The sequence below is a fragment of the Python bivittatus genome, unplaced genomic scaffold (assembly GCF_059951505.1).
Source record: "Python bivittatus isolate LINGU-HERP-01145 unplaced genomic scaffold, Pbiv_v1 ctg000840_np1212, whole genome shotgun sequence".
NCBI classification, from domain to species: domain Eukaryota; kingdom Metazoa; phylum Chordata; class Lepidosauria; order Squamata; family Pythonidae; genus Python; species Python bivittatus.
In genome coordinates, this window is record NW_028277113.1 from 47,200,292 (window position 1) to 47,272,380 (window position 72,089).

The 72,089-nt window shown below is 39.4% G+C and overlaps 1 long non-coding RNA gene across 1 annotated transcript; it reads left to right on the top strand.

Annotated features, from left to right (window-relative positions):
* Window positions 1–14,262: 14,262 nt before the first annotated feature.
* LOC148213746 (uncharacterized) lies at window positions 14,263–48,856 on the top strand. The gene is made up of 3 exons (XR_015794008.1): window positions 14,263–14,313; window positions 15,390–15,555; window positions 48,617–48,856. It is a non-coding gene; the product is annotated as an uncharacterized LOC148213746 (long non-coding RNA).
* Window positions 48,857–72,089: the final 23,233 nt, after the last annotated feature.

Sequence of the window (72,089 nt, forward strand, 5' to 3'; positions counted from 1 at the left end):
TCCATAGTTCTTCAGGCACTCTGTCTACCAAATCTAATCCTCTAAATCTATTCATCACCTTCACTGTGTACTCACAAGGAATATGATCTAAGTCATACCTGAGTGGTCTAGTGGTTTTCCCTACATTCTTCAATTTAAGCCTAAATTTTGCAGTAAGAAGCTCATGATCTGAGCCACAGTCAGCTCCTGCTCTTGTTTTTGCTGTCTGTATAGAGCTTCTCCATCTTTGGCTGCAAAGTATATAATCAATCTGGTTTCGGTATTGACCATCTGGTGATGTCCATGTGTAGAGTCGTCTCTTGTGTTGTTGGAAAAGAGTGTTTGCTATGACTAGCTTGTTCTCTTGACAGAACTCTATTAGCCTTTGCCCTGCTTCATTTTGTACTCCAAGGCCAAACTTGCCTGTTATTCCGATTACTCCTTGACTTCCTACTTTAGCATTCCAATCCCCTATGATGAAAAGGACATCTTTTTTTGGTGCTAGTTCTAGAAGGTGTTGTAGGTCTTCATAGAAGCGGTCAACTTCAGCTTCTTCAGCATCAGTGGTTGGGGCATAGACTTGGATGACTGTGATATTGAATGGTTTGCCTTGGATATGCACTGAGATCATTCTGTCGTTTTTGAGGTTGTACCCCATTACTGCCTTTCCCACTCTCTTATTGACTATGAGTGCAACTCCATTTCTTCTAAGGGTTTCTTGCCCACAGTAGTAGATATAATGGTCACCCGAATTAAATTCACCCATTCCCGTCCATTTCAGTTCGCTGATTCCCAAGATGTCGATGTTCAGTCTTGTCATCTCATGTTTGACCACATCCAGCTTGCCTTGGTTCATAGATCTTACATTCCAGGTACCTATATAATATTGTTCTTTACAGCATCGGACCTTCTTTTCGCTTCCAGATACATCCACAGCTGAACGTCCTTTCGGCTTTGGCCCAGCCGCTTCACTCTTTCTGGAGCTACTTGGACTTGCCCTCCGCTCTTCCCCAGTAGCATATTGGACACCTTCCGACCTGAGGGGCTCATCTTCCGGCGTCATATCTTTTAGCCTTTTAACATTGTCCATGGGGTTTTCTTGGCAAGGATACTGGAGTGGGTTGCCATTTCCTTCTCCAGTGGACCACATTTTGTCAGAACTCTCTGTCATGACCTGTCCGTCTTGGGTGGCCCTGCACGGTATAGCTCATGGCTTCACTGAGTTACGCAAGCCCCTTCGCCACGACAAGGCAGTGATCCATGAAGGGGCCTAGGGTATACTGTCTAAATAAGTGCACCATGGTCACAAAGGTCTGGGAAGGCAGTAATATGCAGCATGACACTAAAGTGATCTGATCACAGCAAAGGACTGAGGGTAATATCTTCCATGTTTAGATCACATGCCATTTGCTTCAAGGAGAACACTAGGTCCAACATGCAACACCAACATGAGAGGGGGGTGAGATAACCTGGAACAGGCCCATGGTTGCCATGAAGGCCATGAATTCCTGCATTGGATCGCAGCCCTAGAGCATGGAGGTTGAAATTACCCAGCATGATCAGCCCAGGAAATGCTATCATCAGCTACCAATGAAGTCCAGAAACTCAGAAAAGTTTGGTGCTGGGCAATAGGGTGGCCAGTATGCCAACAGCAGTTCTTTCCTGCATCTACAGCACAGACTTATATAGAGGCAATCCTTGAGAAGTGCGACTGGACGGGACACACAATCATCATTGCCATCCATCCTCTGTGACCTTGGCATCTTAACTGCTGATGGACTCAAAACTCAGGAGGGCAGATTTCTGGCAAGTGCTCATGCTTGTCACTACCTAGCCAGGTTTTGGTGATGCCATGTCTGCTCATTCATCTACTACCATATCACATATGGATAAGGTCTTATTCTGAACAGAACTGACATTCACCAACAATTGTCTGAGACATTTTAATAATCAGCCTTATGATTGCTGATGCTTCCCTCAATTAGAGCCTTTTCCTCTTAGTTTTAAAAAGCATGTATTAGTTATGGGGGCACCAAACTGACACATATAGATACTAACTTTATTATTTTTCCCTTTTTTAATGCAATAAAATGGTACCTGTTCTCAGATAACACATGCAACTGTTCTAGGAAAGACTCCATTAAGATGTTTAAGACCAGGATTTAAAATTATCTTTCATTATGTGCTATACATAATGAAAGATCCAGTGTTGACTGGAGCACAGCCATGTTCAAACCACCTACCAGTCATGGAGCTCATGGAGTACTCTTGGAAAAATAATTGCCTCTCAGTTTAAACCAGGGATCCCAACCTTTGGGGGGTAATGGTCATACAGTATATGAAATTTTCAGAACATGTTTTCCATAGGATGGATGCTATGGAAAGCATGGCCCATCATGAAACATCCATTGCTAGAAGGCAAAGAAAGTATGGGGCTGTGGCCACCCAACACATTATTTTCCAAAAATGCTTTGGGGTCTGTATGAGGCCCCAAGGCATTACTGGAAATATGGGTTGTGCTTGAGACTAGTAGTTACCTCTGCAGCATGCCACCACATCACTGCATTAAAAAAAAAATTTAAAGAAAGCTGAACATGAGTTCTATTTCTGCCTTATCCATGAAAGTCAAGCGGCTAAGTTTGGGGGGTTTGTTTTGTTTTTTTCTTTCTCAGCCCTAGGAAGAAGGCAAGGGCAAACCATTTCTGAAAAGGTTGTCTAGAAAACTGTATGGTCTTGTCCATGTAGCTGCCAGGAATCAACCCTGTTTTGCAGGCAAAAAGAAAATTATTTGCATTAGATTTAATTCTGGCATTGATTTTCACCAGCAGATTTAGGAAAGAATGCACACTTTTTTTCTACCACGTTTCCAAATTCAGTCATGATTAAGTTTATGAGTAAAGCTTGGCAGTTATTTTGCCCAGTAATAAACTCACCCCTTCACAATTTCACATCTTAATTAATTAATCTTCACAAAAGATTAATTCATTTCAAACTTTTCAAAAGTTCACCTTTGGGCTAAAATCCAGAAAAGGAAATGTCAATCTAAAGGAGGATCTTATTTTTATTTCAAATAAGAGACTAGCAAATTATTCGTGTAATAATTTATTAATCTTAACTGGAGAGGTACATATAATGAAAAACCACCATAAAAAGTGCTATTTCCCGGAAAAAGGACATTGTTGTTTACTAATACCTACCGACAGATCAATCAATACCACTAATGCATCCTAAAGGTTGTTGCTTTTCCTGCAGTCGGTGCAGGAGAATTAATGGACTACAATGGAGATATCTTTTGCTGGGAATGCAACGGTGATAGATGAGAGACTCTATTTTATGTTAAATGTGATTTAGACATAACTGTATCAGCTAGCAAAATTAGGAATATGGCTTTCTGAAAGTGCCAACCCCAGCCAAATGCTCTTTAGATGTGTCCTTCCTGAATCCACAGTTAGCATAAAAGGATTTGCAGCCTGACACCTGTGCAGGATCCAAATGGAGGAACCTGCCTTAATATCTGCATAGCACTCTACTAGATCTGCTTCTTAAGAATCCTGTTCTTACTGCTCTCTATTGCATGATGCATCAGCAATAGAGCTTATGGAAACACACACTGATTTATTCAGCATAGTATTTCTCCTCTTATTTGTTGTTCTTCTCTTTCCTTACCCTCTGTTATCTTAGCCATGAGTCAAGCAGACTTTTGGCACTGCAGCTAAGTTGTTTGTCTCTCCTGCTTGCTCCTGGATGTTTCCTAAATGAATTTAAATTCTAGCAGACTGCAGTGGGTTGGCCGTAGGGCTGGGTTGGTGCTCAGTCCAGGCTCTGACCCCCCCAGGTCCTGACTGGTTGTTCTCATGCTTCTTGCCTTTCCATCCATGCAGGGAAGGCACACTTCACTGGCTGGCTTCTGTGTGGATTGGTCTTCCAGTGTGCATTTTCCTTGTAGTGATTGTTCCCTTCTCACCAGCCCTTGAGCCTTTGTTTTCTCAAATGTTTGTACACAAGGATGCCTTCGCACATTCTCTCCTTTGACAGTAACTTTCTCCCCCCCCCCCTCCGATTTGTACTGTCATTGCTCTGGTGCTACAGTAGTCAAAGCAACAGTTTGTTGCTTTATTTTTAGGTTCCTCTCTAGGTCTGGAGAAACTCTGCAGCAAGGAAAAACTGAGAGCTCAGCATTATAGAAACCAAGTAGCAACATCCTTGTGTTGCAATTTAAAAATGGTTAAGAAATAAAGGAAAAGGAAAGGAAGCTTTGCAGGACTGTGGGCAGAGAATGGGAAAGCAAGGAGACCATGCTTCATTCTGCCTGGAAAGAAAGGGGAAGGACACCCACTGGGAGATGAAACAGTTGGATGAAGCATGAGCTTCTACATTTGAGATTAGTTGATTGGCTTAATGGGCCATTGTTGAACCAGTGGCAAGATTATGAAAAAGCAGAACTGCCAACCAGTAGAGAACATAGTGACCCAGCAGCCCAGGATGAAATGACAGAGCAGGGCAGCAACCAGTCACTGGAGGGAGGAGACGGGCCAAGGCCCTGCAGCCAGTCAGAGCTGGGGCTGCTGCTAGAGTGGAATGTGATGCTGGAGACCATCCGCTCTAAGGGCTTAAGACAGCTTGAGTTGGAAAACAGCAGTTTTCAAAACAAAGCTGGAAAACCTGGATACAGGGTACATTTGAAAAGGACTGAGAATGGGAAGAGGAGAGTGTTATCCATTCCTGAACCCAGGAAGTGCTGGGTGTTCCATATTGGCAATGGGCAAGCAAAATGTTTCTGCCCTTTATGTTAATTGGAATTTCTCTTTTGAAATTATGAAATTCCCAAACTTGGGGAAAAAATAGCAGAACGTTATTGTGCACATGTAGAGAAGCACACGGATGCGCATGAGCTTACCCATGAATGTTAATGTATAACACCAAGGTGAATGTGTATACAGAATTAAAGCAGCAACAACAACTCTATAACTTAGATTGAAGAGCTAGAACTGAAGTGACACTCAAATATTATAGTTAAGTGAACTATCCTTTGGTTTAAAAATAAAACCTTTAAATTGCATGCATACAAGGAAGGTTGTGCCCTGTTTTATGGAAGAGCCTTTCATAAAACAGTCATCAAAATACTTGCTCACTTCCCAAAAATTGGTGAAAATGGAGCTCTTCTAGAGAGTGCTTGGAGGAAGATGCCCTCTTCCAGAGGACACTTGGGCTATGATGCCTCTTAATGTTTGTCAGTGGATTTTTAAGGTATTTTGTTGTATTATTAAGCATCTTGTGGTTTATTTTTGTTGTAAGCCACTGAAAATCAGTTTATGTTGTGGCAGGATATAAAATAGATGGTAATGACACAGACAGACAGACAGACAGACAGACAGACTGATCGACTGATTGATGGACAGACAGACAGACCTCAAATGAATCTGGGAAAATGCAAAATCACCACTTTGCATGGTCACGCCCACTTAAGTCACTGCTCTACTCTCTGTCTTTGTCGCCCATGAAAACTCCCAGGCACTTTTCCCAGATACCAAAAACCCATCCAATCCTGCTCTACAGGATGACAGGTGCTTCTCTGTGATATTTCCTCTTTTTCCCCCCCGTTTGGTAAACTCAATAATGTTCTTTGCCATATATACTTCTTCTTCAGAGTCAGCATTCTGAACAGTCTTAGAGATATTCAGGATGCCTAGATTAATTAGTTAGGACATGTCTGTACATGTGACCATCTTCTAGGACATGCTTGGCACATGCAAAGAGAAATAGCTTAAGATAAGCTTCATGCATGTATAGAACCCTGCCCTGGTATGGACATATGTCCAAAAATTTTCTTGAAGGATGTGCTTGGTGCATGTCTTCAGTCATTGTGAAGATATGTCTTTGTTCAGCCGCAGACCTAAGGTTAAACGTTTGCACATATGAGTTTGAAGGGTTTTTTTGTTTTGTTTTGTTTTGTTTTGTTTTGTTCTGGCTTTTATTTTCCTTCAGAAAGGCTCAAACAGACATGCTGCTATCTTCATTTTGTCTTCACTTGGTGGTGGTTAGGTGTCTTTGTATATGTGCATGTTTCTAGTTAACCTTTGCAAAAAGATACGTATAACTTTCAGAAAAGGCAAAAAAAGCCAGCTGTGACTGAATTTTTTTTTCCCTGCATTTAAGGTGCTGATTTAAAAAACTGAACAAAAATAAAACGTGATTAGAGTATTCTTTATTGCAAAATTGATCAAAATAGGGTTTTCTTCACCATACTGGTTTTCAGTATAGTTAAGTCTTAGGGTTACCAGAAGTCATTGCAATCAAGTGGAAAGCTATTTTAACCATTAACTTTAGGCAAGCTAAAGTTAATGGCAAGTAGCCTTTCTTGATAACACATCGTATCCTGTAGGGTCTGCGACCTGATGATATCTGTACCACATGGGTTGGTTGGTTTACTCTGATAACATTGCCAGTTAAGATTACTGATAAGTTCCCAATAGAAGTTAGTATACAATTTCACTATTGCCATTTGTCACAGTTAATCATATATTCCATCCATTTATCTAGAATATATATATACATATATATATATATATATCTGTAATTTTTTTCATCTCCTCAGATCATCTTTGAAAAACTGATGTTATTTATATTTGGCTTTTTTTCAGTCCTTAAATTGAAAAACTAATCTTAGGAAAAAGTTACATATTTTTGCTAAAAGATAACCAATTTCACATTAAACCCACATTTATCTCATCAAAGAGGCAGACACCTTGTTTCTTATCATTAATATTTATTCAGCTCTCCAAACACCCTTTATAGAATGTATGTATGTATGCATGTATTTTTTTTATCTGCACTCAGTCATTACCGACTCTGCAGTGACTGCCTGGATGAGTCCTTGCAGTTTTCAAGGCAAGGTGTTTCGGAAGTGGTTTGCCAGAGCCTCCTTCCTAGAGCAGAGCCCAGCTGGCGAGCGCAGGAGGCGGGGTTTCCGCTGTAAGCCGCTGCGCCACCGCGTCCCTTACTATGTCTGTCTGTCTGTCTGTCTGTCTGTATTTCATTAAATTTGTTATGGCCACCCACTCCAGTAGACCCTAAGCAGCCATAGCAAACTTAATGAAATAAATAAAGATCAATTAAGGTTCTATAGGTACATACCCTATCTCTTTCACAGTCAAGGCAGATGCAACAAATCATTCTGATTCAATGCAATATTTTTTCTCTCTCCCTTTCACCGTATCACCCAACACCACCTTCTTAGCTGGTTTCTGCAAGTGGAAAAGACTGCTATTGTTGAATCAAAACAATTTATTGCATATATTATTTATAAATAAATAAAGCTCTATTTATTTCAAATGCAAGTGGCTATACTTAGTGATAGGATCCTGCCACATTTTGCTGAATTGTATCTTGTATGGTCCAAAGAGATTTTTCCTAAGCATGTATGCATAGACTCTCAGTCATAGGATCACTGCTGAAATGCTTTAATCCTATGACTCAGTACCCAGGATATCCTGTGTAATGCTCTATTCATCATTCAGCATAGTACATTACTTATTAACCACGGAGAAGGGAAAGAGGAGAGAAGGAATTTGATTTGGTTCTATTGCATTTTAGTTTATGGTCCATGTCTTAAAAATGCATGAAGTTGTAATATTGGTGTATGTGTAATAGAGTGAAGGGTGATAGTGGTAAAAAGTATTTCTATGGTAGAACACTAACTCAGGTGCTCTTGAGCATTGATTTTACTACATGGTTACCCAAGCTGTCTATTGCTGATCAGGGATTATATCCAAAATTTTCTTCCATTGATTTTTAATGACCTGTGGTTTAAATATGACTCACTGCTATAAATGCTAACAGTATTTATAAGTTGCCTACCTTACTAGTGATGTTAAACAGAAGCTTTTCCCCTGACTATTTGTTAGTAAACATTATCAAGTACTGGAGGATTAAATAATATCAAAGCATTTTCTATTTGATTTTCATTTCAAGATTCTTGTCTAGATCTGTGATTAAAACTTCTAAGGAGAAACACAGAAACAGATTGTTTTTGAAGTTTTTCTCCCTGACTCCTCCTATCAATATTCTATACAGCCAGGGTCAGCATCTTTTTCAAGTGGTGTGCAGATTTTAAAACAATTTTTAAAAGTTTCGTTCATGTAAGATCACTGAAATCTCAAGAAATTTGGTGACCTTGCAAGACTGAAGTTTGTTTGTTTTTTAAGGATTCTTCTTAAAAATATCTTTCATGTTAGATTCAGTGAATACCAGTAGGGGCATTGTGGGTACCACAGTTCTGGCAAGCACTAGATTGCAGAGTTCAGCTATATAGACATCATATCTATAATCAGCCCACCTCATGCTCTTGTAATGCCAAAAATGTCCACCAGCTCCCAAAGAATCTTCCCCGGTGCTGTTCTCATATGTGGCAGCAGCTTCTCAGGACCCCAGGCAAAGGTTTTTCCCCATCACTTGCTACTTCCTCTTTCTTAACAAACTGGAGATGCAGAGATTGGATTTGAATACCTGTGTACCTCAAACAGGTGTGCTCCCTGTAAGCAACAATCCTTTCCTGAGTCCCTACGAGGCCCTGCAGCTTCATATTCTTTCCCTCCTAAGCAATGCATATGGAGAATAGATTTTACAGGACTGGTTTAATTCAGTGATCAGACTTTCTTCCTATCATTTTGGTACTCTGTTCAGGAGCTTTTCCCCAAGATTTTGCCAGAGATAGATGTCACCTTCTCCAATAACTGCAGTAAAAATCACTGTTTAATACATCAACAAAACCTAACAAATAACCTTTTAAAAGGGGGATTATGTATCTATTCTCTTTGTAAATATGGGTTCTGCATATGTTTGTAGAAAGGATTTTATGGGAAGAATGTCATGATAATGGATATGAGTACAAGAAAAATAAAACTTAAACTTCATTTAAACGTTTTCCAACTGTTCTTGTCCAAAATACTTAGAGCAATCCCTAATAATCAGCATAGAATTCAAGAGGACTTATTATTCACCAAAAGTTACCAGGCTTGGTCCCAGCCTATGTATTTCAAACTGTGATTTGGATTTAGCTTTAGTGAAGACTGTATTTCATGTAAAAACATAGCTGGGTTATTGACTGCCATATAAGGACAGTTTTCAGTGAAGAACTGTCCTGAATGGGGGGAAAAACCCACAACCTATTTCAACCTTTAGTAATAAAAGATGTTCTGAAAATTGAGTTTTAGAAGATTATCTCTGACTGCAGAAGCAGCCTGGGAATTGAGACCATTTCTCAATGTTTTTAAACTCTAGATTCCATTCAGTGGGTGAGCAGGATAAAGAGGGGTGAAATGAAATGTTTCTGATTTTAGCTTTTCAAAAAAATTCCTAAGACTAAAACAGCTGGATTTCACACTGAACAGGTACCACTTCCTGGTTTAACCATGAATAATTACTTGATCCATTTTACTATATATTATGTAAGAAACAGTACTGGTCATTCTGCCCTTGTACTTCTTGCAGATCCTGGAGTCAGATATTCAAGTTCGTAAGTTAATCCTTTTCAATACATTTCTCTCATTAAAAAACAAAACAAATCAGCATACACAGTCATATCACTCCCCTGACTTTGAACTAAACAAATGACTCTGCAGTAGCATTTTTCATTAACTTGCAGAATAAACATAATGTCATTGAAACCAATGGGAATACACTGAATGATAAGAAGACCCTAATCTCATGGTAGCTACTATCTGCTTTGCCTTAACATCCTCTTGGCAGCCTTCTTTATCTTTACTGGCATGCTTTCCCTTGGCATCAGTATCAAAATCTGCCTTCTCTTTCTGCAAAACACTAGGAAAACATTTATTTCTCAGTAGATTACTTATCAAGGCACAATTCAAGTCCTTAAGAGAAAGAATGCAGCTCATCTTTGTAGTGTGCAGAAAAATTACTGGGTTGGATCTAAATAGGCTATTCTATAAATGGGAGGCTGCTCCTATGCACAGAAAGCACATGGATCCAGTCATTCTGCAGAAGAAAGGGCATGGATGTGATTTCTATCAATTCCTGCTTCCCATTGCTACCTCCCATTTCATTTCTCACACCTCTCAGGATCTTTCCTTCTTGGCAAACAGAATGTCACAATCAAACTGTGCACTATTATGAAGTAATTCCAGTGCCAGGATTTGAATACTGGGCATTTTGCTTTCTAAGATAATTTTTTCCCCCCTATAAAAATCCGTAATCCAGAAAGATAGGCCAGGTAGGTCTGCTTTGGTTCATGGGACATCCCAACGATGTATCCATAAAACAAAGGAGAACCCTGCTTTTTCATCAGCAGGAAAACTACACCATCTCAGTTCATTCAGCCACAGCAGTTTTCGTGTATGAGAAGTAAATACAACTCTGCCAGGGTGCAATCCTTGGTTGGAATGGACAACTGTCCTGAAATGCTGGAAATCATAGCAATGAAATAAAATGAATGTTAACTGAACTCCCAAATTTTATTTAAGAACAGGTCTTGCCATGACAACAGCTGATGGTTTCAAATGTTTGCATGAGTGTCTGGAATACAAGTAGTTCAGTTAGCTTTCAAAACTGCTTGAAGACCAGTAACACCTTGATAATTATTTGATTGTGAAAACATAAAATGAAAAATGCTCCAGTCTGCAATGAATGCATATATTTATTCCTTTACTTTTGCAAAAATATGTTTCTTTGAAATAGATTGCGTTTTATTTGTTTGGATTTTAAGTTTTTCTAATTTTTTGCATATGTTTTAAATACTGGTATGCATATGTATGTTTAAACAAATTAATTATTTTTCAAACGTATAACTTTTTTTATTTTGTGAAAAAGGGCATCAAACAGCCTGTGAATTATCCCAGTGTAAGAACTGGCATTTGCTCTCATTGGAGACAAAAGAAATGTGTTGACAGAGCAATAGAATTGGGGTGAAGCTATATTACCTGCCTTCCACCCTGCTAAAGCAGCCAAAAAGGGCTTTGATACAGCAGTTGCTCTTAACATTTGCTATATTACTGAACTCCCACTCATTTAAAGCAACAGAACATAAATTGTTAGAAAAATACATTTCAAGTTCTTAAAATGTTGCTACTACTGTATCCTATCTATTTCTCTATCTCTGGACTATATCACTCCCTCCCTCAACAAAACAGCAGTATGTTGTGATGCACTGAGTCATAGCATCTAATAAATAAAAATAAGTAAGTTCCAGGACACCCCAATTTTACTGCTGAATGCTTACTCAGCTCTTTTTTTGCCAGACTGTCAAATACCAACTGATGCCTTTTGAAGAATTGGAATCAGGTGTAATGGTAGTAATGAACTATCAATCCAAAAACTTCAATGAACAGGAGGCAAGTAAGCTTTTTAATGGCCAGGAAAAAATGTTGTATAACTTATCAGTTATGGTGGGTTGCATTCTTCTTGAGCTAGAATTTCAGCTCTGGGCAAGCCAAATGAGTAAAAGAAAAAATAAGGAGGCAAGCAATTAGTAAAATACTATTAACATTCATTAGGTTACCATAGAGAAAGAAACATGATTCAATGTTAGTACCCCCCTGTTCTCTCTGAACAATTCAGAGCAATATACTTGAGCATTTCTCCTGCTTAGAGCCAAATCAGACATTATTTTAATTGAATTGAGTAACCACACCCACATTTATGAAAATGACCTGGTCCAGACAGATATTGCTAATCACATTATTTAATGTAGTATCTGATCCTAGTCCCAGCCCACTATCTCTGATTTTAATAAGAATCAGGTGGCAGTTGATTGTACAGACTTTTTCCAGAGATCCTAGCAAGCTACTTATTGGAATAAACACAGCTGAACTAGAAGGATAAACAGTGTAGATTCACCCTTTTCACTAAGCCATATGAATCCCATCATGATGGCTTGGTTCATACATAAAAGCTCAGACAAAAATAAAGGTTCTGAAATTACAGCGTCTGTGTTCACACATTGCCCTAAACCATAATGTGGTTCAGTGGTGTCTGCAAGATCTTGTTCCTTTCAACATTCTGACAAAAGTAGCATTCATGGCATTGTACCACAAATTTCACCCCATTTGATTGTGCATCAGCTTTGTGACACATGTAAAAAAAGGGGCACAGCTTCCATTCAGTGCTGAAATCCTGTTTTCATTAGTTTGGCCTTTCTTTGTCATCACCTAGGTGTGCCATTGATGTGGTTAGTGCAGTTTTTGCTTGGAGCAATATGCCAATCCAGCAGATATGCCCCAAATGACAGCAGGAACATCATGATATCATTGGACATATGAGGCAAATTATATTGTTTGCATCATTTGCATGATGACATGCTAACATGCAGAACATCACTTGTTACCCCTTGCCCCTTGCAGGTACTCATGAATCTTAACCTGAACTTGCTTGGATTCATATTCCAAAGATATGTCTCCATTGCATGTATGTTCATGCACAAAAGCTACATCAATCTCCATGGTAGATAGCAGAAGAGACATGCTGTTTGTATTAATCTGACCTTTGGCCATAATCTAATAACTCAGATTCTTTGACCACCTAGCTGTTTTGAAGTCAGTAGAATTGTGCCCACAGTACATATTTTAAATTGTAAAAGTAACTGGAGATTTGTTTCAATTTTCCTTGTTGGTGATCAGATCAACAGAGTAATATGTTTCAAATGGTGATAGAAGAGGCATTTGCACTGGAAACACAGTTCCTGAGGGCAAGTGCCATACCTACTGAACAATGGAGGAAGCTCACATTATGTAACTGTGTCAAAGACTGCCTCATGTATCAGTACAAAACTCCAAGTGGAGAAAAAGCATGTGAAAGTAAAGGATCATGACCATTCTTGGCTATGCATGTGTATCTGTATGTGGGGGTGTGGGGTGTGTCATGCTAACTGTATTTCTAACTGTATCTCCAGTTTCAAAGCTCTACTTTGCCTTGTTTTGCATTTTTGCTTCTTTTTTCCTCTTGAATAAAGATATGCACAAAGAAGAGCTCTAGAATTTATTTCTTGCTTCAGATAGTTTTGTGTATTGAATACTACAATACTGGATGGGCAAAGGTGCTTTCAAAGCCTGAATAAACTCATTTAACACATGAGACTTTCTTTGTCAGGCAAGTAGGGCAGTGGAGAATTGAGAGAGGCAGCAGAGAAGAAGAGCTGCCACAGCCAGTGGCACTTTACCCACTATGGGAGAAGGCATTCATCACATGATCAACATGATGATTAGTCACATCACCATTGTCCTTGTCAATGGGCTCTGCAGGATTTTGCTGTCTCTGCTTCACTGCTATGCCTCGGAGGATGTCAGTTTCTGCAATTTATCTCCAGCCTGATATTTGATATTGATATTCACATGAATCTTGGAACAGGAGTGGGGTATTTCATCAGGAGCAGAAGTAATAACAATATCCTGCCTTTCCAGCAATATGTTCCCAGTCAAATATCAATCTTGCACACCTCTTCCTCCCACACCCATGTTGCATGGTGATGGAACATAACAGAACTGAGTAGGAAAGACAAAATAAATAAAATTATAAGAGCCATAACATTTGTTGCTGAATATCTGAATACCCATCCTCCAAGAATTTATCCAACCCTCTTTTAAAGCCATCCAAGTTAATGGCCATCACTATGTCTTGTGGTAATGAATGCCTTGCTAATCTTAGCCATAAAAGGAAGAGTTGTGTCACCCACCACCAATATCTGCAGGCCAAATCCAGTAGCAAACAGAATATATCCCACCCTGCACTCACCATCGCAAAAAAACATTTAGCTTTTCATGGGTGGGGGGAGGAGTTCCTTTTTCTGAGGAGAGTTTCTCTTGTAGCAGATGAAGTCACTGACAAAAAGATGGCTGAACACCATGCAACAACTGAGTAAAAATGGCACATTTCCTGCATACCAGGCCTGTCTTCAGGAAAGGCCCTAATCCCCAAGGGGGAAGAGACTTTAGCTGAACAATCAGAAAACTGGCGTGCTTTGTGGTGTTTATGCTGCTGCTTGTTAATGGATCCCCCTAAAGAAAGCAAAAGGGCTCTTACACAATTGAGGAGGCTATCATGGGAGTCTTCTGAGTGTGCCTTTTTTATTTGCTGCAGTCAGGTTAATGAGCTCACCAGCCCACTTGATGTTGAGGACTTTGGAACAAAGCAATCTCTCATTAAATGCTGCTTGGCACCACTCTCTTGAAGCAGAGGGACATTTGGATTATTGAATGCCTTTGTATTCTTCCTTCCTACCAGGCTATGGAGTCCAGCAGTGGCATCAGGCCCACACACTTCCTGGCAGGCATCCAGTCCTCCGCCTTCAAGCTGTATGGGCATTTGCCAATCTCAGCTGCACTGGTAGGCAAACAAGCATGGCACACGACTGCTTTGGCTGATGGCCAAGTTTGTGCAGGAGAACAATTGCCCTTGTTTTTCCTGTACAGGGAGACACATTCCTTGCCTATTCTGCTCCATTCAGCTGATTTACATGTCAAAGTTTTGTTATGATACAAAGGAATGTGCATTTATCTACATTTTCTTTCTCCTTTTACACCTTTTATTAGTCTCAGCTGTGCAGGTCATGAATTCATCAGTGGATTTATTTAAATATCCATTGCCTGTCAGTTTCTTCAGTGAAATGACCCTAGAGTGTTATCAGTTAGCTAGCAGGTGGGTCTGCTTATTCAGAATCTCACTGGCAACAGCACATCCTGGGTGAGGTGCAATCTATGCATGATCCAGCCCTCCCTGATATTACTCAGGAGATTTCCAATGGTTCAACTGTGAAGGCAGATCTCGCTATACATATATTCTGTTCAGCGTTGTTCTGCAGAAAGAAGAAGAGAAACTCTTGAATTTTAGAACAAAAATCAGTTTTAACCTTGGAACTAACAAAATTAAATAAAGCAGGTGCATATTCACAGTATAGTATATACTTATATGATTTTTTTTTTAATTATTGCCTCATCAGTCACAGGAAAGAATGTTACAGAAATAAGCCTCACGTTTGCAGTCTAGATGTGGACTATGTTCTTGGCTAATAAGTCTACTCTCACTAAGAATATTGGGAACAGGATTGTTTGTTATCTGGATTTTCTTTATTCCTCAGTAGTGCATGTTATTCTTTAGAACTGATTCAGAACTTCAACCAAAGTTGAAGAGTTGAGAAAACTCTATAATTTTTCAAGACCCTGCTTTGAATGCATACAGTAGCAAGGGTGTAGTTTTTAGTATTTCTAATTGAAAAATTATTAGGTACCAGGGACAGGATATCTCTTGATCTTCTGATGCCAGAGTAAGCGGCACTAAAGGAGATGAACCAGATAGTCTAGCTTGGCATAAAGCAATATAGTTCCATATCCATGGAAGCTGGGGTTTGAACCATGTTCTAAAATGTCAATGTCTGATCTTCTGATCCTGCTGTTGTATTCTAGAACTGAGAAGCCAGCCGACAATCAGATGAAAATTCCTTCCTGTCCTTGGACTGTTTCACTGATAAATGAAAACAAAGACATTGATGCTAAACATGATCAATGGAACTAAAGTTGGTATTTCGGCAGTATTGAATATTGCAAAGTCTTGTGGTGTCCTTGAATGAAGGTACAACTTTTTTCTTCCTATCTCTATTGTACCTAGTATCTTGTTTATTTACTAATTTTAATTTTTAGCCAGTAAGAGGTTGCTTGATGAAGTGGCCCTTGATCTGAGCAAGCAGGATCCTTTTAGATAAGACCGATCACTTAAATGAAACTCAGATAACAATTCTAAAAGGTTTTCACCTAAGTAAAGCCTTACTGAAAGTGCTCCATAAATTCCCTATACTTTTACTATCCTAAATTGGTGCACAGAATATTAAATAACAACAGCAACAAAAGCCTTGATCTACTATATGACATAAGCAGAGGGGCTAGGATTTAGTAAGTTTTCTTCAACATGAGGCCCTCCAAATGTATTGGAATGCAATTCTTATCAGACCTAGTCAGCATAGCTAGAAGCTTATATAAGACAAGATAAGCTCCTAAGAACGCAAACTAATTTAGATGCCACAGCACGGGTGTAGTGTATTTGCATTAAAATAGGCACAACTTGATCAAACTTTAAAAGAATAACTGAATAGAATAGCTCCACATAAAGTATATTATAATGATTAAGCTTCAAAATTAGGAAGGCACAGATGATGGATATGTGACCTAATTGGGAAAAAAGCCCAAATACCCGACAGCACTGACTTTGCATTTTCACAAATTGATGAAAATATCCAGTCCTTATCACTACTGAAACCAGGAGTGTCTGACTAAAGATGCACCAGTTTGTTAATTAAATATGTATATGTGTTCCATTGTAGCTACCATATTATGCAAATGATGTGAATCACAAGATTTTACCCTGATTCCAAATGCAAAATGCATATTAGGAACATGCAGCAAACCTTTTCAGATATGATATTTCTTAAACAGTTCCTAGGTTTTCCACTAGTGAATACCTGAGTCATTTTCATGGCAGCTAACCTCATAACATGTTAGAAGTCTACCTTCAATCAACTCCAAGTCCTCAGCAAAACTACTCCTTTCACATATATCCTGAAATACAGGCATTCTGAAGGTGCCTTTGCAATGATGATCATCATTGTCATCATCTAGTAGTTCATTCGAAGTCTACCCAAACCTGGTTTTCATTCCAAACTGATGCTTGCCCTTAGAAAGATATATTTCGTACCTCAGTTTTATAGACTCTTTCAATACAAACTACCATCGCTGCTTAGAAATAAGTATTATTTGGTTTCATGGGTTTGCTCCTAGATAAGTACATGAGGCAGACACAAATTTTTATAAAGTATGCAAAATGAAATTAAGTCATATCATATCTGAAAGTTTATGGGCGTTTGGGGGAGAAAGGGACAGAACAGAACACTGTGGGCAGCAAGAAAGTAAAATGTTTCCAGGGCACATGAAAGATAGGTACCAGTGTAGCTGCCATCTTGACTGTTTTGACCATACCCTGCAGACACCCCTGGCTGAGAGAGTGTTTCTAAGGGGATAGATTAGGAATAATTTGCTTAGGTGGGCTGATTGCAACAGTGTTAGAAAAGAAGCACGAATGAATTTTCAGACTACTTGGAGCCGTTCTAATCTATTAATGCATTATTTCAGTTTGTAAGTAACTAAAACTGTTGAAGACATCTCTCTGGGCCTTACTTTTTCCTCAGGTATTGCTTAGTTTTCCAAAAGAATGTGTCATGCTGTTAGTCCTTCGTTAAAAGCTGCATTTAAAATATATGCTCATTTGTATTCTGTATTATTTTTATGCTTCTTTGATATCTTCCATTCATTAATTCATCATGTACACTTCTTTAAATTATTAGAACTACATCCTGTTTTGTAACTTTATGCAAAGATAGACCATTGATTGGTCTGTAACAATTTAAGAAATTCTTTGTGGTACTTCATTTGTTCCCTAAAATCTTTGGTGATTATTCTACCACAATATAATAGGGTTGGCTTAGTCCCACCATTTCCATGGGATGCTTCATTTGCACACCAAATTCTTCTATAATTACTAGAGTGAAACAGATTTGCTTAAGCCAGTGTTTCTCAACCTTGGCAACTTTAAGATGTGTGGGCTTCAACTCCCAGAGTTGCCAAGGTTGAGAAACACTGGCTTAGGCCCTCCACTTTCGTAAAGCTGGTGTTTATTCTTTGGAATCATGATTGCAGAGGTTGATTTACAAGGATGGATTCTTTGGAGAGTTCCCTTTTTCTCCCATGCTGTTCAACCAATTGTGCTTTATATTCTCTTCCCCAAAGTTAAATGCTATTATCTCTTATTCTCAGGGGAATAGAATCCCTGTTCAGAATCTGCATTTGAGTTTTCAGTGAAATGTGTGTGCTTTCTTACTGTTGTTTGATGTTGTTTTAGAGGGAAAACTGAGCTAGAATTTAAGATCTTTTCTCACATCCACAAATATTTCCCCTGTCCCCCTTCTTCAGCCCCCTTTCAGGCCATTTAGGAACAGGAACAGAATAAGATGAACACCTTCGATATCCAAAAGAGATCATATTGCCACCTATTATACACTGGAGAAAATACAACTGTTAGGAACTAGGTGAGATGTACGTTCACAAGCTTTGCATATCCTCATGTAACTTAAAGCCTAAATCATTATTTGTTTGAAAGTTAACCAATCACATCATTATTTCCCCTTTGTCCTTACATAATAAAGAATTTGTTTTTTTAAAAAAATAGTAAAAGATAGTACAGCAGCATAATTAGAAGTGAAGCAAATAACTCCTTGAAATATGTGACTCCTGAAAATGCCCCAAATAAAACCCTAAAAGATTGAAATGTGCTCTGAGAACGAAAGCTCCAAAGATGGCTGACTCCTCCCTGTCGTCCGCATTATCCACATCTGCCTTCTGCACAGATCGTGACAAAAGTATAGACGTGCTCATGTATATGTGTCACAAAAGGCAGGCTCAATATTTTCAATTTATTGCGTTAACTCAATATTTCTATTAAGGACAGCCTTGTTTCCTTTTTATGCCCTTGATTAGGTAACTGTCATCTGCAAAAAGACATATCAAAAGCCTTTTTCAAAATTCCATGGTATTTTTCTAGTCATTCACCAAACAAAATTTCATTTTCATAATTATTCAGCAGCTTAGAGTGCTATGGAATATGTTTGTTTTGCTCTGTGTTTTTTGCATGTTTTCTTGCTGAAGGGAGAGAATTTACATGAAAATAATGCTTGGCCCAGTTTTGGTCATCCTGAGAATTTTAAAATCTAACTCAGGTAAGCACATTAAAATTATGTGCGTATGGACATATATATCTGTGTGTACAGTGTGGGGTGGGTATGTGTGCATATGTTGTGAAACCAATAATTTATATTAAATCTTCCTTGTTTCTCTGCTATTCTTTTATGCCTTGTCACTGAAATCTTAATACATTTCCCTTTTACATGAGTGGAAGGCAATAATAAACTTCATGATGTGCCATGCAGCCACAGCATCTAGGTTTGAGCAATAAGGTGGAAGCACTGACACACAGACCCGCACAGAGCGGTATCTACGATCAGAAGATAGATTTTATTAGGCTATTTTTAGCAAACAGCTGACTGACTAAAGGGATGTCGCCTTCCCTGGTAGAGTGGCAGGAATACACGCTACGGCTAGCAACACAGCCTTGAGCAAAGAGAAGGTGTGAGCGCGGGCATTTTTTTTCCATGCTACTAATCAATATTGCATTAATGACTCTCGCATGACCTTTAACCCGACAAGAATGCCAATAGTACAGCACAGCAACGGGCCGTCTGCAAGGACTGCCTAATGTAAGCTACCAATTTTATAATCGATCAGGAGTCATCTTTGTGAAGAAAGCTTGCAATCCCCAAAAAGAGCAGGCAATTTTGGAAAGGTCGGGACGAAGGTACTATTTGCTTGACCTCCGCTTTCAAATGGACACGGCGCTTATTACCATTAAAAGATGGCATTTTTTTTTACAAAAAGGTTCTCTTCCCCCCTCCCCAACATATTTTTAGTAAGCCTTTGGGCATTTTCACTGTCCCTAAAAGAATATGGTTGCATGGCAACCTCTATGGTTGCTATGGTGACTCCATGTGTAAGCAGCTGCTGCAATCAGAATTAACTCCGGGCTGCAGGTTTGTCATTCCAATACACGGGAAGGGGAAGACAAATAGACAGCACACGGCCGTAAAGGGAAACTCACCTAGATAATGTCGCTCAGAAACATATGTTCAACAATTATTCTTTCCTGTGTTTTATTGCCACAATTACAGCTAAACTAAGATTGCAAAATTATATGGTTTTAATTTGCTACCACTGACTATGTTTCAAGTCCATTCAGATTAACCCCATAGTTCATTTTTGAGCCAAAACAAAGCAAAAAAATCATCTGCTTGGGCCCCACAGAGGGTGAAAATAAGGAGACTAGCTGGAAGCATAATATGACAGAACACAATGTCCAAAGTAAAAGTATGGCTTACTGTGCAAAACTAGCTCTGAAATCTCAGCTTTGTTTGAATATATTTCTCCTGCACTGAATTTCCTGAAAGTATCTCCTAATGCTGACTAGAAAGCTGAAAAAGCAAGTCACATTTGTCCAAATGTGCTGAAATTTCATCTCTGGCTCTTTCCATCCTGGGCTAAGATTGAGAATATTAGGACTACAATATCTGGCCTGCAGAAATCTGGATGACCAGTTGAAGGCATCCAAGAGATGCATACAGTTCATTGCTACCATCTTTTTTGTGGCTCAGTTATGGTCATCCAAGGGTACGTTGCGATATCTACATGATCACTCAGAAACGATCACTCAAAAACAATCAGACATAGAGGGAACTGATCTCAAAAATGAATTAACTGTGTAGCCTAGGCTTCAGAAATACTTGCTTTTCTTAGTATGCTTCTGACTATTAACATTCATAGGTATATATTAACACAAGATATATAACTTTTTTGTGCCACTACAGTTATATCATAAGTCAAAAGACCATAGCACATACTTTGAGTACTTTTCATTTAGTACTTGGATAAGTTTAATTTATGTATAATTTCTCTAAATAGTGAGACAATTTATTGCTTTGTTTTCCTTTGGAATTTCATTAAGGATCTAATATGAAAAGGTGGTTTATTCTCTCTAAAAACCTTGATAGATAGCAATTAATATTCTAATATGATGAATTTGGTATTTCTTATTTGTTTTCCACCCCTCTACCTTATTTTTATATAATACCTAACGACACATTTCAATAACATTGTCTGTGTAAATATGTTGGCTGTTTCCCCCCACCTCCCAAAAAGTAAAACTAAATGTGTTCAGTGATATAGAAGAAACCTATGGGTCATATAAACATAAGCAGGGGGGACGGACTTCATTCTGCTTGCTAGATTCTATTATATTTGTGATTATACAAGTTGGAAATTGCACTTTTGTGAAGTAGTTCCATCATCTAAACATTTTGGTTAAGATTACATGCACAGGACAGAGGAAGGCAGTTAACAGCTAGCATTTGACTTTAACAAGTCCTTTCTGTCTTTTAGACCTGTGGAGCCAGTGCTAATACCAGGATTGTTTGAAAAGACAAATGATAAACATTACTGAATAAAACAATCTGCAAATCAGTGGTCATGATTAAGTTATAAACAACCAAGTGACACATATTAAACAGAAATCCCATGCATGTTTATTGAAAGATACTTCTCAGTGGCACCTACACCTAGATAAGTCTGCCACATTTGTACCATCCTGAACGTACCTTAACTAACACAAGTAAACCCTATTGCATACAACTGAACTCTTTCTAAGTAGACATGCATGGATGGTGCTGCATATATAACTCATTAGGTGGGATCTCACACACTTATAACTGGGACACATAACAGCAGTCTGTGCCATGATTAAAATACATCAGCTAGAGTATGTGCACATATGGCTTGCTATTTTGGAAAGGAGAAAAACAAAAACAAAACAAATACAGTTTGAGTAAATAGAAATTCATTTGGTTGGTATGATGCATTGCTTGTGCTCATATTTATGTACCTCATAAAGCAGTCCATTATTTTTAAATACATAGAGCTCACTGACTCATATGCAGCTTCTAACATGAAGGTTGTATATTAATGTAGATTAGCATAATTAGAATGCATACACACAATAATCAGTTTTAATAAATTCTGTCTATCCAGGTTCTTACTAAAACTTATATTAAAATCAGTATGTATGTATGTGTATGTATGTGTGTGTGTATGTAAGCGTGAATGTATATATATGCATGCAGCATATCGCTTTTTAAACACAACAGAAACTATTATCCATATACAAGATAGCTGGGCATGGTGTTTATATATTTCTTCCTCCCTTGCTAAAATAGCTGAATATTTCTACTTCAGGACTGCAGGGTGGGAATTGTAGTATATAATCTCCTTCCCCCTACAAATCCTGCAAAATCATTCAGTAGAAAAATGAACTGTGTGCAACGTACTACTTGAGACAATATTTGATTTCTCTGGACACATTATAGTCTATAAACCTCTAAAGACAGAGGTTAATAATAGGAGTAAAGATAGACCTTTATCTATAGTAATGCTAGCAGGTGCTGCTATAATAAACAAATGCACACAGCATACAGTGACCTATTTTCTAATCAGGGCAAAGAAAATAACACCATCAAATTCTTCACCATCACCCCCAACCTTTAAGAATATCTCATAATGCAATCTTCAGACCAGCAAAAATGACCATATGAAAGCAAATGTTTATTGCCTCTCACCTCAGCAAACAAACACCAATGGTTCCTTACGTGTTAAATCAATTAAACCTGCAAGCCTTCTTTCTGAACCGGCTGAAGGGGATCCATGGCACACATCGGAGGGGGGTCCCTTTTCCAAGGGATAATGCAACTCAACGCCCCTCCCCCCCCCGCAAATACTCTGCCTGCTACATTGTTCTGTCTTCAGCCTTGGAGCCAGGCCTTTCTACAACCAACATTGCAACATTAAGCTGCCCTCTAATAAACTCTGTATAGAGAAAGCAAACTGCAAAAGGGTAGATGATAAAAGTATTCCAATTGGTGCTTTATTTGACTATATCCTTAAAGTGATGTTCACCTGTCTGAGTCTCCAGTAGGTTTGTGCTGGTGTCAGTGCTGGCTTAAGACATTCTGATTTCAATGGGATTCAATTATTCACATTTACAAAACATCTTGGGAAGCAGGATGGATGAAAAGGACCCTGAAACTACAATCTGCCCAAGTCAAAGTGCTTCTAAAACAACTGAAATGTTATTGGATAGGAAACAGACCGTTATTCCAAACTGGACTTGTCTAGGCTAGAATTCATTTTGGTATTAGCGTAGATTAGTGAGAGAGATGTAAATCCTTTCCACAAAGGCTAAAAGTGATAAAAGGGAAGAAGCAAGAGCAATTCTAGCATCTCCATAAGTGTCATGCTAAAGGTGAATGTTTAAAATGGTGAATGCAGTGTTAGATATGTGGGGGAAATGTGGTCAATCCTTTTTTTAAAACGTTTTTATTTCATATTGCTTTATATTCAAGGAACACAATTTTTCTATTTTACTCATATGAAAATTGTGATGAAACAACATGTAGCAACATTTTCAGACTCTTTCTAAAAAGAAAGAATTATGAAAGCAAACTTATAATTTTGGGGCTAAGCAATTTATGACAGTTTAGATGTACTTAAGAAATCCTTTTCCAATATATGTGAACACAGTTTATAGTAAGACAATGATGACACCAAGATATACCCCTATATATATGGTTTGAAAATAATTTGTATTTTTTTTTAAATAATGTCAGACATACCTGATCCTTCATAAACTAGGTTAAAATTTTAATTCAGCTGTTTCAGTATGTTATCAGGCTGCCAGAAAATATAAAAACAGAACAAATTGTACTGAAAACAATTAAATTCATTTCAGAATTTTCTATACAAGTTTAGATAATTTGTTTCTCAGCAGTTAATTGTTCCTAATCCCATCTTAATTTTGGATATATTTTTCTATTGCTTTTTATGGGGACCCCAAAAATTATTGGGGATAATTTTTTCATTCTTTTTAAAATCTAGCAACAACCCAATAGAGGTAATGTAACACTTTTATTTTCAATTTTTAAATGTTTATAAGTGTTATGACTACTTTTTATTGTTTTTATTTCTTGGGTACATTTTATCTTGGCGGTACACTTTATAGAAAGGCAGGATATAAATTTTGATACATGAATAAATAAATAGTATGAGAGAGGCAATTAAAAGTGTGAAATCAACTTTTCAACTCAATGATATTTCTAAATTGTTATTTCAGACTTAGCCTTAGTCAGTTTCTCTGATTGATTCTGAATAGTTTTGAGCTATTCTTTCTACATACAGATGCTTTCCATAAGAAAATATTCATTTTGATTCATTCACCAAAATATATGAAGTCATGTATAAAGACCGGTGCATGCATGCACACACACATTGGTGTTTCAAACATATTCTTTGATACATATAGTTTCCTTCCTTCTTTCAGCCTTATCAGCATAAAATATGCACCTAGGCAAATAAGTTGGCCATGTGAGTTCCCGGATAACAATTCCTCTGAATGTTCAGTGAAGCACAAGCCGGATATTTACTGTGGCTGTCCGGATGTCCCTTTGAGCTTCTTTACTTTCCTGGACATAAAAGAGCAAGCTTCTCGCCAATATAAAGCAATAGTACAGAATGTGGATCCATTGCATCCCACTGTCAGTCTATCACATTTTGGCATAGTCCCAGAGATGATGCTTTTTCTTTTTCTGCAAGTCAATGCTGGTACAGTTTCAGTTAAGTGCTTGGCCAAGGATACTAAGGTAGCTAAAAGAGACACCTATGTGAGTTGGTATGCCTTCCAGTTGATGCACAGGAAGTTTTGACAATCCCACCAAAGCACAGTGATGGGATTGCAGCCTGTTTACTGATTTGTAAAAGAATGAAAACTATGATGTTGAATGATTACGTGAAAGATGTATTTTTTAAAAACTTTATAACCAAGATGAAGCAAATTGGCTTCCTGAAACTATGCACCAATGTCTATCTCATGGATGACTAAGCTTGCTTGCGTGTGCATATGTACGCATGTGCACACACTCACAAAAACACATTTCAGTATGAAATACCAAGATTTATTTTGCCTTTATGTCAAGCAATGAGTATTATTTATCTGATATAAATAGGGGCTAAGTGGTTAAAAACAGTTGACAAACAGAAATATTTCTGAAAGAAGTCCACATTCAAAGACTAGTGTCAGGTCTTATGTTCATGACTATTAATGACTCCGTTATTTCTGACTATCAAGTCAAGCAAACATTCAAACATTTGCTTGTCCAGTGTAATTGAAAATTCAAATGAAAGTAAACAGAACAAAAAAGATGAAAGTAAATTGTTTGAATATAGTGGATTATATATTTTTTATGATTCTGAACTTCTTATGCACATATGCACACATACAGAGAAAAAGAAAAAGAGAGAGAGATTTAAAAGCACACAACAGAACAAAATCAAAATAACACACCAGCCAAAACAGCATCCTCTATGCAGTCTGAAATCTTGTCAGTATTCAATGGAAGTTTTGTTTTCACAAGACTAAGTGTAATTTGGAACAATATAAATATATGCCTCTTTGAGACTTACACATGTCCCAGAAACCTCATTGTGTGAACTGTGAGATTCTTCATATCCAAGTTAAACTATAGCCACTGCAAACATTTGTTTTTGTTTTTTTGCCAGAATAATAGCCTTGCCCTTGCAGCAAATTAAGTAATAGAATTAAAAGATTTCTTAGCCACAAGTCTCATTTAAAGACATATATATCCAATTAGCCAGATGCTTATTTTCATGTACAATTAGCAAATCATTTCATAGTTACAAAACCAGGAGGGAGAATTATTACTAAACTCATAGTACCTGACTTACTAATCTAATACTGGTCACTTCAGAAAATGTTGTGATGATATTGTACAAGCCAGCTGCAGCAACATTTTATGTACTGAACTGATGTTTTAGGTTTGAAAAGAATTGGAAAGATATGGCAAGTCCTTAATGAAGGTCTAGATATAAAGTATTTTAATGCTGTTAAATGAAATAAATTAGATTTCATAATAATATTTCCCTTTACTTTAATATAAAAGCCACTTCTCATACTTGTAGACGTTAAAAAAAAATCCTAACTCAGAAAAAAATAAAATAAAATAACCTATAGAAATCACAAGGGTTATTTCTCAAGAAATTGTTTTAAGAATTTCATTATTTGTGTTTTTGTTTTGTACAGGAAAGGAAAGGAAGAAAAAACATTAACACAGCTATTAATATTCTTTTTGAATAGCATAAGGTGATTTGCAAAGACAAAATTATAAAAGCATACAAATCAGACACAACTGAACAAATTATATTTAATATAATTTCTAGAGGATAGATATCACTTAATATTAGAAGGAATATTTCAGTACCAGAAGATTAACAAAATTGCTCTTTTTTTAATCAGAGCATATAATTCAGAAGAAAATGTACTTTTTTTTCCAAACATGCAGAATATTTAATTGTGAAATTTGGGCTAGCCCTATAATCAAGAGTATTCTGTAGTCATAATTAGTACCCTGTTAAAGTTGCAATCCATTATTATTTATATGAAGGTAAATATACATGAAATACTTACTGAACATAGTAAGATTAATCTTGGTGTGTGTGCCTATAGAGGATTGTGTTTATGAAAGTACTTATTTGAAAGGGCTGGAACAATGTTACTACTATAGATCATTTTCTTCCTCTCTCCTTTTTATCTAGTTTAATTTATAATCATAGAATTTCTTGATAGTTGTTTGTTTTTGCCCTTTTCTTGCAAATATGTTTTCTGTGTCCAAAAAAAGGAGGGGAGAGGAATTAACATACAGAAATGTCTCACATTACAGATTACTCTTTCTCCATATGTAAAAGCTACTGTATGCATAGGTGTGTGGATACATACAAACCATGTCCATTTCTCACTTTAAGAGGAAGGACTGTAGCTCAGTGCCTAAGGACGTGGCTAAGCATGCAGAGGGTCCAAGATTTATTCCCCAGCACTTCCAAGCAGGACTTGGGTAAAATCCCTCTCTGAAGCTCAGAACAGGTGCTTGACAATCAGTGTGGGTGTACTAGTTATATGTTTCTGTATAAGGCATCCTCTTATGTTTTATCATGCATACATGAGGGCACATGTCAGTTGGGGCAAAGAATTTTTAAAAAAGGCCCTGCCTAGCATCTGTCCCTGCCCCCATCACCCCCATCAATGAAAAGATATACGGGTTCTTTCAGTTATCTTGTGATTGGAACTTACTCCAAGCTGAACACTATTCATCCAAACTCATGCTGATTCCTTAGAAGAATTTGCTCATGAGAACACACACATTTTAACATAATAACCTAAGAACAACATCGGCTTCAAGTGCAAACAAAAATATTTAATATATTGCAAGTAGAAGCAATTGTCTCATTACTTTATGTGCAGATTGTAGACCCCATTTCACTGAATGAGATGTAAGATATTCAAGGTTTTGTTTAACAACAGTGAGCTTCCAGGCTTTTTGTCCAAATTACAGGTTTGTTCTGACATTATTAGGTGATAAAATTATGTGAAATACATGAAGTCTAACATTTTTCTATTCAAGGAACAGAACTACAGGGAGACAGAAAGAGAGAGGAAAATATGAAGCAAAAATATATTTAAAGAGTAATTTGATAAAGCTTTCATTTAACTAATTGATGTGGATAGCTTAAAATACCTATGTAATGTTTCATTCTTACTGAATGATATCAACCATTCTTACTGAAAATGATATGAAACCATTCTTACTGAAAATGATCACAGTAAGAGATCTTTCCTGAACGCGTGATCATTCTGACCAACCAGAAGTTTGACAGTAGGCCCAATCAGGATTATAATTCTTTCCTGTTTCATGTCTTCAAATTATTAGTGGACCAATGGTAATGATGATAAAGTTTATTTTCAGAATGTAGGAGAGAAGACAATGCATACGGGCAAGCCATGGCTAGAGAATGGTATGGTAATAACCACCAAGATTTATATGCTGTTCCTATAGTTTCTATCCAATTGTGATTATGATCACAGTTAAGTATTGAAAGCAAGTCTTTATTTGAAGGACTGGTTGACAGAATGGTATCCACTGGTGGGATAGATTCCCCATCCCCTTCTAACCTTACCCCACTCGACTCCTCTCATATATGTTCCATACATTTTGGGTGAGGAAATACAAATCAGACTTCTTTGCTTCATATGCTTTTAACATACTGATTTATCTATCGTGTTTATGTATTATTGCACATTGTCCTCTGAACAGTTTACAGTAGGAGATGGATAAATCATAGAAGCTTGTGATGCATTTTTACAATTTTCCATGTAAAATTGGTTGGTAGACCAACCAATGGAAAAGATCAAGAACAGCTGTATTAAAGAATATTTGACCCATGATTGAGTGACTCAGTCACCCAGTAACAATGGAATCAAATAGTGGTATTTTTTGCAGGACTATTTCAGGCTACCCATAGGGGAATTGCATTGTCAGGCTTATCTTGACAATGTTAGGCTGGGAGCAGGCACAAGAGGTATTCACATATACAAAGATTCTGATGGGAAGACTTATTATAGAAAAGCTAATGAAACCCATCAGTGTGATGTAATGGGCTTGAAGCCACTCACTTTTTGACAGAACAGAAGATCTCCTCCTGTCATACTGTTTGTTTCTGACCATGTGAGAATTTGCCCTTCATAGGCATGTTTGATCTGCAGTAGTTCATGTGCATGTGTATGGTGACTGCACATTGCTCATGAGTATGTAAGGAGAAAGGTTCACCCCAGACTTAAAAAGTGCAAGAAAGGAGATTTTCAGGGAAGACTTAGGTGTGTGCAAAATGTTCAAATTCTAAACGTTCCACACACAAAGCAGTCTGACAATTTCAAATGTGGTTTAAGCTCAAACCATTTCCAAGCTCAACAGACCTGTTCTGAGAATTGTTTTGATCTTCAAAGCACTTCTGGAGGGGTTTCAAACTTGAAACAACTGTTTCAAATTTGAAGCAAAGCATTTTGAGTTCAATATTTTCAGATTTGAAGTTTTGCACAATGCTTGTGAAAGCAGTCAACATGGGCAGTTACAAACTGAACACCTATTTTTACAACTTCTGCTAATTTTATTAACTGGCCTTCATCTCCAGTTTTCGATTTGTTCTTTTGAAGGGACCTATTTCAAGGATTGCAGTAAAGGCCAAATATTTCTGAGCTCTTTGAAGATTAAACATTGTCAAAGTGAGACCAGTGCAGATGTTTCACAGTAACAAAGCAATGATCAGTCACAAAAAATCTACTTCTCCCAAGGCTGGAAAAGGAAGATGCATATGGGAGGAGACACAGATTTCTTTCTAGATTTTACAATTGGAGGGGAAGACGGAAACTGGAAAGTAAAGGTGTGTAAATTCTTTGAGTATCTTCTCTATTTATGGGGACCACGTGTCCTTTTTCTTAATTCTGCTCCAGCAGTTTTGGGTAGAGAGAACATTTTTCTACAACATCACCATTGTTCTAATTTAGGGAATGTTAAGAATAATCATTTTTTCTCACTAGACCCAATGGGAACAATATAGAGTGTTAATCAAATCCCATTTAATCTGTTACCCAGTTAGAGCCCACCAATTTATAACTGGGGACAAGGAGAAAGAAAGGATGAAGAATCTATAGATAACATAATGTCATACATTATAAATATATGCACTTAAATTACAATAGTAAATGTGACTAATGATGTGCCTTTTGTGAGAAAGAAAGAAAGAAAGAAAGAAAGAAAGAAAGAAAGAAAGAAAGAAAGAAAGAAAGAAAGAAAGAAAGAAAGAAAAAAGGAGTGAGTTTTGTTCTACAGTATATTGTAATTGATTGATCTTGACTACTAAGGTGGGTCAGTCCTGGGTAGTGCTTGAATGGGAGACCATCAGGAAAACTCAAGGCAATAAACTAGACTGTGAAATGTTAAAGAAATATCCCAAAAGAAGGGAATGGCAAAACACTTCTATATTGTTGCCAGAAAAACGACATGGGCACATTAGGAACTGAGCTTGATTCAAACAAGTTTTTAACTTTCTTTTAATATACTCCAGGAAATTGTTTCAGAAAGGCTTGTGCAGACAGCACTGATTATTCATAATTTTATTTAATAAATAGCAAGTACCTAAAATATGATTGCATGGTGCAAGCAAAAATTATTGTAGAGAATGATATTGAAAATGTCTGAACAATAGAAGTATCTAATAATAAAATGGATTCACATAAATATTGAAATTACCTTTTTTGAAACTGTGTAAGTATGATTAGAAAGTTTCTTTTAAGAGAAATGTAGATATAACAAGAGGTAACTAAAATACCAGTTTTGCTTTTATTTATTGCTTAGTTCTAATGGATGCACCACATGCAACAAAAACACTTGTAAAATTTCAAAAACCTTTGATTTTGAATTAGCCATTGGTTAACTAAAGCAGAAATAACTGAAGAAGCTTATTTTTAAGCTTAGAAAAATAAACTTCAAATAGATGTATGTTTACTCCATTAAGAGGAGTAGGAATTCACTGTAGAGTGGAAAGCAAGAATAGCTGAGATCCCAAGACTGTAGTCCTGTGTACACTTAACTAGGAATTGAATATAATGTAACTTAACTTCCAAGCAAACCTGCCTAGGATTGGACTGTACATGCTACTCTAGAAGAAATAACGTCTTCATTTTTATACTTTCTTGCCTGCTTTAGTTAATTTTTAGAAGATCATATTACTGTGTGATGGTGCTCAATCATACCAAATTATAATTGTTATTAATGTCCCCCTTGTTTTATCCTCCTAAAGTACCTTATCACTAGAATACAGTGGTATTATGGAAATCAGAGAAAGCTCTGTTATTAATTACAATGTCATGTATCAGTCACATATATGTTAATTTTGTCTCTAAATATTCCAGTTTGGTTTCCCATGCCAGAAATCTCAAAATCATACAGAAAGGCAATATCAGATTAAAGTATTTCTGTTGGAAATACTTTCTGTTCAAAAGAAAGAAGTAAACAGAGATAGGTTTTTGATGTTACCTGATGGCACACGTTTTTGTGTATCTAAGTATGCGGACTACAATCCTCAAAAGCTTATGCCATCATAAATGGGTTTGCCTTTCATGTTCTATAAAACTCTTTGGCATTTAGATTAAATACAGAGCAATACCTCTGCATCCTTTCATTTTTTAAAAAATCTGAGCTTCAAATCACAAATCCTCTTAGTTGAAAGTTTGAAGTTTTTTTTTAAAAAAAGTGTTATTTTTCTAAGGGGAAATGGAATGAAAAATAAAAATGGAACTTGAACGTTTTAAAAAAAAAAACCCTTGCATATATGCAAGCATGCTAGTCACCACATGAGATAGGTTTCTCCCCTGGTGGAGCCAGAAAAGCCACACCCATATCCTTCTCCCAGTAGATCCCTATATCTGAAAACAAGGGGCTGTGTAAATGGGGTAGCTCTTTACAGACTTCAAATTACAGTGTGTTATTAAGGAGAACCCTATTCTGTTTTGAGTAATTATCAGATCAGATCAGTTAATGTAAGGATCTAGGTCAATAAATACTGTAGGTCATTCTTTCTAATCCCTTTCGATTTTATTGGCTGGAGTCTGGTCTGATATAGGATAGATTGTTCAAAAATGTTGGTCTTTATATTAACAAGTCCTATATGAAAACATAAAATCATTGTTTCCCTTATCGGATTTCCTATATATCTGCCAAACATTTTAAAGATGGGCTGTTTGGCAAAATGTTCTTTTTTTACATAAATGTCATGGAAGTCAATTTCAGAAAAGCCTCCTCAACATTATCTTCAGTGGCAGCAGAAGCAATTGGCACAGTGAAATTCAATGCCACAGAGTAGGTAGGCCACGGAGCACAAGGCTGGCAGAGAAAAAGTAGCATGCATCGCCTTGCATCCCCTATTTTTAAAAACAGTAAATGTTTAGGACAGGAACTGTAAATATTACCCTGGCACTCATTCACTGATTACTAAGTATTAAAGCTGCTCCAGTTATGCAAAATTCACCCCAAAGTACACATTGGTTTGATTCAACAGTGCTGTAGTAATCTGCAGAGCCCATAGAGTAGAAAGCTAGAGGTCTCAGCCTTTTTCTCTCAGAAGTCCTCCAGATCTCCACACCTCCTTCTTTGGGGTAGTGTCTCGGTAGTTCCTACTGCTACCACCTATCTCCAGGAGGCATCTACTTCTTAACCCTGGTCTGTGAGATAGATCTCTCACACCCTGTGCTCCTTTTCTGGCAATTAAAAAAAACAAAAAGTAGTAAGTGTAATTCTTTATATAATGCAGACTTCAGGTTAAATAGCATAGACCATGTTGACTAGAGGTTTCAGCCTTTTCTATCCTCCTTGAGAGATAGACCAATTGCACAAGAAGAAAACAAAATCAAAGTTTTTTTTAAGGAAAGGATAAAATATAAAGATTTTTTCAAACTAAAATTTAAAATACCAACCTTTAGTGTTGAAGGAGATAAATACAGAAGTGTTTAGCTCATAGGAAAACAGCTGGTAACTTACATACAAAAAAGAAAACTGCAAAATCAAAAACAGTGCTCTGGGCACATCACCACATTATGTTAGTCTATACAAATAGACACTGATTGCCCCAAGTTCTCCATGAAAAAGAGATGGAATAGAAAGTTCCAAATTAGTATTACAGATTAAACAAATTTTCTACAGAGAAAATATATTTTCTGGAAGGCATCCTGAAGTAGAAATAAAAGCATTTTCTAGCTTTTATACAGAAATATAGAAAATGAGACTTTAATACAACACAGCAATCAGGACAAATTTCTTCCTAAAAGTTCCATCTAAGTTTCCACACAATTAGCCATTTTCCAAAGTTCTTCTACTTCCTTTACCTGGGCTTTCTCTAACTTTTTGGAAATTCCCAATGTTAATCAGAAGCTATGAGGAGCTATGTAACTCCTGTGCTTGTCCCAGTTTCAGTACACAGACTTCAGTGGAGTTTTCCCACAATTTGCCCTTTATTTTAAAATGACCCAAATGTCCTTTTTTTGTCTCCAGTAGACAAAGGGTCTGGGATATTTGATTCTATAAGTGACCCAAAACATATATCCATCCCTTGTGGACATCTCTACTAACATTCTGGGATGCAGGGCTGGTAGACAGGCTACATTCACAATAAATGTATACCAGACTTGAATCCACGTTCAGAATGCAGATAGTGGAACTGAACTCCAAGTTGTGTAATAATATTCCATTACCCCAAGAGACAGCAAAGTTAAGGCTTATGGCTGGTCACATCAAAAAAGTTGGGAGCTGAGGAAATGAATGAAGCCTAAAGCACTGTTAGCTTTGCCATTCTAAAAGATCATAGATAAGCAGATAATTTAATGAAGTGATAAAACTCATCCAACTATTCAAGTCAATGTCACAGACTACTACACACAACATCTCATCAATGTTCTACCTATATGAAAGTGAAGTTACAATATTGTTTACTGAAATGGCAGAAAAGCCATTTATTCTGCAAAGTATTTTAAAACCTATGAAATGCTTTGAAGCCACCTGACTGGTAGTGAGTCCACATCATGATTTGTGAATCTCTACTGATTAGAGGTTCAGTTGAAGCTTCACTATTTTGAAGCACCCCTTATACAGCCCCTACAGATAAAATGTTGTACTTACTTAGAATGTTCACAAACAGGCAGAGTATGAAGAATTGGATGACCAGAACTACATGGTGAGATTTCCATGATCTTACTGGAATTAATATCTATTGACTCATACAGGAACTTGCTAAATCCTTTGCAATAAAGATTGCAGCCAAGCTAAAAAAAAAAAAGGAACAGGACTTCTGTATCTTAATAGCTGTAGAGAAGAGAACCTTTTCAGGGTTCACCTGGCCTCTTAGTGGCAGTAACTCTTCTGAGCTTAGCCCCTGGGCTTTCTCTTCACTTCCTATTTCATCTTTCTCATAGCAGATGCCAGGAACTGCGTATGGGAACTTCTGGATGTGAACTACAAGCTTTGTCACTGAGCTACAGTCTTTTCTTGAGCATATTTATAAGAGCAATATTACAAGGGATATGGCAGTAATGAACAAAAGTGATCAATAAAAATCAAAGATACACTCCTCTCTTAGAAAAGAAGACGTTGTATATTAGGCTACTGGCACAGGTAGAATTCATTTATCTGGATCATTTCCATCAGTGCTAAAAGTTAAGACCAAAGTTGAATACACTTTTTTTTTCATCTGGGGCACATTCTAAGCTGCACAATATAACCATCCATTACACTAAGGCAAGCCATATAGTATCTTCCATATGCTTTGAATTATAATTCACAATCCACAGCCATTGGCCATACTGGCTGAAGTTTATCGGAATGGAGTTCCAACCTTCCTGAAGGGTAGTAGGTAACTTAAATCTGATGTAAAACATGTTTATATTATAAAGCTGGGCGGGGGGGGGAGGGGTCTTCTATCCCTAGTGTATAAACTTCGCTTTTCAGAAACATCCACTACCCACCTTTCAGGCATTTCCTTCAAGACCAAGAAAAGAAATATGCAAGCTTCTGGCTAATTTCATGCAGCCCTCAACCTAATTTTCAATTTTTTGTTGAAGAGATCATCCTTTTTAAGGGCTGCCTGTCTCTTCTCTGTAGTCTGCTGCTTGGGAGAAAGAAAAGAGCATGTCAGAAAAAGTGGGTGCAGAGATATCAGAGAGAGAAAAGTGTTCCCATTCTAGGAGGAGGAGGAGAAAGAGGTATACTTCAAAGAAATCATCCACTTGTTATTCTGTTCACAATTATAGTGGAGGATTTTGAGAGGACATTAGGTCAAGCTTTATTCAAGAATATTAGTTAAGGTTACCCATCTCGATGCATTTTCAATTCTGAATGAAACTTCTTTGGCAACAGGCCTGCAGACTACATGCCATGTGACTCTTGCATTTTGCCTCTTATCATGTTTCACTACATCTTCATTATGATTTATGGAGGGGGGGCAGGGACTGCAGTTTGCTTGAGGAAATTACTTTTTTCCTTAAGGATTAAAGAATGAAGAAAACAATTAGAAAAGCAGAAGCCATCTTTCAGAAAGTAAAACTGCACCAAAACTGTTAGCACTTGAATGATGTGAATTCTGGTAAATGCCAGCCTACAATATGGTAAAAATGAATCAATCCGTTCAGCTTAGTTCAGCGTCTGCAATGGCCATCTGGCGGAAAAGCAACCAAATGGATCCCTACATATTCATCTTCATTTTCACAAATACTCAGGAGAATGTCAGTCTTGGGCAAAATAAAATTAAATCACCATAATTTTTAAGACCTCTTTTCCTTTCATCTTCTCTGGAGACATGCATATCTATGCGAAAAAGGAAGAAAAAAAAAACACCTACTTAGGTAATGTGGGTGGGTAATTCCTCTATTGGGGTGTGTTTCATCATTTCAAAACAAAGAGCTGGTTTTATACATGGAATAATGTTACTCCTTCTCCCCAAAAATCCTTGAAAAATAAGCATATTTCATGCACTGGAGGAATCTTGTGTTAATAAGCTGAGCAACTTTGAAAGACCCAGTCCTCACACCTGCATCAACTTTCTCAAATTTGGAATTGTAGCCTTCTATGGACTAAAACTGATAATGATAGAAAGAGTGACCTGAAAATACTGACCATAACTGAATATGCTGTTGATTTCTTGGAACTTTCAGCTTTTTATGTACTATAGCAAAGTTCACATGTGTTTTATTCATTCATTCATTTGTTCAAATCATTGATTTGATTCAGATATCAAAATATTCTGATTTGAATTATCAATTCAGTTCAAATGTCTGGATTGTCAGATTGAGCCAATACATGCTGGAAAGTCAATCCTATTAATGAGAAAAGGTCTTTATGAACATCAATCCCTGGAAAGATGTTACAGCAGGTAATAAAGCAGGCTATTTGTAAGCGCCTGTAAGACAATACTGCTAAGAATCAATATGGTTTTGTCAAAAATAGATCATGTGAAGTAAATCTTCTCCCCTTCCTTGACAGGGTAACTACTCTAGTGAACAAGGGGAATGTTTTGAAGATAATTTACTCGATTTCAGTAAAGCTTTTGCCAAGGTTTCATACTGTGGTCTCATTACCAAGCTGTTAAAGTATGGTTTGGATAGCACTACAGTGAGGTGGATCCATAACTGGCTTGCTTACTACACTGAAAAAATCAGTATTAACAGCTCTACATCAAGTCAGAGAGTAGTAATCATTGGATCTCAACAGGGATCTGTTTTGGACCCAGCATTATTCAATATCTGAAGGGTAGATGGACTGCTTATCAAATCTGTAGATGACACAAAACTGGGAATTCTGGCCAACACCCTGGATGACAGAACAAGATTGCAGTCTAATCTCAACAGGATGGAAAATTGTGGTGAGAGGAACAAGAGGTCCTTTAACAGGGAGAATTGTAAGGTACTACATGTAGGGAGAAAAAACTGTATAGGCACATTCAGGATGAGGAATTCATTGCATGGATACACTACATCTGAAAAGAATTTGAGTGTGGTCATTGACAACAAACTGAATTGAATCAACATTGTATGATAGTTGCTATAAGGGCCCTGGGCTACATATCAAAGCAATGTGAAATAATTATTTGTCTCTACCCACCACTGGTAAGACCACATCTGGAGTAGTGTGAACACTTCCAAGCACAATATTTCCAGAATATTGACAGGTTACTGCAGGTTTTGAAAAGGGTAATGAAGATGATACAGGGACTTAAGGACGTAACCTATGAAGATAACTAAAAGAACTTGAGATGTTCAGTCTGGAGAAAAGATTGAGAGGGAGTCATGATGCCTGTGCTCAGGTATATAAAGGGAAGCTGTATGGAAGATACTTAAGAACTATTTTCCACGGCTACAGAAACTAAGAACTACAAGTAGAAATTTCAACTACCTAAATTTCACTTACATATAAGGAAACACTTCTTGATGATAAAATCTGTTAAGCAGTTGTATCAGTCTACTTATGAAAGTAGGGGCTTCTCCATCTCTGGAGATTTTAAGCTGAACAGTCACTTCTCATGGATGGTCTAATTGGTTTCAAATCTTTATTACAGTCAAAGACCAGCATAAATGGTCTAACTGGTTTTCCTGCAGATTGCACGAGGTTAAAATATGTGATCCTTGTAGTTCCTTTGAACTCTACAGTTCTCTGATTCTACCCACAGAAAAGACCATTGAATAATCAGACTGATTTTGAGGCAATCAATTTGATTAAGTAATTTGATCCAAACTGACAATCCAAATTAGAAATATGATTCCATTTGGAGATTTGAAGAATAATCAGTTAATGTATCTTCTACTCAGATTTCTGAACTGAATCTTTATCCTAATAATCAAAAGAGATCAAGATTTGCCTCAAGCCATCCTGTGGATTTGACCCTGATTCTCCCCATTCTTATCTGATAACCTAATCACCAAATCTCTAGTTGTCATTTCCCTATTATCCCCATTTGGCATCCTAGCTAAGGGTGATGGTATTTGTGATTCAACACATCTGAAGGTTGCCAAGTTTAGTACAGCCGTACTATAGAAAGTAACAAAATGCTAATTCATTCTAGAAGACCAAGAAAAGGATAAATTAATAACCAGGTCCAGGTAGGTGGTGTACCTATAAAACAAGAAAGTAAATTTGAAATGCAGGTAGAATCTGAAACAGTTGGTTTACTAGAAGGCAGAGAGCTGGTGAAATTAAGGTGCAATGAGACAGGGAGAGGATTTAAGGACGATAGTAAATTAAGCCTGGAATTAATTAGAAGACAGATAAGGGAGTGAATGGAATGAACTAGGATGTGAGATAGAACCATATTTTATTACTCTGGATTGTAAGAGTAATATATTTTATTACTCTTGATTATAAGAGTAATAGCCAGCTCATTCTGGTGATAAATGCTATAAACAGATAGATGCTTAATAATTTAACTAATATGCTGGTCCAAGACTGCAATAGAATTATTCAGTTTGAAAGTGTTCAATTGAATCATACCACTAAAGCAGATCCAGTAAGTAGTTCAGAGCTTTTGTCTACCAGATTGAAGCACTGCTTCTCTTCAGCTGCATCCTTAGATCTTCTGTGGTCTTCTGTGCATGCATAACACATGCTTAGCAAAGTAGCCTGTCAGTGCTGATAGGCCCCAACTTGATTCTTCACAAGAGGTACTCTTCATCATCTCTGATGCTTCACTTGGAACACTGAGGCAGATTGAGTCATTGCCAAAGCATATGCCTAGTTTGAAAAGGACCACTAACTACTAACATTGGCATATCTCATCTTACATGCTGATTTTTAAACAGGTAAAGAGAGAGTTGTCTTACAGAGTCCTATTCTTCTGTGTAAATGAATAGTTTGGTGCAACAGTTACTGTATTTCACATAATATCATTGAAGACTGGACTCAGTGAACCAGCAGACAGACTTACTCAATGACTTCATGGATCCAAACCAAATAGGAGACTCCTTGCTACATCACAACTAGTGCATTTAGGTCCACTTATCACATATGCATAATGTAACAAAAAAGGAGCACACATTTAATAATGGAATGCATACCCACACTTTGCATTTGTGCAGAAGTCTCTCTAAGGATTGGAATGGTCTCCCTCCAATTGTATAGGACTTCTGAGACAAATATTAAAATTACTCATGGTAAACTACCAAAAGTCTTCTTTGATGGACAATTTAGGGTTGGTTGATACGAGGAGACAGAAGAATGGCAGTTCAAGAGAATACATCTATTTTTCAGAAAGACACAGACACTTTTCAAGAATAGATATGATTTGGACTTCCAGAGACTTGGCAACTAAAGTTTCTAAAGTAGAGATTTTACCGAAGACTTTTTGTTTGGTTTATAAAAGAAAATCTTGAGTTGAGTTGGGTTGAGTTTGGTTTATAAAAGAAAATCTAGTTTTTTCAAATGGAGACTAAATGAAGTGTTGTTACAGAAAGAATAAGTTGTTGAGGGTTGCAAAAAGAAATTAAAATAATTTTTTGAAAATAATTTAAATAAAGGTACTGATTTGAGAATGGTCTGGGATGCAAGCAAAGCTTTCATTTGAGGTTGCCTGATACAACATAATTCTGAACTTAAGAGAAAGAGGCAAGAGAAAATATGAAGTATTTTGGATGAGATAAAAAGAAAAGAAGAAGAATTAAAGAATTCCCCAGAGAATATAAATATTTCTCAACAAATTAAGATCTTGCAGCAACAGCTATCCATGTTAACAATAAGAGAAATGGAAATAAAATTGAATTATAAAGAAATTTTGAATTTGCGAATAAACCAGAGAAATGCTTGATTTATAAGCTTCAAAAAGAAAGAGCAAAGAAAGTGATACTGAAATTACTAGAGGGAGATACTGTTTTGACAGATAATGTGGCTATACAAAAAACATTTTTATCAATATTATTCTAATTTGTATAGAAGACATGATATTTCAGTGGAGAAATAAAGGAATATCTTAGAAAACAAAATCTACTAAGGATTACAGAAGAATGAAGACAAATTATGAATGGACCAATACAATAAGAAAAGTTTCAGAAGCTATTAAGAAGAATAAATTAGGTGCTTGGACCAAATGGATTATTGAGTTTGTATTGTAAGTGTTCTGAGAATGAACTCTTATAACCTCTACAGAACATGATGAATTCTATTCTACAAGAAGGAAAGATGCCAGAGACTTGGAAAAACACTAATATAACATTAATACCTAAAGAGGGGCAAGATTTGACTTTAGCAAGAAACTATATCATTATTGAATAATGATTATAAGTTGTTTACAATGATTTTAGCTGAAAGACTGAAAATAATTTTGCAATAATTTGTTCATGAGGATCAATGTGGGTTTTTACCTAAAAGACATTTAAAGGATAATGTTAGAGCTGTGCTGGATATTATGGAATATTTGGAGCAACACAATGAAAAGCAAGCTGCACTGATATTTCTAAATGCAGAGAAGGCTTTTGACAATCTGAACTGGACTTTCTTGTTTAAAGTCTTAGAAGATATGAATTTTGGAGGAAACTTTATAAAATGGGTGAAATCGATTTATACTTCACAGAAGACACAAATAATAGTTAATGGAGATTTAACCAAACTATGTGAGATACAAAAAGGAACAAGACAAGTCTGCCCACTGTCACCTCTTCTGTTTATATTAGTTTTTGAAGTATTAAATAGAGATATAAGACAAGATGAGAGGATTGTAGGCATAAAGATTTAAAAAGAGTCATACAAGTTGAGAGCTTTTGCAGATGATTTGGTCTTGATTTTGGCAGACCTTTAAAGGGAATTGAACTTTTATTGAGTAAATTAAAAGGATTTGGGGCATTAGCAGGTTTTAAGATTAATAAACAGAAGACAAAGCTATGAAGATACAAGATCAAACAGAACTGATAAAGGAAATGGGCTTTAAGATTGAGAAGAAGGTAAAATACTTGGGTATTACTATGACAAATATGAATTGTATGTTATTTCAAAATAACTATGTTAAGACATGGAATGAAGTTTAAAAGGATATGTCAAGATAGGACAAAGTACAGTTGTCACTGTTGCGGAGAATTTCTGTGATTAAGATGAATGTTTTACCTAGAATGTTATTTTTGTTTCAGACAATACCTGTTTTGAACTGATCTACCATTTAAACAATGGCAGAAGGATATATATTTAAATCTGTATGGCAGGGGAAAGAAACCCAAGTTAAATATAAGGTATTACACGATGCAAAGGAAACAGAAGGATTGAGTTTACCAGACTTGAAATTATATTTTGCTGCCTGTTGTTTAGCTTGGATGAAAGAGTGGGTGTTGTTAAGAAATAGAAGGCTATTGAAGCTAGGACATGATCAAAGATTTGGGTGGCATGGATATCTATGGTATGACGAAGCTAAGGTTAATGCAGATTTTGAAAATCATTATGTCAGGTGGGCTCTTCTTAGAGTATGGAATAAATATAAACCTAGGTTCTACCCAAAAACACTTTTGTGGCTTTCAGCACAGGAAGCTTTTTATAGACAAGAAATGATAAGTAAACATGCATGCTTAAATTATCATGACATACTAGAATTTTCTCAAGGGGAATGTAAAATAAAATCAAGAGAAGATTTGATGATAGAAAGATATACTTGTCAGTGGTTTTCTTATGTCCAATTATCAGAAAGGTTTAAAGTGGATAAAAGTTTTTATGATTTTGAACAATGCAAGTCTGAGCTTCAAACAGAATTATGTACAAATGGTGAACATATTATTGCTAAAATGTATAAACTTTTGTTGAAATATGAGAAAAAGAAGAACAAGTAAAAGAAAGTATGATAAAATGGGCTAAAAATTCTGGCTATAAAATACAAATGGACCAATGGGAAAATATGTGGTTGAAAAGACTGGAATTTACATTATGTTTTAGCCTTAAAGAGAATTTTTATAAAATGATGTATCATTGGTATTTGTCACCAGAGAAATTGTCTAGAATGTATAAAGGTACTTCGAATCTTTGCTGGAAATGAGAACAACATAAAGGGACATTTTATCATGTTTGGTGGATGTATTTTTATACATGACAACTGCAGCAAGATTATTATACGCTCAAAAGTGGAAAAGTTCAACAATGGAGGAATGGCTGGTGAAGATGGTGGAATTAGCAGAGATGGCTAAATTGACTTTCTTAATTAAAGAAAAACAATATCTACATTTTTGGTTGCCTGGAAACCCCTTATGGACTTTTTGCATGAAACAGAAAAAGTGCACCTATGACTTGTGGTTTTGATGATTTAAAAAAAATGGATAATAGAAAAAAGTGAGCTTTTTGCAATCATAGAATAATGTAAATGAGATAACTTTGTAATTTACTTATATTTGCTGCACAGGAAATTGGAAGCTTCTTTTTTCTATTCCTTTTTATTGTTTCTTTCTGCGCATTCATCTTTGTTCTTTCCTTCCTTCTTTTTTTCTTTATTTTCTTTATTTTGTATTAATTTGTGTTAGATTTTATGTTGTCTTTACAACTTTTAATAAAAGGGAATGTTGTCAGAAGTCTCTCTAAGTAAAAGCCAAAGTATTTATATGGGGGGGAAAAGCACTAAGTAGCATATGGCATACTATTTTTTATCATAAAGGACATAAATCAATGAGAGGATATATTTGAACTACTTCTAACCCTTTACCTTTGGAATTTAAATCAGTCACCTCTGTCATCTCTCTTTCTCTCTCTCTCTCTCCTTTTTCACAGAGGGGTATAGGCTGCCAAAATAGTGGGAAAGGGAAATGTTTTAGGAAATCCCTCCCAAAGACCACCAAATGTGCAATTAACCATGTCACCCATGCATATTCAATTCAGAAACAAGCCACCTTCAGATCAACAGGGCCTGTTTCTGTTAAGTCTCCCAGCCTTTTTGTTGCTAGTTTTAATACCTTCATGTGTCTGTTAGCATGTTGGAATGATCACAGAATGAATCCATAAGAGTATTGAAGGAGTCATTTTAGCCACATCTACAATACCATAAGCTTAATAACCAAATATACCCTTTTCCTTTCTTAGTTTCTCACATGGATTCCCCAACCTTTTGGAGCCAGGAGGACATTTGACAAGAATGGCACAGTACTAAACAAAAATGGCAATTGTGTGTGCAGGGCTAGAAAGGGTATTTGCTTATAGGTAGTCCTCGGGTTACGACCACTCATTCAGTCTCCATTCAAAGTTACAACAGCACTGAATGAGGGGGACTTATAACCAGTCCTTGGAGTTCTGGCCATTGCAGATCATGTGATCCTGATCCAGGCACTCACTTTCTCGCCTGCCCACGCTCCATAGCACATGCTTGTGTCACACTACCTCCCCCATAGCACCTGCACACCCTCCCACACTCCATAGTGCCAGCCTGTGGCACCTCCCACACTCCTCTGGACCCACACACCTGCCTACACTCCCCGCAGCACCCCCATACCCCAAATGGTACCCCCACACCTGCCAGCCTACTTGCCTGGGACTCCTTCCTGTTCCTGCTTTATGATCCACATGGTCCTGGGGTTATGATGGCAACCGGGACTGCTGGGATTGCCTTCACTAAGCAATGTGGTTATGTGACGTTGTGCTTTTTTACTGCATCGCTTAGCAACAGAAATTCCAGTTCCAATTGCTGTTGTAACCTGAGGACTACCTATATTCACAGTGGGTTTTGCCAATCACAAATAGCAATTCATTAGATGGCATGTTTACAAAGACAGCACTGGGCTGCAGCCTATCCCATTTTTATTTCCTACGAATGCCTGTGGCATCTATGTAGAATCTAAGAGTGCATTTTGGAAAGAAACATGATTCTGAAGACTTGGGTGCTGCTTTGCAGTATGTCTCCTTGCTTTATCATTTTGTCTGACATTATAAAGGAGGTATCTGTAGGCACATTAATTATCACCATACCATGCAGGGGGGCCTGAAGTAGCCCATTGCAATCTGATTGAATTGAATCTCCTCTGCCAGCATCTATTTTGGGTCAATGCACAGGCAGAAATCCAACAACCCACCCAAAGGTCACTGATTTGTTCTCAGTAGTGGCTAATCTACAGAGAAAGTCAATTTTCGTGTAAATGTCTGGTGCTCCTTTTGGGCGGTTTGCAGCCCCAGAGGAAAAACTAGCCTGGTAAGCTGCTGTTCCCATTTCTAATGCAGTCACCATGCAGAAGAAATTTAAAATTCTGATGTGTTTTGCTCCATCAAAGAAATCTTATGACAAAGTCTCTTTTTAATGTTGTTAAAAGGTGAGCAAATTAAGTGAAGGGAACACTTTGACTGAATCATCTCTGTGCAGGAGTGTCTACAGGGTATGGTAAAAAGAAAGTCAAGAAGGGAGCCACCATCTTGACTATTTTTACCATACCCTGCAGATCCTTCTGGCCTGTAGTTTATACATTGGTGCACTCATGTCCTAGAACTGTCCCACCTCATTCAGTAAGGAATATCTAAATGCTGTATCTCATTTAGATAAACATAGCACACAAATGTTAGCAAGACCTTAAAAAGATATCAAACCATAATACCACTTCACCTGCTATTCATCCTGTACAAAGACCCAAATTTCATTTCAAGCAGCCCACTTTTGACCCTGGTGAGGTTCTCTGAATCTCCTAGGAGTGTACCAAGTAACACTGTTCACTTGTTTATCTATTCACTTGTTTAAAATTTAAACAAGCCTCCTTGGTACAGTTTTTGGAAAGTTACTGATGTATTTTTCAAGTGTGCAGGGCTACATGCTTACTTTTCAAGAATAGCGTTTTCAGATTTAGTTGGCAACATCCTCATATTATTTACTGTATAGTGTTAAATATTTATTTGGCTACCTTTTTAGTGTGCTTGCCTGTGGGGAGAATCAATGGGTAGTTTTAGTTTCACAACAATCCTGTTAAGCAGGTTAGACTGAGAGACAAACTAAAGCAATCACAGGCATTTTGCCACTGTATATGGATTTGTCTTTGGTTTTTCTAGCTTTAAGGCCAGCTTGGTATTCATATACCCCACTAGCTCTCTGCGTCAGCATATCTCTCTTGTATCATTTTTAAATGGATCTTTTTATTCCAAATTCTGCTGCCAGTTTATTGTCTTAAACCTCAGACAATGAAATGGAAGAACATTTGATTATTTGGAAAATCTTTTCTTTGCAGAAGACAACCAGGTCAAGGGACTTAAGTGTTCTGTCTTGTGCAGCTGGCAATACTTTCCACCAGCAGAAAGTGTAATGCTTTTGAAAACTAATGATAAAACATTAGCCAACTTGGTCAGCAATAAGTTAACATAAACTGAATGTTAAAATCCTGTATTTCAATGGGACTTTGTTCTCAACCAAAAAGAAAAAAAAAAGATGAAAAGAAGGAGGTTGGTACTACTGTTTTAATGGAATTCCATACTGGCTTCATTAATATTTAACTGCACCTGGGAGGGCATATAGCACATTACTGGGAGATATGAGATGTGCAGGCATGAATTGTACTGACATATTTATTTGTAGTTTGTTAGTTACCCAATAGCCTATTTTCCAAGAAAGTCATATCTCTAAATTCTTAGAATGCTTAAAACAAAATATGTAAAATGAGATCAAAATACAAGAAAAAGCAGGCAATATATACAAATGCCTACCATAGTCATAAAACCTGATTCCAAAGAACCAAACAGCCTAAATGGTAAGATGCAAAAATTCAACAACGGTATTTGCATCTTTCTAATATTTAAATGAGATTAACATGTAGCAAATATTAAGGTGAGATTTAAGAGTAGGTGTTAAAATCAGATTAAGAAGAACAGAAAATCTTGACCTGGTGCTAAATATTTCTCTCAAATTTGAGTGAATATCATAGTCCTATTTTTTTCCTTTTGAGTGGATCACATTTGCCAGGTTTCAGCTGAATAAGTTGTAGGGGATTGTACAAAATGATCCTGTTTTGGAGGGTTTTCAAAGAAAGGGTACACTTACTCCCTGCTTTGGGGGTGGAAGTGCTTTGAAAATGGCATGTCCTGTTGCTAAGCATGGACATAAGAGTACTGGTTGTTTGTTTCTGTTTTGGGAAGGAAGGGGAGCCTTGAAGAGGGGGAAATGGCTTACCTCCCCTTCCTCTTCCCCTTCCCTTTCCAAATTTTCATTTTTGTGGTAGCAATGTATATGACAAGGGGATCCATCATAGATCTTCCGTAGGTAAAGCAACAATAACTATTCAAAAATAGGTTCAAGACCTAGAGAATTATGATTACAGAAAAATAAGCTTCTCTTAATACCTCTTCAACTGGCACCCAGAAAGTGCGGTAGGACTGGAGTAGGTGAGGCAGGAATATTTGCAGGGTGGGGTAAAAAAAGTCAAGATAGTGTGGTAAGTTCTGCCTGGTTTTTTATGTGTGTCTCACATTAAAGAAAGAAAGAAAAAGCAAGCTTCAACCACACCATTATGGCCACCATTTTGACTTGTTTGACCATACCCTGGGGTGAGAGATAGAAGCCAAGGCCAAAGGATTTGAATATCTGGCATTTTCCCAGCAAGCACTTTAATGCTAATCCCTCCCAAGTTCCTCTCACCAGGCCCCATTTTGAATGAGCAAAAAGCGGTCTACTGGAAGAATCCAAAACAGTCTTTTTCCAAAAAAAAAAAAAAACATGATTGGAAAGTCACTATACAACTCTGGTTAAAATATCAGACTGTTAATCACAAAATTGTACTCCCCCTTCTCCTTGTCTGTTCTTCCTGCCTGAAAAAGGCAGCTGAGTTGGGGAGGAAGGGGTCTTTATATGAAGAGTTTGGAAAAAAAAAGTTTTTTTCCAGACATTGGTCCAAATATCCAAACTGCTAGTGATAGCTTCAGAGGAGTCTCACTTTGACTCTGGTATCTCCTGCAACAAATCTTTCCAAAGAGCCTGTTTTAATCGTGGATTCAAGCTTCAAACAAATGCAATGCACCAATTTTGAATGTTGATGGATTTATGCCAAGTTTCCTTGTCCCCTCTCAGCCTCCTCTGTGATCCTTAGTTCAGTGCAATACCAAAGGGCCATAAATTGTGCTAGACAGGAGATAACATTTGGGGGTGACCATGAGAACTATGCAGAAATGCATCCACAGACATTCACTTAGAGATGTAAAACTGAAGTTCCACAGCTGCATGTAAACCTCAGCAACATTCCAAGTTGTTACCAATTGTTTAGGTACCAGAAAGAAAAAATTAGTAAATATATGATTGCAAATCAATTGTGTTAGTTATATTTAATTCTAATTGCATGTAAATTAGTTGTTTTTCTCCTGGTCCCACCCACTACTTCTGGTCCCTGCCCTGCCACTCAAAGGCCAGGGGCAGCCCTTGGCCTGGGAAGCAATGCACCCTTGTATTAGTCTCTCTGGGAGCAGAGCAGAACTTTCTCAAAGGTTTCCCATCCTTCAGGGGTGATCGGCCATTGTTATTTAGTTTAATACCATTTGGAATTCTCATTCTAATTCCTGTGCAAGATATACTTTGAACTTCAATCGTGAAACAATTCATTAAAGGGGAAAAAAAAGAGAGACAAGCTATTATGGTTTATTTTATGAATGATCTGGAGCTATACATGAAACTTGTACTAGCAATATTCTCTGCTTTGGATGCCAATAAATCTCAAACAGCTCACTCCTATGAGACCTTGTGGGAACTAAACTTGGTCTAAGATCAATAGACTTTGGAGTCAATATAACTTGAGTCAATAGCTCAGTAGGAAGGTACTTGCTTTGCATGCAGAAGATCCTTGGTTCAATCCTTGGCATTTCTAGGTGAAAAGAAGCAGGACTGGGATGTTTGTTGATTGAGAAGGAAATGCTCTGATATGGAAAAAGACAACTTTACTGTTTCATCACAATGTAGCAGAGAAAGAAACTGGGCAGAAACCCTTTCCACTGTTTTTGGATAAGAGCCATCTTACTTCTCTGAACTGTTTGAATTGAAACTGTACATTTTAAAAATGAATATATAACGTTTAAGAACTGATGATTGCTCATTTTTCCCTCTACCTTCACTATCCCTTTTTCCTTTTCTGCCATGCCATTTATATTGTAAATCTACAGATGGAAATGTTTGTTTCACTTAAATCAATGGAAAGTTTCTTCCTTTTCTTCTTCTCCTTCTCCTTCTCCCTCTCTTTCTTCTTCTTCCTCTTTTTCATGGCTAAATGCCTCTTAAATAAATAATAGCACTTTGTCTACTCTTCACTACACACGTTATCAGGATTTGGGTTGGCATAGCCTTTTTCGAGCTGCAGCATACTGTAGAAACAGGAATGTGTCTTATTTTGCATTGGACCATTATAATTCTGAAAACAGGCTGGTTTTTTTTTTTCATTGAGTTACTGTGGCTCTCAATGCCTTCAGATAACCCTATCCAGAGATGCCCAGAAATAGCTTCTATAGAGAAAGTATGTGATTAGTAGGTGCATTATAGGCCATCTCCCATATCTACTCTCCTAATAATGGAGAACAACTTTCATATATTTATATGCCACCCTTCCTCCATGGACCACAAGGAAACATATATCTTATAAAAACTCTGCGTAGTATGCTTCACTGAAAAATTGTGACCAGTCCAATGGACTTTATGGCTGAATAGAGATTTGAACCTGTGTTTTCCAGGCTTTTATCTATAATTCTACTTATGACATGTAGTACATAACACCTTCTTATATATGTGTTCCTAAAGATTTCATAGCTATCACAAAATCAGGCAATGCATTTCATATTGGGTGGTAGCATTTTTATAGTGGAACTGCCACCAGCAAAACAGCATAAATTTGTCTGGACGTCAGGGTAGCATTGCTTGTTGGTTTCCCTAAATGATTTGGGGGTAACAGTCAAAGGAGCTGGCAGGGATCAACAGAGTCACTTTATTAACTAGCTACAGTGAATAAGTATGAATGAGCTGATTGAAACCAACAATGGCAACAATGATGGAAAGGCAGAGTTCCTGTAATGTAAGGACAAGGAGCAGATCAAGGCTTTGTCAGGATAGGTTTGTAGCCTGTCTTTTCCATAGAAAGCTAGAGCTACAGCTGTACTAATTTTCCTGTTGCAATGGTGACAAAACAGTTTTGCTATCATAACAGTTTTGCTATTACAAGAGTGGGCAGAACAATTTCTTTCTGCCCAAGATTGGACATATGTGCATGAGTGTGTATATACGTTTGTGCACCAAGTAGGAGAAACAACAACTGTACTGAAAGCCTGATCCCTCTACGTAGTCCCAGATGTTATTCCATTCTAGACTTTATTGCATATGGTACTATCAATGGGTGGAGCCACAAATAAGGAAGGCGATGGGAACTATTGCCCACCAAAATCAGTGGAAAATATTTGGAGAAAATTTTGTCTTCCAAGGTAGTGATAAAAAAAGGTTGATTTCAATAATGTTAGAAAAATGTCTCCTGGGAAATGTTGGCCAATCCCAGGCAAAAGAACATAAACCTTCCCTGGGGATTCATAGCATAACAATTCTCCATGGTTCTTTTCTTGCAGCAACTGGCATTGGCAACTCTAGGAAACTCTTCTGTTCCATGTCAAGGACCAACAAAAGGAATGGCCAGCACCAGATGTTGCAACAATGAATTGCACAAGGGATGCTATTTGGCATGAATTGCATGGGATGGGCAGGCTTTTGGGTTCATAGTCCTGGCTTCTATCTCTAAAGCCTTTTATGACTCAGGCCACCATATCAGTCTATATCTGTGGGGCTGCCTGCCCCAAGTAGAATTTGCCCACCTGAAATGTGTGGACTGGGGGGGGGGGGGGGAGCTGCAGATTCTCCCCTCTCCTTGAGATGTTAAAGGGGCAGGAAGGGAAAAGCAGGCCTTCACAGTTGTCCTCCCCTCACTCTGAAACAGCTTGCCACCCCCTCATGTTAGAATGGCCCTTCCATCATATCATTTCAAAAATTATGTTTTTCAGAGCATTTTCAAATAACAGGGTGATAGGATTGTTATTAACTAGCCAATCAATGGGGTGAATGATTGTTATTATATTTATTTGTACTGATTTTGAAGGATTTATCATCAGTTTTATATTGTATATTCATTTTGTTGTAAGCTACCTAGACTCATTTGATGACACAACATATAAAACTGTTAAATATAAAAATAGTGACCAGAAGCACTTGTTTTCATCTGTACTAGATCTCTCATAATTGATATTATTGTATTATCCCAAATTACAATATTGATTGATTGATTGATTGATTGATTATGTTCTATCAAGTCAGTGTTGACTCTTAGGAACCGCACAGGTTTAGGAGAGAATAATTTCTCCCTATGAGCCATGGGGGGTGGAGTTTGGTGTTATTTATTAACAGCATTACCATATTTTCATAATTGAAAAATACTCTTAGAATAGTTCCATCACCCCAACTCTCCTTAGCTTCAATGGGAAGGTATATTAGCCCTTTGTGCTGAACATCTTGCTGAGCCATGGAAAAATGTACTGTTTTTCATCTCTCCTTCCCTGCCTCTCATACCCCATAGCAATGCACATATATTTGATTTTACATGTTTCCAAACTGAAGATAAACAGAACTGGGATTGTTGTTTCTGCTTGACTTCATTATCTAAAACTACAGCAAGGTAAGGAGTCTGCAAATCCAGGGTCAGGCCAAATTAACAAATACTGTACATACCCTGTTGGTGTCTCTTTCTCATATGTACAGAGGAGACATTACAGATTTTGCTGTTTTGACATGAGACCCATCACTTCAGGCCTTTTCATCCTGACCTTGATCCCCTACTGTTCCCTTGGCTTTTTTGCCTGAGCTGGCCCTGGAGGCAGCTCTATAAAGTCTTGATAGAAGTACTGGGAATCATCTGAAGCATTTCTCTGCTCAGAGGTGGGGTGTGTACAGAACACATTCCACTACTGCACGAAGTCTGCAAATGCTCAGATAAATGAAACCTGGCATGGAAATAGAGTATTATCTGCTTTTACACAAGGCTAGGGGTGCAGCTCTATCTCTCTATCTCTCTCTATTTCTCTGTCTAATTATCTATCCATCCATCCATCCATCCATCCATCCATCCATCCATCCCCAATACAGCAGCTTTCCACTGAGTTTGAGTTTATAGTACTGTTTACTACAGGAACCCTGAATATTTTCCACCTTTTTCCCACTAGCATTTTCTCTTTCTCTCTCGAAATCCAGCAATTCAGTTCAGCAGCTGGGAAAAGATCTTTGACAGCCCCTCTGTGTGTCACCGCATGTGCACGCACAGGCATATACCTATATAACCTGACTTGCCAAAATAATTTGAGGGCAAAAGCAAAGCTGGATCAGTATTAAAGAATATGCAAAACACTGAGGGCAATATTCAATGCCTCCCTTCCCCTCCCCAATTAAGAAATGCTTTTCCCAGCTAAGGGAAGAGAAAGCTGTATAATGCAGAAGAAAAAAAACATCTCCTCCATGAATGAAAAGATGGGATACAAATGAAAGTAATATGACTTCTGAAAAAAAAATTACTGGAATAAATTAAAGAGAAGCAAGTGACTCCATGCAAATAAGACTTGCTGGCATAATTTATTGATGAGAATATTTCTGTTTTCTAATTGTAAGTTAAAGCGACAGTACCCAACAGGATCTGCTTTTATATCCCTGCACTGAAGCAGTGCTTCTGTTTTTGAAACAGTCACTAGTTTGGAACTCCAGAACAGAACCAGAATACTAGAAACCTCCCTAAATGCATTTGAAACCTTTGAAAGGCATATTAGTGGTCAAGGTTTTGAAGCGTTGAAAGGGAAAGATGGCTGTAATCTGAATTTAGGGATGGAAATAATTTGCAGACAATAATGATGCCAGTCATGGTATCCAGGTTCCAATGCAGAGTCTGCCAAATGCCAACGTCAAATACTGTGACAGCTTTTAGACCCAAATGTTAGGTAAGCACTCACTAAAGAACCAGTGATCAAGACTGCTGAATTCACAAGACTGGGCTTACTGCTACTATTGTTTTAATTACACACACACACACACACTGTACTTATGCTGTTACATCATGGTGGAATTCTGATGGAGGTCCTGGTGATTCAGCTAATGCCAAAGGAGAAAAGCAGAAATGAAAGCAGGGCTCAGATTTAGCATTGCTGGTGCAAGGACTTGCTGGGGTTCTGGCATCTGGTTGAAGATGCCCTCTGCTGGTGCCATTCTGACATAAAGCCACAGTGCCTCCTGCCCCTCTTTCTACCTAAATAACTAAGGGTCCTTTTGCTTACAATTCCCTATTGTTTCTCTGGTGCTCACTCTCTGACACTCCTTTGGAATAAGTGGGAGTCCTGCTTTATTTCTAAATTTATTACTGTAACCATTGATGTTCCAGTGGCCTAATATTGCTGCAACTTTCCTCCTTGTTTTCCACCTTTTAAAGAAATGCTAGAACCAATGTGTCCTTCCCTTCTGTTTCCAGTAAACTGTCATGCATGACACAACAATGATTTGCGGGGGAAGGGTAGATTATTTTTAAACTTAGATAATGCAAAATGAAGTGTTTTGATGTAAAAAAACTAGTGGGAATGTGAAAAAGAGCTTTAATAACATAAGAATCTCAGAAATGGCTCCCACTGAAGTTTCAAGTCTCAATGGGTGTTTGAAGGGAAATAATAAATCTGATCCACTAGGACCATTACACAGAAATCTTAGCCGGTTAATCAAATAAGTTTTGCTGCACACTGTCCCATTGAATTAAAAGGATTTACATCTCAGTAGGCATGCATAGGACAGTTCTTTTGGTTAATTAATAGACTGATTGATGTCATTTCCATATGAATTAAATAGTTTTGAAGAAGAAAAGGCATGCTGTGTTTTATATGATGAAAACAGTGGATCACAGCGGGAAACGTCTTCAGAAAAAAATATGACCACCTATATGATGAAAAAGGAGAAACCTCCTTTAAGATGGTATCTGTCCCATCCTGTTTATGATAGGGAAAGAACTGTAGCTCAGTGCAAGGACATGAGTTAAGTCCTTGGTATCTGTAGCTGAAAGGATCAGATAATAAGGGATGGGAAAGCCTTTTGTCAGAGTCTCTAAAAAGCCTCTGTCAATCAGAATAGACAACACTGAGCTAAGATGGATAAATACTCTAGACATAGCAAAGGATCATATGCATCTCAGAGTGGAATGTAATAATGTAGGAGTGTGCAACCAGCTTGCGTATAGGGTGCACTCACTACATTTACCTGAAAAGCAAAACATGCTAAACTTAAGACAATTCCCCCCACCTCTCGCCTCCACCTTCCCCAAAAGGAAGATTAGGTAGGGGGGAAAAAATCCTCATCCACCATCATACTCTAGTGAATCAAAGACAATGCTCCTGTTTTAAAGGGAAATTATGGGTGCGGGGAGCCTAGTCTTTCAGCTAAATATTGGCAGGATTGAGAAGGGATGAGTCTCCAACGGGCAAGATGATGTGGAAAGTGGATGGGGCTATGTCGCACACATAGGCTAGCTGTGATTTTTCTTTCTTTCTTTTTTCCCCTCATTGGCAGAAATATTTAGGAGATTTTCTTTCCATTTTTAACTATGCAGTTTTTGTGCATTTCCACCACAAATGATGGAAATCCATGGTTCTGATTTACAGGAATTGTGCATTAGAATGCCACAGAAGTTCTGAAAAGTAGATGGAGAGAACACTCTATTTGTATAAGGGATATATTGATTTTCACAAATACATCCTATCTAGTATAGCCACCACTGTCTCCTGAAAATATGTTCTTGAGTGATATGGAATCCTCTGGAACCACATGGGTTACAGTGCACAGGGAATGGCAATAATGGGATAGTTTCCACTAAGCAAATAATTTTCCATTACCACAAAACCACTACTGGATACAATGCAAAATTTTACAATTTTTGCTATTGCCTGGTGAACTGAGGCATCCATCAACGGATTTTTAAATATCTGATTTAACCAATTAATCTATCGAATGTTGCAGCAGTGTTATTGACAGAAAATTCCTCCACCAAAATGCATAAGGAAAAAAGAAAGAAGAGAGAAAAAGAAAGAAAGAAAGAAAGAAAGAAAGAAAGAAAGAAAGAAAGAAAGAAGGAGGGAGGGAGGGAGGGAGGGAGGGAGGGAGGGAGGGAGGGAGGGAGGGAGGAAGGAAGGAAGGAGAAGGAAGGAAGGAAGGAAGGAAGGAAGGAAGGAAGGAAGGAAGGAAGGAAGGAAGGAAGGAAGGAAGGAAGGAAGGACAGATATTTTCAGAGAATCCACATCAAAATTCAGCATTTTGAACATTCAGTACAATCTCCTACTTACGACTTTGTGCACATCTTCATTTCAATATTACTTGATTAATGACATCTTCCATGAATAAGAAATTGGTAATTTATGACACTAGAGAATTGTGAAGGGTATTGTAATATATGGAAAACCTTTCTCTCTTCATTCTACAAGTTCTACCGCGCATCCCTGTGGAACAAGTGTAGCCATTCCTTCCAGCATCAAGAATCTGTTCTTTGAGTTGATGAGGCCACCAACAGAAAATGGTACTTAGAGCATGAGAAAATGTGGTAGAATCTGACCTTATAAAATGGCATATTAATACAAGTAAAAAGGAACAATCTTACTAATTTAGAATAATATATGAATGTTATTCAAATATAACACTCTGCAAAACCTAACCTTGACATTTCCCTTTTGTCTGTCAGCAAACCTGGGGAAAGTTGCCCATTATCGAAGATAATATTAGCTCTCAATGGTATGTCAAAGAGATTCTCATTCTGGTACTATGCATTAAATTCACATCAGGATACACCCCATTTAAATATATTGCAATCTGTTCTCATACTACAAATTTGAGAATGAATAGCAAATCAGGTGTAGTAGAATTTACTGATAAGGTAACATGTTTTTGCAAAAGGTGAGGGGAATGACCCAGTTAAATAAACACATATTCAAATCACTAAACCAAAGCCATATGCTGATATAAAGTGTGACATTTATCAACTTTAACTGAGAAGGTTAAATGTTATGATTAACTGTCACAGTTATTCCGTGGTATGTATGAGGAAAAAAGTCAGTGGGAGTTGGGAAGAGAAGGGAAACAGGTTGAAAGCTTTCAAATAAAGAGATTAACACTGAAAATATGATGATTTACTGAATTAATGTCCATTCTGCATAGCAATCCAAACAGGGTTTCAAAAGAACAAGGCAACAATATTTTTAACAAATACCCATGAAAGCAACTAATCTTCTAACGGAATGTCATTACAGGTGCCACAATGGCATGTATAAAAGATTTGGGTTGTATTTTGAATGGTTTTATTAATTCCTTTGGAGAATAATTTGCAAAAGAATTATTCATCCTCCCAGTGCATGAATTCCAGGAACAATTCACAGTACATCTCGAAAATATTTTCAAAGAGTACACTGAGAGGGTAGAATACAACAAAATTGTTCCTCCAGACTACATTTGAAAGCTTGTCAGCATGCAGCATTAAGGGCTTTAATCCCAGGCTCTAAATAATTTAGATAACATTTGATTACTTCTTTGCTAAAATGTCAACTTCTGTAAAATCTGAGGAACACGGTCTTGAGAGGACAAGAAAGAAAGGGGGGAGAGAGAGAAGGAATGGGGGAGAGATCCAGAAAACATTAGCACACTATAATCACTGAAAGAAATGGTTTTTACATGGTACAGATCTTGAGAGCTTCCAATGGGTACTATGGAAATCTTTGAGGCATGTCATTGAAGTACCCTTGTCTTCATCTGCAAGCCCATCATGATGAATAGGGTTTCTACAGTCCCAAAAATTTTAACCTGAATACCCAAAGAAATCATATGGAGAAAATGGGAGACTCTTTCAAACCTTATTTATTTATTATTTATTCATTTATTTATTTGACTTACATAGCTGCCCATCTTATGGACCATAACCCTGGACAGCTTACAAACACCAATAAGAACTTTAAAAATCAAAACCATAACAGAAACTTCCAGCATCCCCAAAAAACAACATCCCTACCCACCTCCCTACGTATCAATAAACAACTTTACCGGGCTCCAAATCCACTGTTTACAAAAAGATAAATTTTGTAAATTTCCTCTCTACACTTTGGGGGGTTATTGTTGATTTCAGTACCTTGGAATGGTAGGGAGAAAAAGCGAGAAATAGAAGATAACCAGGAATTCAGTATTTACAGTGATAAACAAATACACATTGCTTCATGGACACTTAATGTCTTTGAACTTTAACAAGAGCTGTACATTTCAGAACTATATATATAAATATAAATATATAAGCCAAACCAACTAACCAACAATAAAAAGCTTGATTCTAATCAGGTGAAATATGCAGTGGCATTCTATGTATGTTTACTTGGATGTAAGTTATTCTGAGCTTAGTGTGACTCAGACCTAAGCATATCTAAGAATACAATCATACAACCCCGTCTTATACATATTTACTCAGAAGTAAGTTGCATTTTGTTAAATGGAGTTTACACCCAAGCAAATATATGAGGACTACAAATTTACTCACTTCTTTCAAACAAGATTCTGTAAGATTTGCTTGTAAGGAACTGAATTTAGGAAAGAAAAGCAGTCGTGCCTGAGTAATCTTTTAAAAGGGAGAGGCAGTTTCACAGGAGTTTTATATACAGGAATATCAACAGGTTAGTTTACAAACACAGCACCAGTAATACAAAGCCATAATACACCAATATATCCCAAGCTGTTTTTGAGAAAATCACTAATTCTTTTACCCTAAATTAAATCTGAAATCAAGAAAGCCACACATAGAAACAATCACTTATTTATGCTCTAAAACATCAGTCTAATCATTTGCCTCTAATTTCATTATATTTCTCCCCCATACAAACAACCTTTTTCACCCTTCAACCTAGGGTCGTCACAGACAGTAGCAAGTACACTAGTTAAAACTTTGTCAAACTTCTGCTGCTCCCAGGTAATATTTCCCATTCATCCCATTTGGAAAGGAAGAAATCCTGAGACAACTTCAGGAACGATATCTCACCCATCAACTCAAAAGCCCACAGCCCAAGTCTGCATTTCCACCACTACTCCCAGAATGTTGGGGGCACTTGAGCCCCTCCTAAGTCGAGGGTCAGAAACCAGTATGTGCTTCCAATACCCATTTCAGCTTTCAGCTAGGCCTTGGCATTTGAACAAAAGCTCTCCTTACTTGCAAGAAAGCTTCCATCATCTTCAGAGCCAAGGAGAGGCATGAGAAGGCCAGAGACAGGAGGAGCAGAGTCCAGGTGTCCTGTGGTCTGATTTGGAAGTTTTGGAAGGATAAATAGTGGGAGGAGAATGGGAAACTTGGGCTCAAAGTGCCAATGGTTGATCTTGCTTTCAAGAAGGTTTGTTCAGGGATCTCTCTCTCTCTCTCTCTCTCTCTCTCTCTCTGTGAATATGTACCCCCCTTCTTTCTTTCCTTCTCTTGTTTCCAAAGGGGGCCTCTGGTCAGTGCTGATTAATAAGCATTCTCCCCCCCCCCTTGTGAGATGCTGAATAATAGAAGGTGGCCAGTGACCCAGCAAAGCCTTAAACCCCATGCTACTTTATTGTGGCAAGCTGAGAAAGAGGGCTTTAGGACAGAGACCCCAAGCACTGACCCACAGGCATCCTGCAGATTGCCTATTCATTCCCTCAGCCTCCCAGTCGCCCATTGTTTGCCAAACAACAACAGAGATTTCACACAGAATGGGAAAAGCCCCCTTTCACATCACAGCCTGCAAAAGGAACTTTGGCAGCAGCAATCCTTAATGTGGTTCCTCCCCCCACTCCCTTTCCCCTTTTCTTAATGGCTGTTAGCCTGGATTTTCTAGAAATGCATTCAGATTTATAAAATCCCCACCCATTGGCATCTCTCAGACTTTCTGAATAAAATCAAAGCACACAGGGTTGTTGTGCCTTTGCCGGTTAAAAATGTGTTGCTGCTTCTGCTGATACACTCACAAAAGGGTTTTGAAAACCTGGATGCCACACTGATAAAGAGGGGAAAACATATGTTTTTGGCACATCAGTTCTTCTCTCCAACCAGGCCATTTCCTAAAACCAACATTAGCTCTGATAAGCAAGTGCTGTTTTTTTGGTTTTTTGGTTTTAAACTTTAGCTAATAAATGTTTAACTTTATATCTCTTCTGCTTTAGCTAAACTTGACTTTCTTCCTTTCCTACAAATAGGATAGGATAGGATAGGATAGGATAGGATAGGATAGGATAGGATAGGATAGGATAGGATAGGATAGGGTAGGGTAGGGTAGGGTAGGGTAGGGTAGGGTAGGGTAGGAACATTGCTACAGACCAAACTAAGAGTACTATCATTTACTTTGACGTAAGTTACACTAATTTCACCATGATTTATTCAACAATAAATCAGAGCTAGGACTGAGTAACTTTCACTTATTCTACACATCCGAGTGCAATTTTATTTAAATAGGAGTGCCTATGATGGGGCTGTCCTGTATACTCTTAAGCCTAAGTGAGAAGGAGGAAATCTAGCCCCAGTGTTTAATCAGAAGAGATGTAACAGACAGTTTTTCATTGAGATGGGATGAAGATTTACAGTAGCTTACTTGAGGCTGTGAATCTAAAGTTATCCTTTTCCAGTTGTGGGCCCTCCAGATGGGTTGGACTACAACTCCTAGCCAGTACAGCCAGCATTCTGGGACTTGTAGTCCAGTACATCAGAACTAGAGGAAGATGCTACCTAGAATTATTCAGAGACTAGGAATGAGTCCGAGTGAACTAAATAACCTTGATTTGCCAGAAGCCATGCACCACTCACTGCAGCCTTTTCCAATCTGGTGTTCTTGGGGTATATTGGTCTACAAGTCTCCTCTTCCACATCAAGGGCACTGAGCCCAAATTAACATGGAAGGCATAAATTAGGCAATCAGGAACTCCTATTAATGTAAAGATGTGGACTATAGGCATGTATTGGCTGGCCTTCTCCTTCACAGTAGACCAGGGCTGCATTTTATTCTGTGCATTCTGATACATTGGTTTAGGCACACTTGAGCAACCTGAGGCTCATCTGAACATAGACAGCACTGATTTTTAGGGCCCTTGAATTCAGATCTTATATGGTTATGTTCCTCTGGACAAAGATGTAAGACAGGGTAAGGTATACGATGCAATTTACATGTATATTTTTTTCCAAACTAGAATTGCTCTGCTGAGCACTTCTTCCTTTTCCCAGCACTACTTTTAAATTTCACCTCAATCATTTATAAAAATCCATTTGGCATATATCTGAAGTCATGACACACAGCTGAAAAGATGGCATGGGAAGAGGACAAGGTGATTCAGAAGATCAATTTGGGAAGAGAATGGGGAGCGTGAGCACGTTTGAGAATGCAAAAAAGTATCCTGTGAAAATAAAACACCAGCAGTAGAACAAGGTCTCCTTGGAAGTAAGCCATATTGAGCTCAATGGGGATGAACAGAATTGCAACCTGAAGCAGAAACTGAACATTGTAAAGGCCAGAGGAGTGGCAGGAACAATTGTGGCGATTACAGTTTTCTTGCGGAAGTTAAGCACTCTTGTATTGAACTGAATTAGCCTTAGAAAAGCCTGGCTTTTGGCCCCCACATGTGTTGCTACCATAATCAATATTATTACTGCCACTATTGCTCCTTGTCACTGAGATAGGAAGAAGGCACTCTCAAATTAATTTCTTTTAGGAATGATTCTTAAACATTATTTTACTGTCCCCAATGTAGAGACACCTTTCAGTGCACCAAGCCAATGTAGTTCCTCAATGATATTTCCTATGTTTCCGATATGGGCAACTGAGTCTTTTCAAATATCATCCACGGTCAGTTCTCTGGCCCTGAAGTTGCTTTGGGGGCAGCCTGGTACAGACTGGGAGATACTAGCTAGGTTTCTGCTGTCATTTGTAAGCAAGCTTAGATGGGCCTGAGGGACAAAGGAATGGAGCTAATAGCCCTCAAGCCTCCTTTCTCCCATGACAGCCTTCTCTAGCCTGGCAATTGGATGGAAGAGAATTGCTGGAGATCCAGCGCAAAGCCAAGAACCACTCTCTTCGAGGATTTTCTATGAGGAGCGCTAAATTGCCTTCAAATGCAAAGAAGGGAGGAAAGGGGGGAGGGGAAGAAGTCCAGTGCTGTTGTTCCTCTCCTCGCTTGATATGCTAATATCCCTTGTGACGACACAACAAAGAACACCTTGGGCTCCTAAGACTCCCCTTCCCACCCTCTTCTTGCTTGCTTCCTTGCTTCCTTCTGTCCAGAGAAAATGCAGCATTAGATAATCATTGCAATAGGCTGGGCAACATTTTCAAAACTGCCTGCGATGAAGCCTGCGGTCAGGCTAGATCAGAGTTTCAAAAGGAGAGAGAGAGACAGCAGGTCAAGCATTTAGTAAAGAATATTTCTGGATCCATTCCAAAAATGTGCTGGCGAAGCATTCTTGCCTGAGCTCTTGGGTGGTGGCAGGGTAGGGTGGGGGACCTCTTACCTAAGGGGCGGGTAGATTTTCAGTGCCCCTTTTAGCAATTTCTAATTTATGAAAATAGACCCAGGAGAGGGATCTTGAGAATCCACTGAAAATTGCAGCTAGTTTTCCTAGCCTCGCTCACTCTGTCCAGATTAATGGCTAACATCCCTCAAACTGCATTAATAGAGGGAGAGACCCTAGATCCTGAGAAGTTGTGCCACTGGACTAAAAACTGGACTCTGAAAGGACTTCGGTATAGAGTTTTACCAAGATATGGTACCCTTGCCTAGTCTTAAAGCAAGACTGCTGGCATTAGTCCTCCTCCTGAGGCCTGCCTCTTCCATTCAGAGCGAATATTGGAAAGCGAAGAGGCAGCCCTTGCGCTTGGGTGGGATTTGGCCCCAAGAAGTTTTGAATCGAAACTGGGAAACCCAGCGCCGGGTGAATTTGCAATGGGCTGGGAGTGCAGTGGGTGACCCGTGCCCGGCAGAAAGTGCACTTCTGACAAAAGGTTATTTGTCATTGAAACAAAAAGACTTCAATAAGCCAATGAATTTCAATTGAAGAGTAGATTGGATTCCACCACTCAAATCAGCTGTCCAGTATCTGAGACAGTCCCCAGTGTATCCGAATGATATGTCCACTGGAAATCATGGGAGATGTAGTCCAACATATCTGGGGGCCCTCAGATGCGGGGAGGGGGGAAGCAGGGCACAGCCGCTAGTCCAGGCAGCTGCGAAATGGGGACGCCTCGCCTGCTTCGTATCTCCAGGGCAGAATTCCTGTCTTTAAGTTTCTCCGAAATTCTCTCGCCCCCAGCTAGGTCTTGGACAGTGGCGAATTCGCATTTCCCTTTCCTTCAGTCACTTCCTTTTCCCGGCGGAATTCCCAGACGGAGGTCAAGGGTCCCGAGGTGACTTGCCCCTTCTTAGCCTGCGAGCCGTTGCCTTTCGGGGCTCACTTTGGCTAGCGCCGGCGAGGGTTTCACTCCAGAGTAAAAGAGGCGCCTAGCATGTTCTTCGGTCTTCGGTGGGGCTCCTGGCCTTGCAGGGATTTCAGGTCATTTCAAACTATTCAAAGTTAACGTGAGAAAGGCTACAACTGGAGAATACGTGCCGGAGGGAAGAGGAGAGAAAGATGGAGGATTAGATACCTTCATTTCCTTTGGGGTAATCCTGACTGCAGCTATGTCGGTCCCTTTAATCTCCTTCAGAGTCGGATTAGAACCCACTTAAACCAATCCCGTTGGAATCGGGAAGGTGATGGGGGCACCAAAGAAGCCCAAAGGGGAAACTTAAAGTAATCAGGACTTTCGAGTCACCCCCGTTCCGGGGGGACCTCTCTGCTTCCCTTACAGTCGTCTGCAAAGAACCCACGGCGCTCCTAAATCCTCGGGAAAGCCGCTGCAGCGCTGCCCTTCGGCTGAAGACACCCCTTAGAGATTAGGTGTTGGGGGGGGGGGGCGTAACGAAGGAGTTTGAGTTTGAAAACACGGGGGCGCTAACGCGGCTAGTCCCCCTTCCCGCCGTCCCCCGGCAGGCACTACCCGTCGCTCCGATTTAGGAGGCTTCGCGGCACAGCTGCTGAGACGTTTTAGCAACTCGTCGCCTTGCCTGACAAGCGCTCCCCAGCCCCGGAGACCGTAGCCTCGCTCTTAGCGAGACGGGCAGATCAGGGGGATGGGCGGTGAGGGGTTCAACCGAGTTCGCCAACCCTCAGCTGGCCCAGAGGAAGAGCGATTCTGAAGGGCGGGCGGGTGACGAGCTGTGCAGACAGGCATTGGTACCTTTGGTTCTCTCTGGGTCTCGGGGTTCGTATGTGTGTGCAAGCGGGGGGGGGCGGCGGGGGGCGGGCGCGCGCGCGCTCGTGTGCGTCCCTGCAACTCATTCCTTCAATCTTCGTGTTCCCAGGTACTTGACTAAAATGCACTTTTCCTAAACGCCTGCGATTTGTGACGGGTAGCAAATTAAAGAAAATACAAACACGAAGAACGGTATAGCTGCACGCTTTTCTAATAAAGTCTAGAATACCGTTTTTAAAATCGCCGATATTTCATTTGTGTTCCTCCTTGAATAATGCGGTTTTTTTTGGGGGGGGGGAGGGAGGAAAAGCAAAGCAAAGCAGGGCTTCCTCGGTTAAAATATCAGAGCGGATATAGGTTGGCTTGTGACCCGGTGGGTTGTAATAAATATAATTCTCTAAGCCCCCCGTTTGATTGAACCTTGTTCTCAAGCACGCACGGCTTAAACCTCGATTCTGAAAAGTTTGTAACCCTTTGGGAGCGACGCTGTTGCTTTTCGGACAGAAGTAGGGACTAATCGCGGTTTGTTCGTTGGTATGACCTTTGTGGGATTCAGTGGGGCAGCGGAGGAGAGGAAGCGGAGCGCGCGCAGGAGGGGCAGGAGGGCTGCAGGCGCGCGCCCCCTCCCAGCGATTAATTTTTCCAACGCTGAAACTTGACGTGATATTTAAGGGGGGGGGCAGGGAGTTCAGTCTGCGAAATAAATAAATAGGCTTTTTAAAATCAAGACATTGCCCCTCCCGCATTGACAGCTCGCAACCACGCAAACAGTTGGGAGGCAGGCAAGGCAGGAGAGCGAGAAAGAGACGGTGAGAGAGAGAGAGAGAGAGAGAGAGAGAGAGAGAGAGAGAGAGAGAGAGAGAGAGAGATGCTCTTTTGTGCCACGGCCGTGGGCTTGCAAAGAGGTGCCCGGATGCCCACGGAAAGGGACGGAATCTTTCGCTCTGATTAGGATGCAGGCTGCGACCTGCCCTCTATTGGAAGAGAAGAGGAATGAGGGACGCCGAGCCGACGCGCGGGAGAGGAGGGAGGGAGCGAGCGAGCGAGCGGGATGCGGCGGCGGCGGCAGAGGCGCAGCTGCAGCTACAGTGCTCCCCGAGCAGGCGGGCAGCCTCGCACCGCCGCTTTTCGGCTGGATGTCAAGCAGCAAGTCCCAGGGAGGGCTCCCCCGCCAGCGCCAGCAGCCTGGCCGAGGCAAATCTTCAGCGCCGCCTGTAAGTACCGCCGCGATCGCCTCCCAACTTGTGAGCGTTGGCTTCTGCGCGAGCCGAGGAAGGAAGGAAGGAAGGAAGGAAGGAAGGAAGGAAGGAAGGAAGGAAGGAAGGAAGGAAGGAAGGAAGGAAGGAAGGAAGGAAGGAAGGAAGGAAGGAAGGAAGGAAGGAAGGAAGGAAGGAAGGAAGGAAGGAAGGAAGGAAGGAAGGAAGGAAGGGAGTGCTCTGAGCCCTTGAGGTAGCCAGAGGAGCCGGAACCAAGGCGAGCCGGAGAGGCCCGGGCAGGTGCCTTGAAGGTTCCGGACCGGGAGGGCTGGGGGAGCGGGAGAGAACGAGATGAGGCTACAAGCGCGCCGGCTCTGGGCGGTTTCCGAGCGAGGCGTCCTCTGGGCCGAGTTCAAGGCGGCGGCCAGGAAGGCGATCTGGGAGAGGGCAGCGGGAGGCGCGCGGCTTAAAGGAATGCAGCGCGGCGGGTTGCGGGGCGGGGGGATGCCCGCGACTGTGTGGGTGCTGGGATTCTCTCACTCTCCCCTCCCGATTCTGCCGAGATTGACCCGCGGTAAAAGGGCGCCTCGCTTCTGTACGCGGCTCCGCACCAGTCTCTTCTCCCCGAGGGACCCGGATCCCGCGGGGCAAAGGCCAGCCAAAGGCGAGGGCGCTTGGCCGGCAAGGGTGACGGGGAGCATTCCGACGGGCCTCTCTTTGTGTGGTGCTGAAGCGGCGCGGCGCGGCGCGGCGCCGCTGAGTGCCTGCCAGGCCGGGGGAAAATGGCGAGGGGCCATTGTGCCGAGGCCGGCGTCTTCCGGGAGGGAGGAGACGGAGAAGGCCGCCGCAAGCCCAGGGAGCCTTTGAAAAGAGCCCCTTCCGCCGCTGCCGTCCCTTGCCTTGCCTGGCGGAGCCCGAAACGCCCTTGCCACCCTGCCCAGTTGGCGGGCTCCGCGGTGGCCAGCCCGCCTTCCCCAATGGACTCCCAGTGGGATGACCCTGGGTCTTAAAGGGGGAGAAAGGCAGGCTGCAAGGAGGCTCCCGGTCCCATCCGGGCGCCGGGCGCCCTACCACCGCCACCAACGGATCGCCGCCTGATTCCCAAACAGAACCTTGCAGCTTCGCCCCAGGAAAGAATGGAAGACGCCCTTGTCCCCGCAATGGAAACATCCTCCTCTGATAGGGAGAGAAGAGAAGAAAGGCAGGGAAAGGAAGGAGAAAGAAAGAAAGAAAGAAAGAAAGAAAGAAAGAAAGAAAGAAAGAAAGAAAGAAAGAAAGAAAGAAAGAAAGAAAGAAAGAAAGAAAGAAAGAAAGATTTTCCCTTAAAAATACCAGGTGCCAATCTGATACACCTAATGGGAAGGAAGGGATTGTGATCAAATTAAGTGTACCACTGTGTATTTTTAACCTCCAAAAGAGACCCAAACATTAGCACAAATGACGTGGTTCCAAAGACAAAAGGCAAAAGAGGATGTTACTGATACTGCCTGCTATTGCGGCTGGGTCATTAATTGTCACAGATTCTAAAGATGTTGCACAATAAGAGATATTCAGCTGGGTAGAAGTAATGGCCATCCAGTAAATCATCCCTCTGGATGCATAAAGTTTTCAAAATCATGGCAGAAATTTTAAAAACAATGGTTTTTTGTATATTTTAAAACAGTATCTGAACGGCTTCAAGTTGAATCATGTAGGTGGTAATAGTTTTCTTTAAAGTATTAGTTTTTTCTCCAATGTACCATGCCACATTTATATCTCTTTATATTCATGTTGAAATTGTGACTATCAAATGTGAAGTAGAAACATTATGTTTCAATCACAACTCAATTATTGTGTGTGCACATACCGGTGTATACTCCTTACTCCTATCTGAAAACTTCTTTGTGATTTGCTATCTCTGTTTTCTATAACAACACATATATTCTAGCTTTCTTATAATGTTCACGTATCATTTTTCTAAAAGGATTGTGTGTGTGTGTGTGTGTGTAAACATATGAGAACTTCCCTAGAATTTAATGTGAAATTACTTCTACATTTTGACAACCTATTAAAACAAATAATTGAAATCGTGAAAGGGACAGCAGATCTCTTCCATCGTTTATCCTGGGAATCAAAACCATGGACAGCGAGCGGATATTAAACTTGGATTATCTCTCTAGAATAATAATATCAATATTATCGTCGCAGAGTCTGTCATTCCACACAACTGGAATCCATAGCTGGTGGGGGCTGCCTGTTTTGAAAGTGAATTTTACAAGGGCAGGCACAAATAGTTCATATAGAGCTATCATATGTCAAAGCATGCATACCCTTTGCAATTTCCCCCCTATAAAATAAACTAGCCTGGTATGCTAGGTTTACAGGGCATTAGCAGTTACAATACCACACACATTTTGTCACCTGTCAAAGAAAAGTGTGTGTGTGTGCACGCGCGTGTTCAGAAAGACAAAAGAAAAGCTACAGTTCAGTTCTTCCATTAGCTGAGTGACACCAGTATAAATTAAATAGATGCTATCAGTGTCCCACTTCCCAAATGGAAAAAAATTAAATGCCAGGCTGACAGGCAAAGATAATACACAGCCGATCTCAGTAAGGCATGCAGGCCAGTATCACTCGCCCCTCTGTACTGGCAATCTATTCTTCTCTTGACAAGGGACGCCAGGATCCAGGCTTCCCTAGTGGTTGGAGCTGAATTATGACACCATTGTTTGGTTCGAAGAGATCAAGCTGATGAGTCATCTGTTTCAGAGCCAAGCAAAGCAATGTCCGGACTTTAGAGCAAGATTTGTGCCTTTGGATATTTTCCCCATCAGCTTTGAATCTGGGTTCTCCCCTCCTGAAGACCTTGATGTCATTGCCAAGCTTTCTGAATCCACCAGCACCAAATCCCAAAGTTTTAACTCTCATGCCTGTTCCCAGCTACTTGTTACAAGAGTTAGAAGGATGTAAGGGCCTTTTTGTGGGGAGGCAAAGGACAAGACCTGCCATTCTGATCCCTTCACAGCAGGGGACAGGGGAATTTGCCTCTAGCTGGCACTTCCAAAGGCATGCATGGAATGCTAAGAGATGCAGGAACTCTACCAGAGAGATCACTTTGCTTCTTGTTTGCCGGACAAAGGATTAGATGGAGCCTAAGGTTTAGTGTCTCTTACTGGCTTTTCTGGACTGATTCAGCTGAAGACACTGCTGATTCCCCAGATGTTACCTGAAACCCAATTGGCATTAACTCACACCGCCCTTCTTCTGTGGACAATTGCAGACAACCGTTGCCAACTGCTCGCTTACTACAGGCATAAATGCAGCCTTTAGGTATGTAGCTGTCAGACTGACACCAACTCATCCCAGAGGCCTTTGATACCTGGATACTTCAGTATTTTGTGCTATTTTATCTTACAATTTATCACATCTGGTACAGATGTGATGGTAAGATCTTCAATTATACCTTACCCTGGGGACTATTATGTCGAGTGATTGTGTTTGCTACTCATCAGAACAAATGTAAAGTAAGATAGCGACAGCACCCCTACATTCTGTCTTGCTTGTTCCCTGGTTGTTCCACCAGTTTGAGCAGATGCAACCCTTGGAGAAAGAAGGCTAGTAATTCTGTCACAGTAATTGCAGCATCTACAGCAGTTGTATTAATTGCTGTACAAAACTCTTCTGTCTCTCTGCTGCCCTCCATTGTGATGAGAAAGGACTCTGAATTTTATATAATGCAGGCTTAGCTGTGAATCTGTGATCAACCCTGCCTCCTCTTCCACCCCCCTGCCTCCTTCCGCCCCCCCCCCCTTCCGCACCAGGAGTATTTAAAGCAAATCTGTTCTCATTTCATGGAAGGGGTGGGGGCAAGATGCTGGAGCAGCAGCCGCCTTCTGTTGCTGGTAAATGAGGCCATTCGATGGCAAGGGGAGGGGATATTGTGCTGGGCTTGCAGAAAGCCTTCTCCAGGTAGAGGCCAAATGAGGAACTCCAGCCTCTTGGCTGGGCAAGGCATGGCCACCGGTCAAGCCTAGGCTGACAATGCTGGACTCCTGGGAAAATCAGACATCAGAGACTTTCACCTGGAAAAATCTGGGATCCCTGATTTACATGGAGGCTTTTTTATGGCTTGGAGGCATGAGAGTCCCCCATGGAGGGGAGCTGGTCTCCAGCTCCAACTGGGACTTAGACCTGCTTCCGGGCGAGAGCGGCTTTCAAGGACACCGGGAGGCGAGCAGGACTTTGGAGCAAACATCTGCCTGCCCGATGACGTCAGCAGCCCCGTGTAATCCTCTTGTACTGGAGGCAGATGCCTTATTTGTTTGGCTGGAGAGCCATTAATCCTAATGCTGAAGCAGCAAACGAGGGCGAGCACACGGCAAGTCGGACAGCTCCGGACCTTTTCTCTCTTCTCCCACAACCCAACCTCCGACCCGGGAGAAAGATCGACAGCTATCTCCAAAATTCAGAGAGATATTTGGCTTCCTCAAGGTCTGGAGGTGATCCTGGATTTTCCTCACCCTTTCCTTGGGGTGGGGGCGGTTGTATCTGGGAGAGTGAAAGAGGGTGGGGGGAGCTTCATTTTCTCCCATGCCTGCTTGCCTGCCTTTGAATGCATAGCTTTTGTTTTCAATGATCTTTTGCACGGCCTCTGCACCTCTATGAGAAACTAAAAGGCTGCTTCAGTTTGGGTTCAGAAAGAGCCCAACAAGGCTTGTTGGAGCTGTGATGTAACCCCCGGGCCAATTTTGAACTCCTAATCCATCTGAAAACAGCTTTTGAGACAAATGGCCCTGAAGAGCACCCTTGATAAGAGGAAAGTGCAGCTTCTTCTTCTCAAGTGGGACAGCTGGGGAAACTATACTCCCCTTCCTTTTCTGTTAGGTTTTCCTCTCCAGTTTATTTCAATCCTCTTCGCTCTTCCACTCTACATTCCCACCCCTCTTCACTCCAGTTCTGCTCCCTTTGTCACCTGCAGCCATTGGGCAGAGTTTCCCACTGGTCTAGGCAGCAGGCTCCTTTTCTCCCTTAATTTCTTCTCCTTTTCTTTCATAGGAGACCAAGGTTTCATCCAGAAGGCCTGCAGGGTGTGATTTGTGCCCTCTACTTCCTCTGGACAGCTGAAGCTCTGGTGCTGCTGTTGCTGGGGTCTTTGGACAGCTGAGTTCTTTGGTCATTTGTTGTGGATTGGAACAGAGTGCCTGTGCAGTGGAGAAGAGGCAGTCAGACGCCACCACCGAGCCGCTGCAGGAGTCAAGTCATTGATGGCAGCATTCAGTCCTGGTAAAGCAGTCCTCCTGCCGCAGAACCCACTCAGGATTTGAGGCTGGTTTAACTACTGCCGAGTTTAAAGTGTGCTGGTGTTTCTGTTCTTGTCCCACTCTTCTTCCATTTCCTTCTCATCTTCCTCCTCCTCCTCCTCCTCCTCCTCCTCCTCCTCCTCCTCCTTCTCCTTCTCCTCCTTCTCCTTCTCCTCCTCCTCCTCCTCCTCCTCCTCTTCTTACTACAAAGACATTGTCACCAAACTAAATGGGCTGTCCGAACCTCTTGGGAATGGGCAGCTGCTATTGAATTAATGTTTTTCGCTTTACCAAGCAAGTCGACATGCATTCTGCCTCTTTCATTTGTGCAGACTTCTCCATCCAAGAAATATGTGTGCATGAATATCTCAGACCCTTCCTTAGCACAGAAGAGCTGGAGATGCTTAAATGTCTTTCCCTGCAGTACCCAAATGGCCAAGGACAGCTCTGAAGAGGAGGGGGTAGAGCAGGTCGGCAAAGCAAATCCGGAGTCTTCAAGAGCAATCAGGGCAAAGCCTTATCATTCTGTGGTCTTAAGGAATGAGAGAGGGGAGGAAGGAGAGAGACCGCCACATTAGAGCAGCTTAAGAAGGCAGCTTTAAATAGGCTCTTGCCCAGTGGATTTGACAGATGGGCTAGGAAGTAGCCTCAGCTTGAAACTGGGCCTGGGAGATGAAGGGCAGGGGTGGATTTTCTCTTTGAAAGGTTGCTCGCTATTTTTGTGGAAGGAGCAAGTGAGCAAGAGAGAACAGTTCGAGGCTCTGTCTCTCCGTGTTCACAGCGGACCTTGATTTAATGTCATACAATTAAGGCACGCGGTGAATGCCAAGAGCAGGGCTTGAAGACATCCTGAACAGCTGATTTAATAATCTGCCAAAGAAGAAGACTTGAACCAAATGCAAATTCTTCTATACACGTCCAAAGCAATGTAGTTCCAACAGCTGAGCATACATGCACTCATGATGTGATACCAGAGGCTGATGTTCATCTAACCTAGTAGCCTTATAATTAAAGGCCAGACAGGACATCATACAAGAACAGGTAGGTTTAATTTGATATTTCCAGAGCTTCTTACCTAAACTATGTAAAGACAATGGAAGGGAAATAAATATATTTGATAACATGGTGGCATCCTTACGTTTATTGTTTACATTCGTCTCCTGCAATCTAGCCCAAACAACTGGCCTAGAAATGGAGAAGATATTGTATCAGGGATATCTTGGTTTCTTAACATAGTCTATAATAGGGACTGCATAGCTTGAAGTTAAAAGATTGTGATTGCATTACTAAAACTAGCATAAAATCTTAAGGGTGCTGATAGCAGTGAAAGTAGAGGTGGGAAGGCTAGGAGAGCCCCTAAATTATCCTTCATAATACATGGATGCCTTTGTTAGCCTAGGCCTAAGATTGCACAAGAACAAAGGAGAGGGGGCAGAAACCATCTCTGACTGGCATCAGTCAAAACCCTGGTGCTGTCCACGGTGCTGAAGCCCAATGTTCCCCGTGAATCCTCCTAGAGGAAATATTTGTTATGAAATCAATTTGTGCTATATTTTTATATACCTGCATATAGCAAATACTTTCATGCTGTAGTATTTTTAAAGAAAAGCATGGGCTGCAGATCATGATCTATTAATAGTATATTTCCCCTACATTTTTATTGGTGCAGGGGAGGGATGGGTATAGTATTCAAGCTTCCCTAATTTTGCTATATCTTGAATATTTTCAAGAAATATATTTTTCTAGAAAAAAATATAATTGTTTAACACAAACTGTGAAAAATGTGTGGCCCAGTGAAAGCACATATATAGAGGTGATTTCATCATAACATTATTTAAATATACATAATCAGGGAAGGATTTTTCATAAAATAAATTGTACTTATAAACCTAGTTATGAACAGATCTATGGTTGTTAGCTCTCATGCCCATCTGAGTGTTGATAAATGTAGACATAATCGATGTGGCTATAACCCTTGAAAAGCAGTTCCTCTGTATCATGTGGCCTGATTGCCTATCATTTAGTTTGTAAATCCAAATGTTTTACTAAACAGATTTTTCACAACTTGGCAAGGTGATACAGATGGTGGCTTACTAACTGTATATGGATAGGTTTCCAACTAGATGGTAAACAGTCACCTTGTTCTGTTCTTCTTTAGCCTCAGGAGCAAAACTGCTGCTTTCAACCTTGCCATCTTAAGAGTTGGGCCTAAGTGATACATGTTGCAACAAATAATGATACAACTCTCGTTAGGTAATGGCAGGCCAGGTACCCTAGGAGGTCCTTTTCTTTAATCTGGATTTAAATGCAGGAAAGCAGATTATCATCTGCCTGCTTGGCACCTGAACTGGAACACCATTAGATCCCAATTCAGTGAGGGCAACTCAGGGTTGCTTGGTGCAGAACAAGAGGAAAATGCCACAGAAGGAAAAAGCCATTTCATCTAGGCATCTTTTTCACTCCCATGGAACCCTTTTACAGCCAACTGTGCTGTAGCCAAGCAGCTAATTCTCCACTCATTTACTTGGGAAAAAGCCCAAATAGCATTAAGGGGCACTTATGCCCTAGGTGTGTGTCTTTTAAGATTTGTGATGGGCTTCTGCTTTGAAGTGTAAAATTGCCACCTCTCAGAATAAGCCCAGAGACATCAATGGGATTTAAACTCTTGATCCAGGGCTAACATCATCCATAGTTCATTTACTCCAAAGTACTCCAGTCTTATATAAAACATGGTTGGAGTTCAGAGGGCCATGGATCATAGTGACAACAATGCCTTCACCACCAATAAAAAGAATGTTTCCTGTTTTTCAACAGTTAATTTGAATTATCACATTCACCTGGTTCACTAGAAGAGCAGATCTCCACTCAGACATTGCAGTTTTATCATACATATGCAGGACACCATTCTTCTCTATTTCTCTTCCAGCCACTTGTCCTAATATAGACAACACCTTACAATAGTCTGATGGAGGAAAAGAACATCTACCCCACTTTTAAAATTTTCCTATCATATTGAATGTTTCTTTCAAAGTTTCACTGCATTTCAGGCCCTCGAACTGTACATTTTAATATGTATTATCCCCCTTTCGTTCTCCATACATCCTCTTATTCTGACCCACAGTCTAAAATGGTGTAAAATGCATGCATAGATGAGGGATAAACTGCCAAGAGATGATGGCAACATAAGAATCAGATAGTGATGAAAGGATGCATCAGTTACACTAGAAAGTTAAAATGAAATACAACATGACACCAGACAAAATCTCCCAATAATTGTCAAGATAGTGACAAGATTCAGATATTCCAGATTTGCTAGTTCATTAGACATATGATAATGTATCATGATGTGAATTCCTGCATGGGAGGTTTGGACACCTAGTAAGGAGCCAACTTATGGATATTTGAGTTGATCCATTTCTTCTGCATACTGTAGAATAAAATGGCTTGAAAGTTCTTTGTGAAACAAGGAAGTAAGGGAAATTAAGTCATTGCCACATTTTACACTCATTCAGAACTGCATTTATATTCCGTATTTCCTTTGAAAACTCAGAGTGGAAAATATGGGTGTCTTTTCTGATTTTATTCCCACAACAAAACTCTATGAGGTAGCCTGAGCTAAGAGGGAGTAACTGCCCCAGAGTCATCCAATAAGCTTCCAGATGAACCTGGGTCTCCCCATCCAAATTCAACCACTACACCATGTTGGCTCTTTAATCCCTAATCTTCAACAAGGAAAGAAGATCAGATTTTCTTCTCAGTGATTTCCTTGCTGACAATGAAATCTGCTTAAGTAACCTCATCTGGACATGAGACAGAGAAAGGATATTTTAAAAGCTGGAGAAGAAATGAACTCTTTTTGCTAGTTTCTAAATTAGAAGATCTTCCCTTTGCAAGGTCCTACTTCAACATTCAGTACCTCCTGTGTATGGCTCCTAACATAAGATCAAATGCGATTTTCTCAGTCCCCCTCCTCTCCTCCAGTGCGGAATAATCTCTTCTCTCAATCAAGGCTTCCCACTGGGAAGCAAGTAGGGAGATTTGCCTGCAAGGCCTTAGTAGCATTGCCACAAGCATTCTGATTGTGACTTTCATAATGAAAAAAGGAAAGCCTTTTGGAATTGCTGAAGAGACAGTCTTGCCCTTCAACTGCTAAAACAAGCACTACCGTACTGAAGCAGAGAAGTGGGGAGCCAGCGATTCCTTTTTGTTTGTTTTGCTTTCTACTTTCCATTCCAATTCTGGACAAGT